At 49.1% G+C, this 51652-nt stretch overlaps 2 protein-coding genes across 2 annotated transcripts; one reads left to right on the top strand and one right to left on the bottom strand.

The window, feature by feature from the left end:
* The first annotated feature begins 16278 nt into the window (after window positions 1–16278).
* On the top strand, window positions 16279–17259 carry TIMM13 (translocase of inner mitochondrial membrane 13). The gene is made up of 3 exons (XM_066343050.1): window positions 16279–16463; window positions 16547–16615; window positions 16767–17259. The coding sequence occupies exons 1-3, from the start codon at window positions 16344–16346 to the stop codon at window positions 16863–16865; spliced, it is 288 nt and encodes a 95-aa protein (XP_066199147.1). The 5' UTR covers window positions 16279–16343; the 3' UTR covers window positions 16866–17259.
* Window positions 17260–17412: 153 nt separating this feature from the next.
* TMPRSS9 (transmembrane serine protease 9) lies at window positions 17413–46571 on the bottom strand. The gene is made up of 18 exons (XM_066343063.1): window positions 46430–46571; window positions 42314–42441; window positions 41037–41104; window positions 40749–40928; window positions 39946–39983; window positions 37078–37191; window positions 36706–36877; window positions 34482–34756; window positions 29968–30104; window positions 28883–29201; window positions 26609–26780; window positions 25714–25985; window positions 25005–25141; window positions 24067–24466; window positions 19589–19760; window positions 18673–18938; window positions 18434–18570; window positions 17413–17892 (listed from the first exon to the last, which is right to left on the bottom strand). The coding sequence occupies exons 1-18, from the start codon at window positions 46569–46571 to the stop codon at window positions 17731–17733; spliced, it is 3291 nt and encodes a 1096-aa protein (XP_066199160.1). The 3' UTR covers window positions 17413–17730.
* Window positions 46572–51652: the final 5081 nt, after the last annotated feature.

The raw sequence follows: 51652 nt of genomic DNA, 5'->3' as shown, positions 1-51652 counted from the left end.
TTGCCCAGAGCCTTCTGCGTCCAAACAAAGGGACAATAGCTAGGGCTGATGCGTAGGTACCCACTACGCTCCTACAAACCTGCCAAAACCTCCTGGCACACCCAGCCTATCTACAGAGGCCACTTTGTACAACCAGAGAGCTGTGGGGGCTCAATTCAGGGGTTTTGACCTACCTGCAAGGTCACTACATTATGTTTCCAGTCATATCTTTCCTAAGCCTATTTTTGCCTGAACAGTGGGAGCGAGCGGGATCACAGCATTACTACACACAACTGGGCCAATTCTTAGGCACCAGCTCAGTTCCTACTGACTTGCCCAAACCCCCAGCACACGTAGCCTCCAGTCTACTTCCATATTAGGCCACTTTTCACAACTGGGAGAGAGCTTTTTGTTTAATTCTTATAAACCTACCTACAAAGTTAAAAAGGTAAGATATTTTTCAGATAAAAGCACAAGAAAAAACCCATAAAGAAATATTTATTTATTTATTTGTTTGACAGAGACAGAGAGAGAGAGAGGGATGGACGGACAGACAGACAGACAGACAGACGAACGGAGAGATGAGAAGCATCAATCATTAGTTTTCCGTTGCGCATTGTGACACCTTAGTTGTTCATTGATTGCTTTCTCATATGTGCCTTGACTGCGGGCCTTCAGAAGACCGAGTAACCCCCTTTTATTTTTTAATTTTTTAAAAATTTTCATTTTATGGGGGAGAGGGAGCAGGAAGTATCAACTCCCATATGTGCCTTGACCAGACAAGTGCAGGGTTTCGAACTGGTGACCTCAGCGTTCCAGGTCAACGCATTATCCACTGCGCCACCACAGGTCAGGTGTAACCCCTTGCTCGAGCCAGTGATATTGGGTTCAGGCTGGTGAGCTTTTAGTTTTTTTGTTTTTTTTTTTACAGAGACAGAGTTAAAGAGGGATAGACAGGGAAAGACAGGAACGGAGAGATGAGAAGCATCAATTATCAGTTTCTCGTTGCGCATTGCGACACCTTAGTTGTTCATTGATTGCTTTCTCATATGTGCCTTAAACGTGGGCCTTCAGCAGACCGAGTAACCCCTTGCTTGAGCCAGCGACCTTGGGTCCAAGTTGGTGAGCCTTGCTCAAACCAGATGAGCCCGTGCTCAAGCTGGCGACCTCAGGGTCTCGAACTTGGGTCCTCGGCATCCCAGTCCGATGCTCTATCCACTGTGCCACCGCCTGGTCAGGCCCATAAAGAAATCTTAAGGAGCCCTACCTGGGTAGCTCAGGTGGTTGAAGCATTGTCCTGATTTGCCAACGTTGTGGGTTTGATCCCCAGGAGGGCACATACAAGAAAACCAATGAATTTATAAATAAATGGAACAAATTCATGCTTACTAGCTCTCAAATGAAAAAAAAAAAAAGAAAAGAAACAAAAGTAAGTAATGGCCCTGGCCAGTTAGCTCAGTGGTAAGAGTGTCGGCCTGGCGTGCGGGTGTCCTGGGTTCAATTCCCGGCCAGGGCACACAGGAGAAACGCCCACCTGCTTCTCCACCCCTCCCTCTCCTTCCTCTCTGTCTCTCTCTTCCCCTCCTGCAGTCAAGGCTCCATTGGAGCAAAGTTTGCCAGGGCGCTGAAGATGGTTCTGTGGCCTCTGCCTCAGGCGCTAGAATGGCTCTGATTGCGGCAGAGCGACGCCCCAGAGGGTCAGAGCATCGCCCCCTGGTGGGTGTGCCGGATGGATCCCGGTCAGGTGCATGTGGGAGTCTGACTGCCTCCCCGTTTCCAACTTCAGAAAAAAAAAAAAAAAGTAATCAAGTTGTTTAATATTTTAATTGTCATTAATTGTGTTCCTACTTATTAAGCTGTTAAAATCCTTTAAACTTATTTTTTTAATTTGAATTTAATTTAGATACAAGGGGGACATGTAATCAATGGATAACATTATAGAACGTTATATGGATTCTAAACTACCAAAGTAAATGTTTCTACAATTGACAAAAAAAAAAAAAGAAAAGAAAAAAGTAATTTGCTTAAAAGGTTCAAAGAGGCTCTGGCCAGTTAGTTCAGTGAATAGAACACTGGCCCAGTGTATGGACACCGCAGGCTTGATTCCAGGTCAGGGCACAGAAGAGAAGCGACCATCTGCTTCTCTTCCCCTCCCTCTTCCCCTTCTGTCCCTCTTCTCTTGCAGCCAGTGGCTGGATTGGTTCGAGTGTCGGCCCTGGGTGCTGAGGATAGCTCAGCTGATTCAAGCTTCAGCCCCAGTGGTTGCCAGGTGTGTCAGAGTCATAAAGATGCTGACCAAACTTAAGAGGTACTTAGGGAGAACTTCAACAAGCAGGAAATATAAAAAGAACCAAACAGATCCGACGACTACAATAAATGGAATGGAAAATACAGAAAGGAAGCCCTGGCCAGTTAGCTCAATCTGTTAGAGCAGGGGTCCCCAAACTTTTTACACAGGGTGCCAGTTCACTGTCCCTCAGACCGTTGGAGGGCCGGACTATAAAAAAAACTATGAACAAATCCTTATGCACACTGCACATATCTTATTTTAAAGTAAAAAAACGGGAACAAATACAATATTTAAAATAACAAGTAAATTTAAATCAACAAACTGACCAGTATTTCAATGGGAACTATGCTCCTCTCACTGACCATGAATGAAAGAGGTGCCCCTTCCAGAAGTGCAGCGGGGGCCGCATGCGGCCTGTGGGCCGTAGTTTGGGGACCCGTGTTAGAGTGTCATCCCAAAACAAGGTTGCAGGTTTGATTCTTGGTCAGAGCACGTACAGGAAGTGACCAATGAATGCACAACTAAGTGGAACAACAAATGAATGCTCTCTCTCTCTCAAATCAATAAAAAATAAAAATGAATGGGAAAAACAATGCAACATTCAATTTGTTCAACCACGCAGGGATCCATCTGTGACACTGAAGCGGGTAGAGAAAGCTGTGTGGGCCACTTATAAGACTTGTGATCTTGCCTGACCAGGTGGTGGCGCAGTGGATAGAGTGTCGGACTGGGATGCTGAGGACCCAGGTTTGAGACCCCAGCTTGAGGGCAGGCTCATCTGGTTTGAGCAAAGCTCACCAGCTTGAGCCCAAGGTCGCTGGCTCGAGCAAGGGGTTACTCAGTCTGCTGTAGCCCCCAGGTCAAGGCACATATGAGAAAGCAATCAATGAACAACTAAATTGCTGCAATGAAGAATTGATGCTTCTCATCTCTCTCCCTTCCTGTCTGTCTGTCCTTATCTGTCCCTCTCTCTGACACACACACACACACACACACACACACACACACACACACACTTGTGATCTTATGACACTGGCCAGAGAGAGTGCTATTGCAAAGGGTTTGGTTTCCTAAAGTTCTAATGAGATTCACTTTGGACACATGCACGTGCAAACACATACACACCGAATCAGAAAAATCCTAAAACGTACATGGAACCACAAAAGACCCCAAACATCCAAAGAAATTTTGAGAAAGGACAAAGTGGGAGGTATTATGCTCCCTAATATCAAACAATAAAGCTACAATAATCAAAATAGTATGGTACTGGCATAAAAACAGATACATAGTTCAGCAGAATAAAATAGCCCAGAAATGAGTCATCCCTAATACAGTCAGCTTACCTATGACAAAGGAAGCAAGGATATATATACAATGGGGTAAGGACAATCTCTTCCATAAGTAGTGTTGGAGAAACTGGACAGATTCCTGCAAAAAAAAATTGAAATTGAACAACTTGCTTAAACCACATTAAAAATATATATATAGCCGGCCTGACCTATGGTGGCGCAGTGGATAAAGTGTTGACCTGGAATGCTGAGGTCACCGGTTCAAAACCCTGGGCTTGCCTGGTCAAGGCACATACGGGAGTTGAAGCTTCCAGCTCCTCCCCCTGTTCTCTCTCTCTAATAAAAAAATGAATAAATAAAATCTAAATAAAAATTAAAAAAAAAAAGCTGAACTCAAAATAGATTAAAGACTTCAAAGTAAGACTTAAAACCATAAAGCTCTTAGAAGAAAATATAGGCAGTAAATTCTGTGACATCACTCTTAGCAATATCTTTTTGGATATTGTCTCAGGCCAGAGCAACAAAAGAAAAGAAATGGTACATCTGTGAGAACTAAAAAGAACTAACTAAAAAAGTTTTTAAACAGCAAACAAAATGATCCACGAAATGAAATGACAACCTGCTGATTAGGAGAAGATATTTGCCAATGACATATCTAATAAGGAGTTAATATCCAGATTTATAAGGAACTCATACAACTTAACACCAAAAAACACAGTCCAGTTAAAAATTGGCAGATGACCAGAATGGACATTTCTCTAAAAAACACAATGTAGATGGCCAATAGACATGAAAAGAAGCTCACCATCACTAATCACCAGGGAAATGCAAATTAAAACCACAATGAGATACTACCTCACACCTGTCAGAATGGCCATCATCAATTAATCAACAGATAAGTGTAGGGAACCTTCATGCACTGTTGACAAGATTGTAAATTTGTGTAGCCACTTTGGAAAAGAGTATGGAGGTTCCTCAAAAAATTAAAAATAAGTCTGCTTCTGATCAAAATGTCAAGAGTAGGCCCTGGCCGGTTGGCTCAGCGGCCTGGTGTGTGGAAGTCCTGGGTTCGATTTCTGGCCAGGGCACACAGGAGAAGCGCCCATCTGCTTCTCCACCCTTCCCCCTCTCCTTTCTATTTCTCTCTTCCCCTCCTGCAGCCAAGGCTCCATTGGAGCAAAGTTGGCCTGGGTACTGAGGATGGCTCCATGGCCTCCGCCTCAGGCGCTAGAATGGCTCAGATTGTAGTGGAGCATCGCCCCAGAGGGGCCAAGCATCACCCCCTGGTGGGCATGCCAGGTGGGTCCCAGTTGGACGCATGGGTGGGGGGCAGGGTGGGGGGGTGGATGGGGGGGGGGTGAATGGGTGGCGGGGTGGAGGGGCGAAATGGGCTGGCTATTGAAAATGTGGAGAGCTATCAGTTCAGAGCCCCTCACCCACCCACCACAAGTGAGGGGACCCAGGACCGGGAAGAGGTGTCCCCACAACACCTGGCTGTGAAAATCATCAGGGATTCCATGTGTCTGGGTGAAACCCAGGCATTCTCTTAAAGGGCCTGCACACAGACTCACTACCTCCTGGGCACTCACCCTGGGCTCTGGAGGATGGGCAGCGGCTGGGGGCCGACAGGGGCCGTGCCAGAGAAATACAAGGAGAAACCCAGTTGTGTGGCTTCAGGGTCAGGGCTAGAGTGGCAGCTACAATCATTCCTGTGCTGAGCCACCTACCTACACAGCCAGCAGGCGAGCACCATTTTTTGTGTTGAGTCCTCCCCCATCCAGCCAGCAGGTACAGGTGGGCACCACATCTGAATCTGCATTCACCTGGTGACACTGCTCGCCTGCCCCAGTGACTCCTGAGACCCCTCACCTTGAGCACTGCTCAAACCTCTTTCAGCAGCAGTTCCTCATAGGCCCAGCCTTGGCCCACAGTGCAGACTTTCCTGAAAACTTTTCATAGTTCTGCAGGTCTCAGGCAGGTGGCCGCTGGCCTTGACATGGCCTGTGTCTCTTTGCTGAGTGCACTTGCTAGCCACTGGCGGCAGCCAGCCTCGGTTTGCAGCATGGCCTCTCCCATGCATCTTCAGGCCCAGCACAGGCAGCTGCCAACTGCAGGTTGCTTTGCAGTTCCTACCAGCTGGCCCTGGGCTGGGCACAGGCAGGGGCTGACCTGGGCCTGTTCCAGAGCCCCTCCCAAAAGGTCCTGGAACCAACACACCTGGTGGCCGGCTTCACACTACAATCAGCTCCACAAACTGCACCCAAAAGGTGGTCTCAGCTGGCCCTGCTCAGGCAAATCCCACTCTGTGAGGTCAGCCCCTACACAGTAGCTCATCCACTGTGGTCTTGGCCACTCCTCACAGCCCGTCAACCTGAGGGTCAACTCCGCCCACTTGCCAATAGCAATCAAGGCTCAACTGCCAAAGGAGGGTACACTTAACCCATACCAAGGACACTCTTGGAGTACCCAACTCAGGTGACCAGGAACACTGTACCGCTGGGCCCCACAGGACACCTACAGCAGAAGGCCATCCTGTCAAGACTGGGAGACAGCAGATCTATCTAATACATAGGAACAAACACAGAAAGACAGCCAAAATAAGGAGAAAAACGTCCCAGATAAAATGACAGGAGAAAATTCCAGAAAAAGACCTAAACAAACTCAGAGACATGGACAAGAGTGTGGGGGTTAAGCCTGGCCTGTGGTGGCGCAGTGGATAAAGTGTCGACCTGGAAATGCTGAGGTCGCTGGTTCGAAACCCTGGACTTGCCTTGTCAAGGCACATATGGGAGTTGATGCTTCCAGCTCCTCCCTACCTTCTCTCTCTGTCTCTCCTCTCTCTCTGTCTCTCTCTCTCTCTCTTTCTCTCTCCTCTCTAAAATGAATAAATTAAGAGTGTGGGGGTTACGGGGTTGGGGGGAAGGGAGGAGCACAAAGAAAACCAGTTAGAAGGTGACAGAAGACAATTGGACTTTGGGTGATGGGAATGCAGCATAATCAAATGTCAAAATAACCTAGAGATGTTTTCTCTGAACATATGTACCTTGATTTATCAATGTCACCCCATTAAAATTAATTTTAAAAAAAAGACCTAAACAAAATGGACGTGAGCAATCTACCAGATACAGAGTTCAAAACACTGGTTATAGGATGCTTAAAGAACTTAAGGGAAGAATAGATGAACTAAGCAAGAAGTTCAAGAAAGAGATAGTAAACATCAAAAGGACACAGAAACTGTTAAAAAAAAAACCACTCAGAGCCTGACTGGTGCTGGTGCAGTGGATAGAGCATCAACCTGGGACGCTGAGGTCCCAAGTTCAAAACCACAAGGTCACTGGCTTGAGTGCAGGCTCAGTTGGCTTAAGTACAGAAGTGCAGACTCACCACCTTGAGCGTGGTATCACTGGTTTGAGCATGGGATCATGTCTATGAGCCCATGGTCGCTGGCTTGAAGCAAGAGGTCACTGGCTCAGCTACAGCCCCTGGTCAAGGTACGTATGAGAAGCAATCAGTGAACAACTCAAATGCCACAACTACAAGTTGATGCTTCTCATCTCTCTCCCTTCCTGTCTCTTTCTCTCTCTCACACACACACACACAAAAACAACAACAAAAAGAACCTGACCAGGCAGTAGTGCAGTGGATAGAGCGTCGGACTGCGAAGCTGAGGACCCAGGTTCGAGACCCCGAGGTTGCCAGCTTGAGCGTGGGCTCATCTGGTTTGAGAAAAAGCTCACCAGCTTGGACCCAAGGTCGCTGGCTTGAGCAAGGGGTTACTCAGTCTGCTGAAGGTCCGCGGTCAAGGCACATATGAGAAAGCAATCAATGAACAACTAAGGTGTCACAATGCGCAAACGAAAAACTAATGATTGATGCTTCTCATCTCTCTCCGTTCCTGTCTGTCTGTCCCTGTCTATCCCTCTCTCTGACTCTCTCTCTCTCTCTGTAAAAAAAAAACCCAAAAAACTAGAAATCAGTTACAAGAAGAAAACTGAAAAACACACAAACATGTAGAGGCTAAATAACATGCTACTAAACAATGAATGGGTTAACAGTGAAATCAAGGAAGAAATAAAAATAATACTTTGAGACAAATGAAAATGAAGATAAAATGACTCAAAGATCTATGGGACACAGCCAAAGCAGTTCTGAGAGAAAAATTCATAATACTACAGGCTTACCTCAAGAAACAATAAAAATCTCAAATAAACACTTTAACCTTATACCTAAAGGAACTAGAAAAAGAACAAACAAATCCAAAGTGAAATAATAAAGATCAGAGCAGAAATAAGTGATATAGGGTCTAAAAACAAAACAAAACACTATGAAAAAGCTCAATGAAAGTGAAAGCTGGTTCTTTGAAAAGATTAACAAAAATGATAAACCTTTAAGCAGAACCCTCAAGAAAAAAAAGGACCCAAATAAAATCAGAAATGAAAGAGAAGTGACAGCTGATACTACAGAAATACAAAGTAGCAGGATACAAATTAATATTTAGAAATTGGTTGCATTTGTATACATCAATAACAAACTATTAGAAAAAGAAATTAGAAAAACAACCCCATTTACAATTACATCAGAAAATAAAATACCTAGGAATAAATTTAACCAAGAAGGTAAAAGACCTGTACTCAGAAAATTATAATACATTAAAGAAAAAATTGAAGATACAAATAAATGGAAACATATACCATGCTCATGGTTACGAAGAAGAATGTACATTGTTAAAATGTCCACACTGCCTGACTTGTGGTACAGTGGATAAAACATCAATCTGGAATGCTGAGGTCAGTAGTTCAAAACCCTGGACTTGCCCAATCAAGGCACATATAAGAAGCAACTACTATAAGTTGATGCTTCCTGCTCCTCCCCCTCATTTCTAAGAAAATCAATAAATAAAATCTTTTAAAAAATGTCCACACTGCCCAAAGCAATCTCTATATTCAATGCAATCCCACAGAACTAGAACAATAATCCTAAAATTTATATGGAACCACAAAAGACACTGTATGGCCATAGCAATCTTGAAAAAGAACAAAGTTGGAGTTCATGCTACCTGATTTCAAACTGTACTACAAGGCTATAGTGATCAAAACAGCATGACACTGGCATAAAAGACACATAGATCAATGGAACAGAATAGAGAGCCCAGACATAAACCATACCTATATGATTAATCTCTGACAAAAGAGACAAGAATATATAAAGTGGTAAAGATAGTCTCTTCAATAAATGGAGTTGGGAAAACTGGACAGATACATGCAAAAAAATGAAAGTAGACCATTTTCTTTTATTTATATTCTTTTTTCAGTGTGTGTGTGCACGTGCAAGAAAGAGAGAGAGACAGGAAGGGAGAGAGATGAGAAGCATCAACTCATAGTTGCGGCACCTCAGTTGTTCATTGATTGCTTCTTATATGTGCTCTTATATGTGCCTTGACCAAGAGCTCCAGCTGAAACACTGACCCCTTGCTCAAGTAGTGACCTTGGGCTTCAAGCCAGAGACCTTTGAGTTCAAGCCAGCGACCATGGGATCATATCTATGATCCCACTCACAAGCTGGTGATCCCTTGCTCCAACTGGTGAGCCTGCACTCAAGCTGGGGACGTCAGGATTTCAAACCTGGGTTTTCAGTTGACACTCTATCCACTGAGCTACCACCAGTCAGGCAACATTTCAATTTTTAATTTTTTTTTTTTGTATTTTTCTGAAGCTGGAAACGGGGAGAGACAGTCAGACAGACTCCCGCATGCGCCCGACCGGGATCCACCCGGCACGCCCACCAGGGGCGACGCTCTGCCCACCAGGGGGCGATGTTCTGCCCCTCTGGGGCGTCGCTCTGCTGCGACCAGAGCCACTCTAGCGCCTGGGGCAGAGGCCAAGGAGCCATCCCCAGCGCCCAGGCCATCTTTGCTCCAATGGAGCCTCGGCTGCGGGAGGGGAAGAGAGAGAGAGGAAGGGGGGGGTGGAGAAGCAAATGGGCGCTTCTCCTATGTGCCCTGGCCGGGAATCGAACCCGGGTCCCCCACACGCCAGGCCAACGCTCTACCGCTGAGCCAACCGGCCCGGGCCAACATTTCAATTTTTTAAAAGCACTGGCATGAGGTGGAAGATAAGGAACTCACAAAGGGAAGTAATCATCAGAACACTGAGCTCTGTTCAAAACAATTAGTCCTGAGAGTAAAGTAATAGAGGTTACATCTTCAAGCTGGCAGACTGACCACTGTTGACATATCACTTCCATCTGAAAGAGATTTTCTCATATTTGAAATTGCCCTTTTTCTTTTCAGCTTAAGGTATTGGGAAAAGGATAATACAATTCTAAAATATTCATAAAGAGTGCATACATTTTTAACCATAAATTTTTACGTTACCACTTTGCTCTAAATCACCTCAATTGAGAGGTCCTTTCCACTTGAATAACTAACTGATCAGATATCAATATAGAGGTTACAAGTCTTTCCAGCATAAGAAGATAAAAGGAATAAAACATACTTCTCACAAACTAGTAGCACTTCATTCTACCAGGACACACAAATTTGGCTCTACTGACTTGTCAGAAACAAGGGAAGATGACATCGGTCCAAAACCGCTCTTTGTGCAAGGGAAATGTGAGGCTACAATTTTTCCTTCCATATTTCCCCCTTAGGTGGTGTGTGAGGTCACCAGAATGCTGACTTTGAAGGCAGAGAGGGGGACTGTGCTAAACAGACTGTTTCCAGTTACAGTGGCTTTCAGAGGGTTCCTACAACAGCCACAGGTGAAATAGGTGCAACCAAATTTAAAGCATTTAAGATACAGTAGCGATGCCATGATGGGTGGCCAGAAACTCGGTTGTAGGAGGTGGTCAGGTCCCACAGAGGGAGGAAGGAGGAGGGAGGAGAGTGTACCATGTATGGTGGTTGATGCAGAGGATAGGTTTGGGTGGATACAAGGGAGAGGTGGGACCCCCTTTTGTAGTCTAACCTGGTAAGTCTCAGAAGGAAGAGGAGGTTTGGTGAAATTTAACAGTAAAGTCGGGGGTTCAAAGAACAAAAACCAGGAAGGCCTGCATAGTCAAGAGTTAATGATATGGCATAACTAGAACATAGTCTGAAATGCAGAGAAGGTGACCAGCTTGTTGCAAGAGAATTCAGATCGTTACTATACCCAGGAATATGACAACTATGAAACATAAGGATTATGAACAGCTGGAGTTGAACTTTCCCAGCCTGGTTCTGGGTCAGCTGTCTCCTCCGGAAAACTTGGAGGTCTCCTATAGTTTGGGAGGTCCAATTAGGAGAAGGAGGTGCAAGTTAGGGAGCCTTTCTAATTATGAAACATGAATTCATGAGACTACCTTCTAACTTTTCTGTCCAGGGACCAGTTAACAATACCCAGTATGGTTGTTTCCAGCGAGGTTGGAGGGAGTCCTCTGGAGATGTTTACCAATTCTGGATTAATTCCAAAAGTTTTTTTTTTTTGTATTTTTCTGAAGCTGGAAACGGGGAGAGACAGACAGACTCCCGCATGCACCCGACCGGGATCCACCCGGCACGCCCAGCAGGGGGCGATGCTCTGCCCCTCGGCGGGAGGGGGGGGGGTCCGCTTTGTTGCGACCAGAGCCACTCTAGCGCCTGGGGCAGAGGCCAAGGAGCCATCCCCAGCGCCTGGGCCATCTTTGCTCCAATGGAGCTTCGGCTGCGGGAGGGGAAGAGAGAGACAGAGAGGAAGGAGAGGGGGAGGGGTGGAGAAGCAGATGGGCGCTTCTCCTTTGTGCCCTGGCCGGGAATCGAACTCGGGACTTCTGCACGCCAGGTCAATGCTCTACCACTGAGCCAACTGGCCAGGGCCTCCAAAAGTTTTTTTTTTTTTTTTTTTTCATTTTTCTGAAGCTGGAAACAGGGAGAGACCGTCAGACAGACTCCCGCATGCGCCCGACCGGGATCCACCCGGCACGCCCACCATAGGGCAACGCTCTGCCCACCAGGGGGCGACGCTCTGCCCATCCTGGGCGTCGCCATGTTGCGACCAGAGCCACTCTAGCGCCTGAGGCAGAGGCCACAGAGCCATCCCCAGCGCCCGGGCCATCTTTGCTCCAATGGAGCCTTGGCTGCAGGAGGAGAAGAGAGAGACAGAGAGGAAAGCGCGGCGTAGGGGTGGAGAAGCAAATGGGCGCTTCTCCTGTGTGCCCTGGCCGGGAATCGAACCCGGGTCCTCCGCACGCTAGGCCGACGCTCTACCGCTGAGCCAACCGGCCAGGGCTCCAAAAGTTTTTTATAAGTTCTTTACACAAGTCAGAATGTCTCCTTAAGGCAGGTTTGTATGTTTCCTGATTTACTTTCTGGGGTTTTCCAGTAATTATTTTATAAGGAGACAATCGATGTTTACCAAAGGGAGTAGTTATTAGGTTAAGCACTATGATGGGATTGGCTTTGGGCCAAGGTAGATTTAAAAATTCAACAAGGTTCACCAATTGAGTTAAAAAAATTTTTTTTTTTTATCTGACCTGTGGTGGTACAGTGGTTAAGGCACTGACGTAGACTGCTGAGTTAACCAGTTCAAAACCTTGGGCTTGCCTGGTCCATGCACATACAAACCATACGTTGATGTCTCGCCCCCCCCCCCCTTTCTTTCTATCTCTCGCTTAAAAAAAAATCAGTAAGTAAAATATTTAAAAATATTTTTTTCCCTTGACTTGAGAAAAGCATCAATTTGTTGTTCCACTTAGTTGTTCCATTTATCCAATTGAGTTTTAACCACCCCATCATAATAAGCACAATGAAAATAGTACAGTGTCAACCAAAAGTTTTTACATAGCCGTTTGTAATGTCGGTGGCCGAGGTCAGGCAGGTCCACACTGGATTCGGGCAGATGGTAGAAAGACTGCAGAGCCAGAAAGGGTTGGGCCATTTAATTTAATCAAGTCTCACAACAGCAGACAAGCACACAGGCAGGGGAAACCGCCTCTCACAGTGGTGAGCAGTCAACCTGCGCATCCACAACCCCCCATCTCGCTTGAGCACAAGCCCCAGTAGCCTTATATAGGCTGTGCACATGTGCTTCTGCCGCGTGCTCACGCACTAATCAAGCAAAGTGCTTGCAGCCAGTAAACCAGTGAGCAAGCTGAACACAGCTGCCCCACATTCCACCCCTTTAGGGTTGCTCCCCTCACAATAGGTACATTACATACATTCCAAAAATAACAATTACAAAGGTGCCCTTCACAATGTCTCCCTGAGCACTCTGCCCAGGGAGTTAACTGGAGGCCCACCTCCAACTCCCCACCCCACAGTGCCAACAAGGCCACCCATCATAGGTGGGGGGCTGGTAGAGTCCAGGACCATGTCCATTGAAACCAAAAATGCCCTTGGTGCGTCTCTGCAACTGGGTGAGAGCAGCTTCCTGGTGCAGGAGGATGTCCACTGGAGCTGCCGCCCCCCCCATCAGGGTCTCATACTGTCCAAAGGCAGCATGTCCATCCAACAAGAGAGCCGGTGCCCCCTCTCTGGTCACAGTCCAAGAGTCAGTCCATGATAGCCCAGCTGTCTGTGCAAATCACCAAGGTAAAGGTCCACTACAGGCAACTAGGTTCACATAGAGCCTCAGGCCTCCCCCTCATCCCTGCCATTACAGCAGCTCTAAAGATGCTGCCACAAAGAGGAGTGTGTGGCAACAGTGGCCAACCTTTCCATCTCTGCTCCAAAGAGCATGATGCCATCCACCCCTATACCCTACAATTGCAGCAAGCCTACTAGGGCTTAGTAGGTACTCTTTGCTGCTGGGTTTTTGCCTTCTGGCTGACCACTGGCCAAGCTCTGGGTGTGTGGAAGGCAGCTTCAGCCCAAGCCTCCTCATCCTGAGAAGAGGAGCTGGAAATGACTGCTCCCGCCGACTCAGAGTCACTCCACTGGCACTGCCCCATCTTTGGCTCCTGTAGCTGCCGGCTCTTGGCCTGAAGCTGAACCTGCAGTTGTTCCTCCAACAACTGCCACTGCCAATGTTCAACTTCCAGGGCAAACTGCAACTCACAAACCTGTAGATTGTTCCCAAGTTCCAGGCGCCGTCAGTGCTCTGCAGCTCTTGAACCTGGTTGGCCTCCTTCTCCAGCGCTCGCTCCAGTTCACGCAGTTGTTGCCACTCTATGCAGCTCATCCTGGAGCTTTCAACTTTGCTCAGCTTCTTGCACAGAGTTCTTGGTTTCTTCTCACAGGATTGCAAAAACACCCAGCCCACAGTCCCCAACAGCAGAGCCACTGGGAACAGCCACTCCTCTATTCCACCTCTCAAGAGTGTCAGCAGCACCATACCAATCTGTTCCGAACCCTGCCCACTACATCACATGTAATGAGGGTGGCTGAGGCCAGGCAAAAGAACAGCAAAATGGCCCCTCACAGCAGTGGGCAGACAATCCACAACTCCCTACCTCTCTTGAACACAAGCACTGACACCCTTATCTAGTGCTCATGCACTCATCAAGCAAAATGCTTGCAGCTGGTACACCAGTGAGCAAGCCTAACACAGCTGCCACACTGTTGTAGAACTTTTCCTGTGAAGTGGAGCTAACTGGGGGTTTTCCAATTTGGAAAAATCCTTCCCAGAAGTATTTTAGTAACTGCTGTGGCTATAGCAATGTAAAGTTGGAAAGCTCAGAAAGCCAAGAGGCAGCCTCAGGAGGTTTGATTGAAGGAGCTGATCTTCCTAGAGTCAAAGATGATGACTCCAGAGGTACATCTGAACATAAGATGGCGGTTCCCTACTAGGGCCCCCCAGTGAAGATGGGGAAGGGAAAAAGAGGTCTCAGAAACTGTTTAAAATACATATACCTTTGCCTCACCTGTGGTGGTACAGTGGACAAAACATTGACCCAGAATACTGAGGTCACTGGTTCAAAACCCCAGGCTTGCCTGGTCATGGAAATACTAGAAGCAACTACTGTGATTGCTCTTCACCCCAACTTTCTCTTTAACCTCTCTCTAAAAGTCAATAATATATATGTGCGCGCACACACACACACACACAGAGTTTGTTTTACTTCAGAGTTTTTCAAGGTGGAAATAAAATGGTATTTCCTTTGTTTATTGAGCATGCAAATAGACAAGCTTTGGGGTTTCAAATGAACCCCATCTTGGCCAACAAAGCCCGAGATCATCTCATATGATTTTTGTCCAGAGGCCTAGCCAAATGCAATTCTCTGTATTTTAGTTTTTTTAACATGTAATCAGCCAAAGTTCCTTCTGCTACCACCAGGAGGCAGCTGATTAACTTGAGAATTTTAGAGCATGTGTTACCCATTATGAACTCCTCCTTATGGGTGGCGTTCTCGTTCAGAGATCATAGGGTGAGCACCTTCACATGCACCCTTTCCTTATGAAAGCATCCTTTTGAGTGCCCCTTAACGTGAGCTCAGCTGCAGGTGTGAAACAGCTAAGTTGAAGCAGGGACTCAGGTGAGGATATCAGGTTTCATAGCCCAGTTTGCAAACTGGAGAAATACAGCTAGACACTTGAGGTCGTGGTGAGGCTAGCATATATAGAGAAGAGTACAGGCCTGTTTCCCAGTTGGTCAATTTCTATTCAAATGACCATTTCAAATTGGAAATATGATTGGCCTATATATGCCATTGTTGGCTCCGTGCATTCTGATTGGTCAATAAATATGCAAATGAGACTATAATTGCATAGCTCTGATGCCATGAGGCAGGTCTTCAGCCCATTGATAGATTTACCAGTTTAAGACCTTTTATAAGGGTGAATCAGCAGGCAAAAACAGTGCAGGAGGTTGGCAGCTCATTTTCCATTTTTTCCCTAAACTGCAATGTAGATGAGAGGCCCCTATAAGCAATGGCTGCTAGACTCTGGTTATGAATTCAAGGCCAATTAGCCACAAGGAGTCTTCTTTAGCAGGTGTATTTCTCCAGGCTGAGAGTGGGTAAGACCCATACACACTAAAAAAAGAATCCCACCCTGGCCGGTTGGCTCAGCGGTAGAGCGTCGGCCTAGCGTGCGGAGGACCCGGGTTCGATTCCCGGCCAGGGCACACAGAAGCGCCCATTTGCTTCTCCACCCCTACGCCGCGCTTTCCTCTCTGTCTCTCTCTTCCCCTCCCGCAGCCAAGGCTCCATTGGAGCAAAGATGGCCCGGGCGCAGGGGATGGCTCTGTGGCCTCTGCCTTAGGCGCTAGAGTGGCTCTGGTCGCAACATGGCGACGCCCAGGATGGGCAGAGCATCGCCCCTGGTGGGCGTGCCGGGTGGATCCCGGTCGGGCGCATGCGGGAGTCTGTCTGACGGTCTCTCCCTGTTTCCAGCTTCAGAAAAAAAAAAAAAAAAAGAATCCCAAAGGCAGGTGCAGACAGGCTCCACTTCCTAACCTTCCCTGGCAGTACCCGTTACCCTAGTTTTCTGCACTGATTCTACCCAACCCTCCAACAAGGACAGCATTCTCCACCAGTTGAGGAGGCCTGGGTTTTTCCTGGCTCCACACAACCTCGCGTAGCACGCAGGGTACAAGCGCCACCACCCCCTACGCATGTGCGGTGAGATGAGTTGGGAGCTGGGCTTGAGAGCGAAAGTACCCCACCGCGCGCCAGATCAAAGCCACCTGCTGCTTGCGCAGCACCCTGTCCTGGAGTCTGAACAAGGGATATTGGCTCCAACGTAAAGACGGGCTTGTGGGAGTCGTGGTCCGGCCCGTTGCCCCGCCCACAGCACACCCGGACTCTATTTCCCGTGGAGCCATGGGCGGCCTACTTCCGGCGCAGGTACGGGTCGGCGCACGCGACTACGGTCCGGTCGACTTTGCGGAGCCATGGAGGGTGGCTTCGGCTCGGATTTCGGGGGCTCAGGCGGCGGCAAGCTGGATCCGGGGCTCATCATGGAGCAGGTGAAGGTGCAGATCGCCGTGGCCAACGCGCAGGAGCTGCTGCAGGTCCGGGGCAGGTCCTGGGGCTGAGGGCGGCGGGCTCCGCCAGGGGGCGGGCGTTGCGACTGAGGTTTTACCTGTCCCCACAGAGGATGACGGACAAGTGCTTCCGGAAGTGCATCGGAAAGCCGGGCGGCTCCCTGGACAATTCGGAGCAGGTGAGAGACCTTTGGGGCCGACGTGGGTCGCCGGCCGGGATTGGCGAGGGCGGCGTGGCGGGGCCGCTGCGCGTGCGCAGTCTGCTGCCAGGGGTTGGAGGCACCGATCCTGGGAATCCTGAGCTGAACTGCGCCCCCTCCCTGCCTCCAGAAGTGCATCGCCATGTGCATGGACCGCTACATGGACGCCTGGAATACCGTATCCCGCGCCTACAACTCGCGGCTGCAGCGAGAACGAGCCAACATGTGACCGGGATGTGCTGGGCCCAGCCCCCCCCCCCCGCGGGCCGCCCCCACCCACACCCCCACCCCCGCTCGATTTCCATAAATGTGCTTTGTGAGGCGGGGGCCGGCGTGTGCGTGCTGCCTGCCTGAAGTTTATGAGGATGAAGACTGGTGGTGATGATATACTTGGGATTCTGCCCCATCCCCCTTCGTCAGCCTACCTCCCACCTGCCAGCGAGTGTAGTTGAGGACTTGAGGGCCCTGGAACTTCCCAAAGTGGTGTCAGCCCAGTGGCACCTCCCGTTGGTGCCCTGGTCAACCTCATGCCCTGGTCATAAAATTCTCCTGTGAACCTGGAGGGGGCAGGTATGGTCAGACTCCACCTGAGCTGACAAATAAATTGGGGGAGGGTAGAGAGAGCCAATGTGTCTTCCCTGCAGGGGGCCTCAGTCTGGAGTACCTGGATCTGCTACCCAGACTCTCGGTCTCTGTCCCCCACCCCCCCACCCCATTTTATCCTTGCTTGTTACTTGGTTGGCTGGATGTTGGGGAATGTGTTCACACAAGAAGGAACCTTGAAGATTAGGCTGGGAGTGGGTCAGCCCTCTCCCTGGGTGGCCTTGTCCCAGTCCCCACCCAATTCTTCATCCCATCTCTGAGCCCTGGATGATGGGCAGGCAAGTGGTTCTTGTTGTGATGTGAGGTGCTGAGCCAGTAACTAGGGACAAGGGATTTTTTTATTGGAACAAAATATACAGTAAAACTGGATTCCACTACCCACAGCACCCCCACCCACCACCTGGACTGGTGGACTCCCCTTCTCAGGCTGGTGGCTGGCTGGTTCCTCTGCCTTCACATCTCTCCTGCCAGGCCTGGGCAGCCATGGGCAGTCACTCCTGGATGTTCTGTGTAATCCAGCCTCTCACAGCAGCCACTCGAGTATAGACACCTGGGAAGTGGGGCCGCCCACAGCCATAGCCCCAGCTGGTGACCCCAGTTAGCACCCACCGGCCGGATGGCTCCCTGCAGGCCAGGGGTCCCCCAGCGTCACCCTGATGGGAGGAGAGAGGAAAGGCGCTCAGTGCAAGCCAGCACCTCTCCAATAGCAGCCCTCAGGCCAAGGGAGGATTGACTGGGACTGACCCGATCTGCACACCCTAGGTGGCTGGCCACCACAGCAGTGTTGCTAGGGTTCCTTATATTGTCCCAAGTGAGTGACTAACCCTGTGAGCCTCACTTTTATTATCCGGGAAATAAGCTCAATGCTAGGAGAAGCCATTCATTTGGCAGACATTTGTGGACATCTGTCACTAGTTCTCCAGGAGAACAGGGCCTCACACTATTTCCATCCCTTCCCTTCAGGGCCATGGTGAGGATGCGGTGGGCTAGGAACTGGCTCGTGATGGCTGCCTAATAAATGGAAGTCCATTGAAATCTCAGGTGGAAAAGGTTCCCTTTTTGATCAGTGTAAGTTTGCACTGAAGTAAGTGTGTGTCCTGGTTGGTCGGCTTTAGAGCCTCCTTCCCCAGTGGATGGGATCTGGACACCCCCCCACACAGCAGAGCCCCTATCTTAATTTTAAATTGTGCTCACTGAACAGCTGTCCACGCCTCCCTGTGGGAAGCCAGCACACAGCATGCGGCTGCTGATCTGTACCGGGTAGTAGCGGCGGCAGGCCTGCTCACTGAGGAGACGCACAGCTGCCTTCTGCAGCTGCCGCACCATAGAGCCTGTGGACGAGATGGGGCTGGTGGGGCCATCAGGCCGGGTTGGGTGCCTTCCTGAAGCCCCAACTGCTAACGCCCGAGGTTGCGGGGCCTGGCTTCGCCTACCTCCCTCGCGCACTGAGCCCCAGCCCGTGATGACGCAGCGTGCCCCGTCAGGGGGCCGGGGCACAGGCTCAGGCAGGCAGATGGGCCGTACCAGGCGGCTGTGGTGCACAGGCCCCACCAGCTCCAGTAGCGCCACATCGTAGTCGAGCGTGTAAAGATTGTAGAAGGGGTGCTTGTAGATGCGTGCCACGCGCTCCAGCTGCCCATCAGCACTGCTCAGGAATGGCGTGCCCAGGAAGGCCACCCACTGCTTGGGGTCTCCATAGCTGCAGGATGTTGGGGAGAGGCATTAACTACAGTTCCCACCACCTGGGCCCCTCTAGACTCTCCCCTGTGGGGCTGTGGCCACATCCTAGCCTGTGCCCCAGGGGATTGGCCAGGGACTTTGGGCCAGGCTCTTGACCTTTCTGGGCCCCAAGTTGCTCATCTGGAAATGAGGCTAAGAGTCATCCCTTCTGAGGAAGCTAGGTGGTCCTAAGCCTGAAATGTAGCCAGGGCAATATGACACAACAAACTCCATTTCTGCTCAATATTAGGGCTCTAGTGGCCAGAGGGCTCCATGGAGGGTAGGGCCTCTGGCCTGGCCCACCTTGCAGAATGACTGCTATGGAAGGGACTCCCCAGTGTGTGGCCTTTGGGGGATGGAGATACCTCACAGTTCCCCAGTGGCTCCCATGTCACCAGCCAGCCTGGGCCTGGGCTAGGAAAGACTGGCCCTTTGGTTTGTGGGGTGGGGTGAGGGGAGGTTGGACTGGGCCCCCACAACCCTATGTGGTAGGTGGGCAGAGGTGAGCTGTATGGAGCAGGGGCTGCAGTGGGTCCCAGTCACAAGGGTGGGAGCATGACAGTTTTGGGGCCACAAGTCAGCCCTGGTGAAGCACCAACAGGCTGGGTATTGGGTGTGGGCCGGACTCACACGTCGAAGCAGTGCGCAGCCGACAGCAGCCACTTCTCGGCCACCAGCACAGCCCCGCAGCGGTGCTCCCGGCGCCGCAGCCACAGGCTTACCTGCCATGGCCACTCCCCAAGGCCTGCGGCGCTGCCGCCCACGATCTTGGTCAGCGCTGCCACTGGCGCCAGGCCACAGTCTGCAGGGGAGCGCACAGGTTGTTGGGATGGATGCACAGTGCCTCCCACGCAGCCCCTTGACAGGTGGGGGACCCCCCTCAAAAAAAAGTCCGCACAAAAAACACTAGACTTGGCGCTTGGTTCTACAAACGCACCTCTTCTGGGCTTTTCTCAATATTTGAAATGCATTTATGTATTTTTCCTATAACTTCAGCATTGGGGCTGCTCTTCCTGGATGGGGGCTAGGATATTGTCCCCTCCCACCATCATCCCTTCGCAGGCATCTCAGTCCTTTAGAAACCAGGTTCCCTGCTGGCCCAGGACCTTTGCACACCCATTGGCACTGCACAGGAGGGCCCTACCATGTCCCAGCTGCTGTGCCAGCTTGTCTTCCCAGACACCCTCCAGGCTGTGACACTGCCCTCCCCCCTTCAGCACACAATTGTAGAAGGCACAAGGATGGTTTCAAGAGGGTGCCGCAGGGACCATTATCATCCACTGCTACCCACCTGATTCCCACAGAGCACTGTCCACTCTGGAGCCCCCTTCTTAGCCCCTCTCCTACCTCATTCCAGGTTTAGGAAAGGCCCTCCTTCCCTGGCCTCACCAGGAAGGAGAGAGGGTGACAAGACCACCTGCCCTATCCTTACTAGCCCCACTGCCCCTATCCTCCTGACACAGGACCTTGCCCAGGACCAAGAGGCCTAGGGAACCTGGCAGAAGCTGCAGTCTCCCCTTGTGGAAACCCTGCCCTCACGGTGGACAATGCATGCCATTCCAGGCCTTCGTTCATCTCTGAGCCCTCAAAAACTCACAGCCTGTAGCTACTGGAAAAGTGAAAATCATCAGGCTAGAGGCCAGACCCAGATAAAGCTAGCTGGAGAGCTAACAGGAAACACTTTCTCCGGAGAACAGTTACAGTTATACAGTATTGAGCACCGCCTTTTCTTGTGCCCTAAACCCAGACTGACAGAAAATGCTGTGAAGGAAAGGTCCCCCTCTGGCCCAGAGGGTCAGTCACTGAAACTCTGCCTTGATTTCCAGTCCAGGGGCAGGGTTCAGATAAGGGGGTTCCAGGATCAACATATCACCTTTATTCTTTTTTTTTTTTTGTATTTTTCTGAAGCTGGAAAAGGGGAGAGACAGTCAGACAGACTCCCGCATGCGCCCGACCGGGATCCACCCAGCACGCCCACCAGGGGCAACGCTCTGCCCACCAGGGGGCGATGCTCTGTCCCTCTGGGGCGTCTCTCTGTTGCAACCAGAGCCACTCTAGCGCCTGGGGCAGAGGCCAAGGAGCCATCCCCAGCGCCCGGGCCATCTTTGCTCCAATGGAGCCTTGGCTGCGGGAGGGGAAGAGAGAGACAGAGAGGAAGGAGGGGGGGTGGAGAAGCAAATGGGCGCTTCTCCTATGTGCCCTAGCCGGGAATCGAACCCGGGTGCCCCGCACGCCAGGCCGACGCTCTACCGCTGAGCCAACCGGCCAGGGCCTCACCTTTTTTCTAACTGTGGTTTCCTAGGAGACAGGACCCAGATCCTCCTCACCCTCTAAAGCCACATCCAGGCCCTTGGCACAAGGTCTGCTTTGGTCTGAGCCCATGAAAATCACTTTGTTTCAAGGTCACCTATACCCCACTTTGTTCCTAGATCCTGACTTCCTGATAACCTGACTTGCTTTGTTTGGGAGCCGGCCCTGTTCCTCTGTTGTGTGAGCTGCCTCTCTGCAGAGTCCATAAATCTCACTTGATGGGTTCAGGTCTGTGTCTGGGTGACTTAGACTGATGGAGCCAGGATACTGTATGAAGATGTTCAGAGAGAAAAGGTAAAAACCCTCGTGACACATCACAAAGGACATGATAGGGCAGTGGGATTATGGGTAGTTTCCCCCCAACTTCTCTGTAATGGGGTTGTTACACACACACATCACTACCCACCCATGACCTGAAGGACAGTGTGGAGCTAGGGGAGGCCCAAGGAGGGGGACTGATGATAGAGGAAAGAGGCAAAGAAATCTGTCTGCATCAGTTTCTGTAAGAGTCACCATGAAGATGACAGGACACTTGGGACTGGGAAGTATGAGGAAAGTCCGCAGTAAGAAGGAAGCTGGGTGCAGCCTGCACAGACAGGCAGCCTGTGTGCTGAGCTTCTGCCCCATTAAGGGGCTCCTCAGGAGCAGCTTGGTCCCTGCCTCCCTGCCTCCCCACCTCAATGAAAGGAGCCCTGACATAGTCCACAGAATCTGGATGTGAGAGCATCAAGTTCATGTCCCATGTCATGCGGAAGACTAAAGAGTGTTTTCTCTGTGCTACAAGACAACGCTCTAACCAACCGAGCTATCCGGCCAAGGCAAGAGTGTTTTCTCTTTAGTCCCCCAGGCACTACAGGTGGCTTCTGCTCACTTAGTCTTAGCTTGAGCCATATAAAGTTGCCCATATTTAATGGGGCTTTATTTTTCACCCACATATAGTTCTGTTTAATAGTTAATAAAAGTGAACTCAGCATTTTAGACACGAGTGGAAAGATCTCAGGGGTACATTCTCTGTACTGGCCAGTTAGACACCCCCCTGAGCCCACAGCGGGAACCTGGGAGACAAGCCAACTTCATGCCCAGCTTTGTTTAGCTTTGCCTCCCTTTCACTCCTGATGACGTGCCATGCTATTATGAGTTTCTTTCTCTACCTTCTGGTTTCCTGCTGCATTGAGCTTAGCATGGGGTCTGGCACAGAGGAGGGCTTTATGAGCATCGGGTGAGTGGACAGAAAACTCCTCTGATGGACACTCTCCATCAGGGTCTCCCCTGTACACCTTGGCGTTCCTGAAGTTTCCTTTTAAAAATGGGAGCCAACAGTGTCTGCAGATTAAGGCACTTGCCACTAGATCAGGGGTCTCAAACTCAACTCAGCATGTAGGCCGAAGAGCAAGATCACAGCCGTTCGGCGGGCCGCACTAGGTCTACAAAAGGCAACTGTTACGCAACACTTTTCTCACTGCAGTTGAAAACAAAAAAAAATCAGTACAAGCACAATCGTACATGCAGTTTACTCAGTGTCACAAAACGACCAGAAACTGTAGTTCCGCATCACAACTGCTGTTAACTAAGCTAATATCTAGCTAGGATGCTAGAGAAATGAAAAATACAAGTAGGCCCCTAGGCTTACTTAATTTTATCCAAAATATTTTGAACTTTGTGGATTAGTCTGTGAGCCGCACAAAATTGTTCGGCGGGCCGCAAGTTTGAGACCCCTGCACTAGATGGTGTAGGTCTGCCAATCAGCCCCTTTGCCCATGTCCCTGGCTGTCAGGAGGATGATGGGTTGGCTTCTGTTTTCTCCAAATCCGTAAGTTAAAACCCTGATCTCGATTCCCAGCTAGACTGGCTCTGATTGTGGCAGAGCAACGCCCCAAGATGGGCAGAGCATCGTCCCTGGTGGGCATGCCGGGTGGATCCCGGTCAGGCGCATGCGGGAGTCTGTCTGACTGCCTCCCCGTTTCCAGCTTTGGAAAAATACAACAAAAAGAACAAAACCAAAAACCCTGATCTCCAGGACCTCAGGATGTGACTGTATTTGGAGATAGGGCCTTTAAAGAAGTATTTAGGCCCTGGCCGGTTGGCTCAGTGGTAGAGCATCGGCCTGGCGTGCAGAAGTCCCGGGTTCGATTCCTGGCCAGGGCACACAGGAGAAGCGCCCATCTGCTTCCCCACCCCTCCCCCTCTCCTTCCTCTCTGTCTCTCTCTTCCCCTCCCGCAGCCAAGGCTCCATTGGAGCAAAGATGGCCCGGGCGCTGGGGATGGCTCCTTGGCCTCTGCCCCAGGCGCTAGAGTGGCTCTGGTTGCAACAGAGAGACGCCCCAGAGGGGCAGAGCATTGCCCCCTGGTGGGCAGAGCATCGCCCCTGGTGGGCGTGCCGGGTGGATCCCGGTCGGGCGCATGCGGGAGTCTGTCTGACTGTCTCTCCCCATTTCCAGCTTCAGAAAAATACAAAAAAAAAAAAAAGAAGTATTTAACGTAAAATGAGAAATGAGGTCATTGGCGCGGGTCCTAATCCAATATGACTGGTGTCCTTCTAAGAAGAGATCAAGACAGGCACACAGAGGGATGACTGTGTGAAGACACAGGGAGACGATGGCTATCTATCTACATGCCAAGGAGAGAGGCTTCAGTAGAAACCAGCCCTGCTAACACTCCGGCTGACTTCTGGCCTCCAGGACTGGGAGACAGTAAATGTCCATTGTTTAAGCCCCCAGCCTGTGGATGTTGTGACAGCAGCCCTAATAGACTGAAACAGGACCCCTGCCACCCACGTGTCACTCCATTCCTCCCTGTACCTGGTAGCTGGGAGTCCTTGGTGGTCCGTGAGGCATTTGGAAGTGGTGTCTGTCCCCTAGCAGTGGTGCTCATGGCAGGGGTAGTCCTGTTGGCAGGTGGGCTGGTTGCCCTGCTGGTGGTCTGGAGTGTGGGTCTGCTGGCTGTGACCCCTAGGACTGTGAGGCCAGCCATTGTCCTGGGGATATGCATGGTGGTGGCAGGCATCCTCGTGGTGGAGGGGGCAGGCTTGGGGAGAGGGTGGGAGGACATGACGTCCAGGATCCAACCCTTCAGCTTGGTGATTCGAGCATACACGCCAGGTTTCTTAGCCTGAGCACAGCCAATCCCCCAGCTGACAATACCCGCCAGATAAAACACGCCAGGGGTCTCCTCACAGGCCAAGGGGCCCCCAGAGTCACCCTAAAAAACAAAGGAAAGAGGGCTGGTTATGACCATCTGGCACTGCTCTGCATTCTCACAGGGAGAGGCCTATCAGGGGAACAAGAGGACAAGGCATAAGGCCACAGGGCCACAGGGACAGGGACAGCCTACCCTCATCCCCATGCCCATCTCCCCAGGAGCGAATCCTGTTGGACAGTGTGGTCATACATGTACTAATCTGTAGTTAGATTTTCTTTTCAGTTAGTATACACTATACATCTTTTTAAATATGTGTGTATATAAAATTTGACTTTAAATATGTATATATAGATATATTTAAACATATATACATTTTGTATATACCTACCACATACTTTTAAATTGCTATCTCATCTTCTGCTTGGGAATACTATAATTTCTCTAAATTACGCATTTAAAGACATTTAGTTCATCTCTGGATTTTCCCTGCACTGAAAATTCTTTTCCTTCTATCCTTGAGTCCATACCCATAGCATTGCCAGGTGGAAGGGTGTGGCCACTTCATTTGACTCCCGCCTACTCCCCCTTTGGATGTTACCTGGCAGGAGTCGACCTTGCCCTCCAGGAAGCCGGCACAGAGCATCCTGTCTGTGAGTGAGAAGTTGTAGAGGGCACTGCACGCCTTCTGGTCTATGATGCCCACGGACGCTCGCTGTAGAGTGTCTGGCTTCGTTGCTGTCAGGAAAAAGAGATGCCTCAACACCATCACCACCAATGACATTTCCAGAGTGATCACCGTTCACTATCTGGTCTAGCTCTGAAAGGTACCATCCCCATCCTACAGCTGAAGAAACCAAGGTTTATGGTGTTGCAGGGAAACTGAGTCATAAGCAAGAAGGAAATGGAGCCCAGAGTCCCAACTCAGAGCCCTAGGATCTCGCCACTGTCCCCAAGCAGATTCCCTAGTACGTTGGGTGAACTGTGGGGAGTTCTGAGTTTTTGAAGGAAGCATTAACTCTTGGGGGCTCTGAAGGGTACAGCACAAAGTTCTGAAACGTTTTCTAGAAAGAGCCAGCAAGTATTTTTGGCTTTACAGGCCAGTCTCTGTCAGGACTACTCAGCTCTGCTTTTGTAGCAGGAAGGACACCATGGGCCATCAGTAAACAAATGGGCATAGCTGTGTGCCAGGAGAATTCCACATATAGGAAGCAGCCACACTGGGACCATGGCTGGAGTTTGCAACCCTAAAGGATGCAGAGGCCAGCGGTTTACAGGCAGTGGGAGCATAGAACCCTCTCGGGACTCACCATTCCCCTCCTGTGTGTTACCCCATCCGGAGATCATGCACTTCCGGCCCACAGGGAACTTCTGGATGGCCAGGGGCAGGCAGACGGGCTGGATGTACTTGTTGAAGACCAGAGACCCCGACAGCTCCAGGACGGCCACATCAAAGTCCAGGATGCTGGGGTTGTACTGGGGGTGCAGCACTGTCCTCTTGATCCCCATTTTCACTGGGCTCCCGCCGATGCCCATGAGAGACACTGTACCCAGGTGGGCCTGCACCAGCTCCACTTTTGTGCTGCTGACAAGGGGTTGCTCAGACAACCCTGCTGCCCCCAGGCAGCCAGGAGCTGCAGGGCCCGGGCTCTGGGGAGGGGCACCAGGAGAATGGAGGAGCAGCATAGCTACTCCTCCAAAGCAGTCCCAGGCTGAGGGGCTGGGGGCAGGGCAGAGAGTCCTGGTCTGTAACAAGAGGGAGTTGGCCCAGCATCACAAGAGGCCCCTCCAGCTTTATGACTCTCAAAGGTCAGTGTCGCCTGGCTCTGCAGCAAAGGGGAAGGGGCCCTGTCTCCTCCCCAGTTAGCCCTTATTTGTTCCCTGAGGACCAGCTCAACAGCTTATCCTCCCAGAAGCTGCAGCCCAGGCCCAGGCCCGTGAGATGGCTCCTTGAGAGCCTTTTCTTCTCCTTCATGTTCCCCCTTCTCATTTGTAACCAGACATCCAGACACTAGACCACGAACCTAGGTAGAGTGAGGGCTGAGGAGAGGCTGCCTCTGCTGTGGCCACCCTAGTGCACAGCTGGCCACATGTTTGGTCATAAATGGTTTCTGAACCCATGGGGATTTGCTAGGGCTGCGGGGAAGGGGACCCAGTGATGATAGGGGGAGCTGAGCAGTCTTCCTGAACCAAGGTTGGCCTTACTGGTTGAAGCAGTGGGCTGCCGACAGCAGCCAGCGGTCCCCTACCACAGTTGCTCCGCAGAAGTGCCTGGAACCCTCCTTCAGGCTGACCTGCCAGGGTACCTCCCCAGCTGTGGCTCCGAACCCACCCACGATCCGGGTGGGCTTCTCCATTGCTGGCCTGGCACCGCACTCTGTGGAGGGACAGAGAAGAGGGCCTGGGTGCCTTAGCTCAGAGTGGGAGCACCTGGAATCAGAGGGCCTCAGGACACCAGGGCATAGCCTCCTGGCTCTGACTGGGCCGGGGCAAATCACCCCCATTATACAGATGGATAAACTGAGGCTTGAAAGTACCCTAGTGTCTTAAGGTCTTGAAGCAAGTATATGACAGCTGGGGGCATAGTTAAAAACAAGAAGATAAGGCCCTGGCCATTTGGCTCAGTGATAGTGTTGGCTAGGCATGTGGATGTCCTGGGTTCGATTTCTGGTCAGGGCACACAGAAGTGCCCATCTTCTTCTCTACTCTTTCCCCTCTTACTTCTCTCTCTCTCTCTCTCTCTCTTCCCCTCCTGTAGCCATGGCTCGATTGGAGCAAGTTGGCCTCGGGTGCTGAGGATGGCCTCTGCCTCAGGCGCTATGAAGAGCTCAGTTGCTGAGCAACCAAGCAATGCCCCAGATGGGCAGAGCGTTGTGCCCTAGTGGGCTTGCTGGGTGGATTATGGTCAGGGCGCATGCAGGAGTCTGTCTCTGCCTCCCCTTCTTTCAATGAATTTAAAAAACCACAAAAAAAAAACCCGAAGATAAAATTATAGAGCACTCTTTCCCCATCAGCTGAAGCCCCACCAGACACAGACCTGAAACCCCCAAGGTCAGGTTTATGGGCTTGCTGTAAGGAGGGAGCCAATACCCCAGAACCATGTGGGGGGGCTCACCAAACAAAGGGAAAGTCAGGTTATCAGGTTATTATGGGATCCTGGGACAGGGTGGGGTGCAGGAGACATTTAGATGAAGCAGAGTGTTGATAGGCTCAGAGTATTGTAGGTTTGTGGGACCATAAAGGAGGATCAATATCACATCTGGACTGTGACCGGACCTGGGTCCTTGGAAACTTCAAAGTAAAGACAGATGTAGAATGTGTTTCCAGACCCAGGGCCAACAAGGTGAATAACTTAACGCTACTGAATTGGACACTCAAAAATGTTTACTATGGTTAATTTTATGTTATGTGTCACCACAATTAAAAATAAAATAAAAGGCCTGACCTGTGGTGGCGCAGTGGATAAAGCATTGACCTGGAAATGCTGAGGTCGCCGGTTCGAAACCCTGGGCTTGCCTGGTCAAGGCACATATGGGAGTTGATGCTTCCAGCTCCTCCCCCCTTCTCTCTCTCTGTCTCTCCTCTCTCTCTGTCTCTGTCTCTCTCTCTCCTCTCTAAAAATGAATAAATAAAATAATATTAAAAAAATTTTTAAAAATAAATAAAAGTAAAACCCTGGATAAGCTGATTTTACATGGAAAAAGAAGTATGTAAAGCATGTCTGGGAAAATTTTGAAAAAAAAAATAATTCTTGGATATTAAAATGTACATATATGGGCCCTGGCCGGTTGGCTCACTGGTAGAGCGTCGGCCTGGCGTGCAGGAGTCCCGGGTTCAATTCCCAGCCGGGGCACACAGGAGAAGCGCCCATCTGCTTCTCCACCCCTCCCCCTCTCCTTCCTCTCTGTCTCTCTCTTCCCCTCCCGCAGCCAAGACTCCACTGGAGCAAAGTTGGCCTGGGCGCTGAGGATGGCTCTGTGGCCTCTGCCTCAGGCGCTAGAATGGCTCTGGTTGCAACAGAGCAGTGCCCCAGATGGGCAGAGCATCACCCCCTGGTGGGCATGCTGGGTGGATGCATGTAGGAGTCTGTCTGACTGCCTCCCCGTTTCAAACTTCAGAAAAATACAAAAAAAAAAAAAAAAAAGTACATATATGTGCTGTATGTAAGTGGTATTTCTGGAAGGTTAACCACATGTGCAAACTCAAAGTTAGTCTCTCTCCCACCCTGGTCCTGGAGTTATGGTCACTAGCCCCCTGTTGACCTGTGGGTTATTCTATGTTTACCCTATTGGACTGTTTACCTTTGCCAGGCCATAAATCTGAAGAATGCCCACATGTGTTTCTTAGTCTGTTCTCATGACAGACATCACTGATCAATCACTCATCTCTTTCCCATGCAGTGCTTTAGGAAGTCAGTACCAACTGATACGACCCAGCAGGGAGCAGACACCTACTTTTACCTGTCTCCCCAGGAAATACCTTGTGGCCTAGAGGCGGTCACTGAGTCCAGAGGTGCAGAGCTGGGAGCCACTGTGGGTTTGGTGGGGGTGTCGACCACCCGGCTCTTGGGACTGGTGGGCCAGGCGGTACTGGGGATGGCAGAGGCAGGAGCCGCTGTGGGGACGGGAGGCTTGTTTGCCAGAGCAATCGCCTCCAGGATCCAGTCTCGCAGCCTGGTCACTCGAGCATAGACCCCTGGACGCCGGGCTTCCGCACAACCTATGCCCCAGCTCACGATGCCAGCCAGAAAGAACCTGCCAGAAGGCTCTTCGCAGACCAGGGGGCCTCCTGAGTCACCCTAGGAGATAAAGGCACACCCTCAGGGGGTCAGGGCTCCCTGGTCTCAGCCAATCCAAGTCCCAGAGCTTCAGGGTCAAAGAACGGTCCCTGGATGGGGAGCGCTCCCCACACAAGCTCGCAGAGAAAATGTCTGAGATAATTCACATCTCAGAACCTCCGTTTCCTCTTTTGTAAAAATAAGATAGGACAGTTGGGCTATAGGACTTTTAAGATCTCTTTCAGTTCTACCTCTAGCAGTTAAAAACCCAACCCCAATCAGCAACATCCTGTCCCCTGCTAATCAATAATGTCACCCTTTACTTAGGCTGACAGTATGGCTGCCCTGCTCGAGCCTCCAGACAGCTCACCGGCTGCTACGGCATTCTCCTGGCGTGCCTGATCGGCCTTCACTTATCCTGTCCTGTGATCCTCTGCCTTCTGCTCATACACAGTTTACCCTGACTCTTAAATTCTCAAGCAAAGCACTCTCTTATTATTTCCCAACATTTCCTCCAGGTTCTGGTTTTGATATGGCAACCTGAGCACACGTAGCATTCTCTCCTCACCCACCAGGCTTTAGAAATGAAAACAAAAATATAAACTACAAGAAGGAAATCCAGAGCTGTGCTAAGAATCAAGCAGGGAATATCCTAGTGGGGGTCCAGAAACTGTGAGGACTCCCTGTTCTGGAGAGGCAGGCCCTGGGGCGGAAAGCTGGGGGCCTTCCCCAGCCAGCCTCCATGGGTGAGCTGTTGCCTGGGGCTCCTTTGGGCACCAGGGCTCACCTGGCAAGAATCCACCTTGCCATCCAGGTAGCCGGCGCACACCATTCGGTCAGTGAGTGAGCTGCCGTACAGGCCGGCGCACAGGGTCTGGTCCAGCAGCTCCACGGTGGCTTTCTGCAGCATCTCTGGCTTGATCACTGCCCGGAACAGGAGAAACAAGTGAGTGAGCATTCCAAGGCCCCTGGCAGTCTCTGTGAATTGGAATGCTGAAGAACATCTCTTCTCTGTGCCTCAGTTGCCCCAGCTGCAAGCAGAGACGCTGCGGCGCCAGCCTTAGAAACCAGCAAAGAGAAAACGCTCCACAAATGCCCACTAACACTGGACAGCTAAGCGGTGCCCAGGTTAACACCCCAAGGCTGAGCTGCACATCTCCTCTCCCCTTACCTGCATCTGCTGTTACCCTAGTCCTACCCTGCTGAAATTTTTTCTTTGCTCGGCAGCCAGTGCCATATTGGCTAAACATGAAATCAGATTATATCCTTGTTTTTGCTTAAACCCTCTAGGGCATGTCCCCCCTGACTCGGCCTAAATGCCCAAGACTGGATGACCTACCTCGGGGCCTTTGTACATCCTGGTCCAGCTGCCTAGCATGATTGTCCCATGGAATCTGCTTGCCTTCTTCCTTCATCTCCTTTTCAAGGAGGCCTTTCCTTACCTCCCTATTTAAAATTGCAGCCTCCTCTCCCATCCCCATCCTGATGATTTTTCTCCATTGCTACATCACTGTCTAATCTAACTTGTTTAGTATTTACTGTCCCTAGATTTGCTGTGTCCAATACAGTAGCCAGTGACCACATGTGGCTATTTAAATGTAGATTTAAATGCATTCAAATGAAATAAAAGATTCAGTTTCTTAGTTGCATAGGCCACATTTCATGGGGCTGGCAGCTCCTGTAGTAGGCAGTACAGACAGAGCACATCCATCACCAAGATAAGTTCTGCTGGATGGTGATGGTCTGGACTGTGAGCTCCACGTGGGCAGGAATTTCTCTTTAGCTACCTGCTCAGTCCCTGAATCAGTGGTTGGTGAGCCGGAGGGGCTCAAATGTTTATTGATTTAATTTGGTCATCAATTACTTTCTCTCCTGATTATGTTCTTGTGGCAAATATCCTTCCTTATCACAAAAATCCTAATCTTCCAGGATCTTTCTATTTTCTCAGGCAGGTACAGATCTGAGAAACCCCAAAACATAGGCCAGTGGGCCCTGCTAGGGAGTTGGATTCTCAGAGCTTGAACTTGGGAAGCCCAAGGGCTTCCTGCACAAGGATTCCTGCCTCCCCAACCCCAAGCTTGAGAGTCATTGACAGGCACTGTCTACAAAAACCTGTATACCTGCCTGACCAGGCGGTGGCGCAGTGGATGGAGTGTCGGACTGGGATGCGGAAGGACCCGGGTTCGAGACCCTGAGGTCGCCAGCTTGAGTGCGGGCTCATCTGGTTTGAGCAAGGCTCACCAGCTTGAACCCAAGGTCGCTGGTTCCAGCAAGGGGTTACTCGGTCTGCTGAAGGCCCGTGGTCAAGGCACATGTGCGAAAGCAATCAATGAATAACTAAGGTGTTGCAACGCGCAATGAAAAACTAATGATTGATGCTTCTCATCTCTCCGTTCCTGTCTGTCTGTCCCTGTCTATCCCTCTCTCTGACTCACTCTCTGTTTCTGTAATAAATAAATAAATAAATAAATAAAATTTAAAAACAAAACAAAATAAAAAAAACCTGTATACCTGATGAACTGGTCTAAGGCCAGTGGGTACTATGTTGGATATTGGACACAGTAGTTCTAGAATGTCCTGGACCAGTGTTGTCCAAGAGAATTTCTTTCAATGATGGGACTTTCTCCAGTCCCCTGACTGGGTTGGCTTCATTAGCTAGGTCTTAGCTGAAGTGTCACCTTCTTGGGCCCTCTCCTAAGGCTGTTCCTCCCACCCTCAATTCATATTTTTCTTTTGCAGCATTCTGTTGGTTTCCTCCCCAGCACTTACCGCTATCCAAGCACAATCGGTTTTCATTATTTGAGGGAGTTCTGTTCTCTAAATTCACCATGAACACTGGATTCGTGAATATGGAACTACTACTGTTCCTAGGGAAATTCAGGGTCTGGTCACAACATTTTCCTCGAGCAGTCGATACATAACCTTGTGTTTTGTGTGTTTCTGTTTAAAGATACCTTGTCTAATATACGTTTGTCCAAAATATGGAGCCATTTTATTTATTTGTTTATTTTGAGGGAGAGGACTTGAGGTGGGACGGAGAGGGGGAGAGAGAGAGAGGCATGAACTTGTCCCACTTAGTTGTGCAGCCACTGATTGCTTCTCCTATGTGCCCTGACCAGGGCTTGAACCAGAAACTGGCAACCCCAGGATGGAACTGGCAACCTTAACACTCTGGGATGATGCTCTATCCACTGTGTCCCAGGCCAGGGCATGGAGCCACTTTATTTTTTTATTTTTATTTATTTTTTAAAAGATTTTGTTTATTGATTTTACAGAGATTGGGGTGGGGGAGCGAGAAGTATCAACTCATAGCTCCTTCACTTTAGTTGTTCATTGATTATTTATTGTATGTACCTTGACCGGACAAGCCCAGGGCTTCGAACCAGCAACCTCAGTGTTCCAGGTTGATGCCTTATGCACTGCACCACCACAGGCCAGGCTGGAGCCACTTTAAAATGGAGTCAGAGCACCATCCCAGAGGAGCTGCCTTGAATGTCTTATCCTCAAACCTTGGAATGTTAAAACAGGACAAAATAGCTATCTGAAATATTTTTGTTTCCATTAACCTCTCATTATGATTTAGAGCAGGAGTCAGCAAGCTATAACCCTCAGGCCAGATAACGACCCACTGCATGTTTTCTTTTAAAATTGAATTTTCACTGCTTGTTTTTTATAAATAAAGTTTTATTGGTACATTTAAAAAACCAGGGCAAAATAACCTTTGGACTAGGCCTAGTTATGTCCCAAAGAACTGTTTGTAAAAATGACAAGAAAGCAGATATTATGACTACTGGACTGATAGCTACTGGACCGAAAATTAGAAACATTTTTTAGCCCTTACCAACTAGCTCAATTTGTTAGAAAATCATCCTGATTTGTCAAGGTTATGAGTTCGATCCCCAGTCAGGGCACATACAAGAATCAAATAATGGGCCCTGGACGGGTGGCTCAGTAGATAAAGTGTTGACCCAGCATGCCAGAGGTCACTGGTTCGACCCCCAGTCAGGGCACATACAAGAAGCAATCAATGAGTACACATCTAAATGGAACAACTAAGTAAAATGAGTTGATACTTTTCTCTCTTCCTTCATCCCTCTCTCTCTCGCTCAAATCAATGGAAAAATTTAAAAAGAAAAAGAAAAAAAGAATCAACCAATGAATGCATAAATGAGTGGAACAACAAATCAATGTTTCTCTCTCTCTCTCCCCCTCCCTTCCTTTCTCTCTAAAATCAATGAATAAATAAAAAGTTTAGAACTGGTAATAAAAACATTTTTTAAAATGAACATCACTATGTCATGTTATCTGTACCAATAGCAATGCTTTTCTTCGATGGCTGTAACTGTTCCTCTCCCCTTGCTTATAAATATCCATCGCCTTTGTCTCCTAGTCAGAACACTGCACGGATTCGTTAACATTGAACTCAAGGCCAGCAGTGCTGTAAGTCATGCCTGAATGAAGTTGATCTAACATGTTATTTTCTCCCTAGGGCACGTGCCAGCCTTCCTGCACTCTGAACATTAGCTAGCATTTCAGCTCTGTGCTTGGGGGACAGCAAAATCAACCACAAAAAGTACACACACACACGGCCCTGGCCGGTTGGCTCAGCGGTAGAGCGTCGGCCTAGTGTGCGGAGGACCCAGGTTCGATTCCCGGCCAGGGCACACAGGAGAAGCGCCCATTTGCTTCTCCACCCCTCCGCCGCGCTTTCCTCTCTGTCTCTCTCTTCCCCTCCCGCAGCCAAGGCTCCATTGGAGCAAAGATAGCCCGGGCGCTGGGGATGGTTCTGTGGCCTCTGCCTCAGGCGCTAGAGTGGCTCTGGTCGCAACATGGCGACGCCCAGGATGGGCAGAGCATCGCCCCCTGGTGGGCAGAGCATCGCCCCATGGTGGGCGTGCCGGGTGGATCCCGGTCGGGCGCATGTGGGAGTCTGTCTGACTGTCTCTCCCTGTTTCCAGCTTCAGAAAAAAAAAAAAAAAAGTACACACACACACACACACACACACACACACAAAGGCCATAACTATACCATGAAATGGACTCCAGTTTAGAGTCTGAGCTGAAACACGGCAGGGCATCACCTTGTTCTGCCTTAAATGAGAACATGCTGTCCTTAACTCAAAATTTTCATCACTCTGTGCATATCTGCAAATGAGCACAAAATTCCCATTTGCAGCCATCCACTTGGAGTTCCAAATTAATATTATTGAGTGGGAGAATTCCCAAATAGGGAATCACGAATTAGAAGGAGGACTGTGTGGCTAACTTTCCTCTTGGTGGTCCGTGGGGAGGGGTGCTTACGGAAATCCTCCTTGAGGTAGCCCCAGCCCGAGATTAGACACTTCTTCCTGGGTGGGAAGACGTGTGTGGCGGCAGGCAGGCACACGGGCTGGACGTGCCTGCTGAAGGGCAGAGGGCTGCCCAGCTGGAGCACCGCCACATCGAAGTCAGCCGTGTCGGGGTTATAGGAGGGGTGTGTGATAATCTGGGCCACGCGGGCCCGCACTGTGCTGGCCTCCGAACCACTGAGCTGGGTCGTGCCTGCGTAGACCACCCACTCGGTGGGGTCTTGGAACCTGCAGGGAAAACAAATGGCAGCTCAGAAGACCCCTAAGGATGGGGCTGAGGGGACATGGTTAGGTGACCAAGGCCATCTCTGGGGGCAAATGTTAACGGGTGCCCCAAAACTCAATCATTAAGACTGATATTTTCAAGCAATATTGTCAGAAATCATAATAAATGAAAAAAATCTATGGTGTGGGAATTAGCAACATTTTAAACAAAGACAGAATCTGCCAGGGCTGAGTTAGGGTAAGAAATGTTAAGGGGCACAAAAAGGATATATGATTACATACAGTGGAATATTATTCAGCCTTTAAAAAGGACATTCTCTTGCCCTGGCCGGTTGGCTCAGTGGTAGAGTGTCGGCTTGGCATGCAGAAGTCCCGGGTTCGATTCCCGGCCAGGGCACACAGGAGAAGCGCCCATCTGCTTCTCCACCCCTCCCCCCTCCTTCCTCTCTGTCTCTCTCTTCCCCTCCTGCAGCCGAGGCTCCATTGGAGCAAAGATGGCCCGGGCGCTGGGGATGGCTCCTTGGCCTCTGCCCCAGGCACTGGAGTGGCTCTGGTGCGACAGAGCGACGCCCAGGATGGGCAGAGCATCGTCCCCTGGTGGGCGTGCCGGGTGGATCCCGGTCGGGCGCATGTGGGAGTCTGTCTGACTGTCTCTCCCCGTTTCCAGCTTCAGAAAAATACACAAAAAAAAGACATTCTCTTTATAAGTCAGTCTCTGTTTTGCTTGTTAGTTCATTTTGTTCATTAGATTCCACATGTGAGTAAAATCCTATGGTATTTGTCTTTCTTTGACTGGCTAACAGCTTGGGGGCTGGGCAGGAGCACAGGGTGGAGGGACTGAGCAAAAAGAAAGAAAAAGGAAAAAAACTCATGGACACAGACAACAGTGTGGTGATTGCTGGGAAGAGTGGGGGGTGGGGGAGGTAGAGGAGGGTTTGGGGGGGTAGATGGTGATGATGGACCGAGACTTGATTTGTGGACACAATACAGTGTACAGAGATGTGTTGTGGAATTGTTCAACTAAAACCTATATAATTTTGTTAACCAGTGTCACCCCAATAAAATCAATAAAAAAGGAGAGAACTTGGAAGGATATTCTGATCACTTCTACAATGTAGATGAACCTGGAGGACATTATGCTTAATGAAATAAGATACAAAAGGACAAATATTTTGTGATTCCACTCATGAGAGGTCCTTAGAGCACTCAGATCCATAGAAACAGAAAGTGGGCGGCAGGGACCGAGGGAGGGGAATGGGGAGTTAGTGTTCAAGAGAGACAGCTTCAGTTTGGGAAGATGGAAAGTTCTGGAAATGGACAGGGGGACGGTTGCATGACAGCGTCAATGTGCTTAAGGCCACCAAATTGTAATGGTTAAAATGGTAAATTTGCCTGACCAGGTGGTGGCGCAGTGGATAGAGCGTTGGACTGGGATGAGGAAGGACCCAGGTTCGAGACCCCGAGGTTGCCAGCTTCAGCGCGGGCTCATCTGGCTTGAGCAAAAGGCTCACCAGCTTGGACCCAAGGTCGCTGGCTTCAGCAAGGGGTTACTTGGTCTGCTGAAGGCCCGTGGTCAAGGCACATATGAGAAAGCAATCAATGAACAACTAAGGTGTTGCAACGAAAAACTGATGATTGATGCTCCTCATCTCTCTCCATTCCTGTCTGTCTGTCCCTATCTATCCCTCTCTCTCTGACTCTCTCTCTGTCCCTGTAAAAAAAAAAAAAAAAAAAAAAAGGTAAATTTATGTTATGTATATTTTACCATAATTTAAAAAATATTTTAAAAAACAAAAAATTCATTCAGAGTCAACCTAAAAAGAAAAGAGAGAAAGAGAAAACAAGTTCCCAGGGCGCTAAGGACCCCCAGGAGAAGTCGCCACTCCAGGTAGAAGGAAAGGTGGGATGCAGGGATGGGGTTGGGGTCCGAGCCGCAGAGACATGGGACTCACTCATTGAAGCAGTGGGCAGCGGACACCAGCCACCTGGCCCCAATGACAGCGGCCCCACAGAAGTGCTCATTGTTTTCTCGGAGGCTGACTTGCCAAGGGAACTCCCCCGGGGATGCTTCCACGCCGCCCACAATCCTGCCAGCTGTCCTCCAGCCCGGCTGCAAACCGCAGTCTGCAAGACAGATCACCAACCAGGACCCCAAGGGGGCAGGACTGTGGCCATGCTCCGGGAACATCTGTCTCTGAGTCTTTCATCCCTACGGCCCTCATGCTTAAGGACACGCTTTGTGTCAAGTGGGCCAGAGAGCACAGCCAGCAGCTGACCCTGGGAAGGGGACATGGCCCAAGACCAGGCCAGACAGGCAGACTGACCACAGTGGGCCTCATCGGATCCATCGGAGCAGTCCACTTTGTCATCACACTCTGGGTTCACTTTGGTCACGCACTGGCTGTTCCCACAGGAGAAGGCATTCCCTGGGCAGTGACCTGAGGGCAGAAAAGAATCAAGTTCCTGACCTCACTCTGCCTTTCTTGGCTGTAGTGAGATTCCACTTTCTACTCAGAACCTCCACTGTGGGCCCTGGCCGGTTGGCTCAGCGGTAGAGCGTCGGCCTGGCATGCGGGGGACCCGAGTTCGATTTCCGGCCAGGGCACACAGGAGAAGCGCCCATTTGCTTCTCCACCCCCACCCCCTCCTTCCTCTCTGTCTCTCTCTTCCCCTCCTGCAGCCGAGGCTCCATTGGAGCAAAGATGGCCCGTGCGCTGGGGATGGCTCCTTGGCCTCTACCCCAGGCGCTAGAGTGGCTCTGGTCGCGCAGAGCAACGCCCCTGGTGGGCGTGCTGGGTGGATCCCGGTCGGGCGCATGTGGGAGTCTGTCTGACTGTCTCTCCCCGTCTCCAGCTTCAGAAAAATACAAATAAAAAAAAAATAAAAAAAAAAAAGAACCTCCACTGTGGAGAACATCTCCTGTTCACTTGCTCATTTCTGAAATGATTTTCTCAAAATTAGCATAGAAACAACACAAGAATGTCAGCAGTGAGGCCAGGGCTGGACAACAGAAACGTATATGCGCATGTGTGTAATTCTACATTTCTAGGACCCATGTTTAAAAAAAGTAAGAAATAGCCTGACCAGGTGGTGGCACATTGGATAGAGCATCAGACTGGGGTACAGAGGGGCCATGTTCGAAACTCTGAGGACACTGGCTTGAGTGCGGGCTCATCTGGTTTGAGCACGGGCTCACCAGCTTGAGCACGGGGTCGCTAGCTTGAGCCCAAGGTCACTGGCTTGAGCAAGGGGTGTCTCACTCTGTTCTAGACGCCTGGTCAAGGCACATATGAGAAAGCAATCAATGAACAACTAAGGTGCCACAATGAAGAACTGATGCTTCTCATCTCTCTCCCTTCCTGTCTGTCTGTCCCTAGCTGTCCCTCTCTCTGACTCTCTCTCTGTCTCTGTCAAAAAAAAAAAAAAAGTAAGAAATAGAAATTAAAAATTTTAAATTGTGGCCCCGGCTGATTTGCCCAGTGGTAGAGTGTCCGCCCAGTGCATGGAAGTTTAGGGTCAACCCCTGGTCAGAGTACACAGGAGAAGCAACCATCTGCTCCATGGCCTTGCCTCAGGCACTAAAATAGCTCGGTTGCCAAGCAACAGAGCAGTGGCCCAGACGGGCATAGCATCACCAAAGCTTGCCCAGTGGATCTCAGTTGGGTTACCTGTGGCAGTCTGTCTCTGCCTCCCCACCTCTCAATAAAAAAAAAAAAAAATTAAATTGTGATTAAATACACAATATAAAATTTGCCATTTTATCCATTTTAAGTGTACGGTTCACATCAGGGCCAGGTCACTCTCTGTGGGGGTCTGTCCTGGGCACCGTGAGGGGTTGAGCAGCATCCCTTGTCCCCCCTCACATGATGCCAGGAGCACCCTAAATTGTGACAATTGCAGATGTCCCCAGACATCACCCAGTGTCCCCTGGGGGCAGAGTCAACTCTAGTTAAGGACAATTGATATGAAGCTAAATAAATGTATCTATATGTGTGTCTTAAGCTGTCTGGAAAAAAATAGTTACTAAAATTTTTTTTTAAACTTTTTTTATTTACTCATTTTAAAGAGGGGAGAGAGAGAGAGAGAGAGAGAGAGAGAGAGAGAGAAGGCGGGAGGAGCAGGAAGTATCAACTCCCACATGTGCCTTGACCAGGCAAGTCCAGGGTTTTGAACCAGCGACCTCAGTGTTCCAGGTCGAGGCTTTATCCCACTGCACCACCACAGGTCAGGCCAGTTACTAAAATTTTAAAGGTGATGAGATTCCAGGTGGCACTTACTCCTTTTTCTTTTTCCCCCAAACTGTTTGTTTGTTTGTTTAACAGCAGGTTTCCACAACTTTTCAAAACAACCCAAAACCCCAGTAACAATTTCGCTTGACCACATATAATCCAAAGTGACTCATCATTATTTTTAAAAATTTTAAAGTTATTTTTCAATCATGGTGGATATATTATATTAGCTTCAGGTAGTGATTAGACATTTAATACCTTACAAAGTGATCCCCCAGCAAGTCTAGTACTTACCTGACACCACACATAGTTATTTCAGTATTACTGACTATATGCCCTATGTTTACATCCCCATAACTATTTTTTTTTTCTTTCTGTATTTTTCTGAAGCTGGAAACAGGGAGAGACAGTCAGACAGACTCCCGCATGCGCCCGACTGGGATCCACCTGGCACGCCCACCAGGGGGCGACGCTCTGCCCCTCCGGGGCGTAGCTCTGTTGCGACCAGAGCCACTCTAGCGCCTGGGGCAGAGGCCGAGGAGCCATCCCCAGCGCCCGGGCCATCTTTGCTCCAGTGGAGCCTTGGCTGCGGGAGGGGAAGAGAGAGACCGAGAGGAAGGAGAGGGGGAGGGGTGGAGAAGCAGATGGGCGCTTCTCCTGTGTGCCCTGGCCGGGAATCGAACCCGGGACTTCTGCATGCCAGGCCGACGCTCTACCACTGAGCCAACCGGCCAGGGCCCCATAACTATTTTTTATAACAAAGTGCTTCATCTGTAAATGCTGTGCACACACAGGACTATGAATCTGTCCCCTAGAAGAGGCTGGTACACAGAACTAGTGTTTACCGTATTCAAGTGTTCCCTTTGTGCACTTAAACTAAGTCTTAGTGGTCACTCTTGCAGTAACCACAATCAGAGGAAACCTGGCAGAGGGCAGGAACTCATGGAAAAGAGAAAAACATACCTGATTTCAAGTCTCTTTCTGTCAATGGCCCCTTCTGGCTTCCTGTAGTGTAATAGAGAACAGATCTAAGCTCACTCAGTGAGTGGTGATATTCTTTGAAAACATCACATTGCAAAGCAGAGAGCAGCACTGTCCACTGCAGGAGTCACTTAAAGTGTAACTTAAATCAATTAAGATGAAACCAAATGGAACACTGTGTTCCTCAGTCTCATTAGCTGCACAAGTGTTCAATAGCTACATGGGAATGGTGGCTACCATAGCAAACAGAGGAATCATGTAACGTTTTCACCACCATGGAAACTTCTATTAGTGGTGGTGTCGAGGCCACGAAGACCCAGCTGGTGTGTTGGGGTTCATTGGGGGGACTATACATATCCTATAAGGCAAGGGCAAGGTGATCAATCTTTAACCTGGCAATAGTCCGATGCATTTTCAGATTTTAGAATTTAGCATTTATCTTATTTCTATATCATGGGTCAACAAACTGCAGCCCACCACTTGGTTTTATAAATAAAATTTTATCAAAACACAGCTATGTCCATTTGCTTAGACATTTGTGTGGGGATGCTTTTGTGCTATAGCAGACTTTAGTGGTCTTGACAAGATCCAATGGGCTATAAAGATGAAAATATTTACACTGGCCATTTACAGGTTGCTGACACCTGGTTCCTACCATTGAGGATGAAGCAATGTGCATGTGTTTTCTTATCATGGGGGGGCAATTATTGAAAACCTAAAGTTTAATGCTCTCCTCACACGCACATCCCTCTCACCTCTCAAAGTCTTAGTTCTCCACTGTCTACTTGCCTGTGAGCTCAGCAGACACAATGGTGCCGTAGGCAGCCAGGGGGATGCCATGGTCCTGCAGCGCCACGTGGAGTCCCTGCTGCAACAGCTCCTGCTCCAGGCCCAGATCCAGTGACTGCAGGGCTAGTAGAAGAAAGTGCAGCCGGAAATGCACGAGGACACTGGAATTCCCGTCCCTGAAGGAAGGAGAGAGACCCATGGAGGAAGGACTCCTCTCCCTGGAGTCTTCCAGCATCTCAGTTGTCCACCACATTTCCTTTATTCCCAATTAGGCCCTGGCTCACCTGTAACTTAGCACCTTGCAGTCCACACAGCTGGCCTCCAACTCTGTCTTCCTAAAGCTGCTTACAAACTATAATGGAAACAACAGTGGCATATGTTGAGACCACAGCCCGGGCACCCATCCCTGAGAAGGCCTGTCATGTGTGGAAGAGCTGGAGAAGGGGGATGGAAAAGCACCTCCTCTGAGACCCAATGGATGCAGCAACTTCACAGAGCCAAGCAATGACAGGGAAGGACATTTCAAAGTTATGTGTATAAAAATATTGCTCCAGTGATGGATGGATAAAATGGGGTCCATCTATACACAGGAATATTACTGAGCCATGAAAAGGAGTGAAGCACTGACACTCACTACAATGTGGACAGACCTTGTTAACATGACACACTCGGTGCGAGAAGCCAGACACAAAAGCCACATGTGATTCCATTTATGTGAAATGTCCCAAACAGGCAAATCCACAGAAAGTGGGGTGATGGTTGCAGGCTGGAAGTGGTGATGGGTAAAGGGGAGTAACTACTGATGTGGACAGGGCTTAGTTTGGGATGATGGACTCCACAGTCCATACCCTCTTGCCTACATCTATATTTGGGCTCTGCTACAGAACATTCCACAAAGTTCCACAATGTTCTATATCTTCCCTGCCCTGTATGGCAGCACTATCCACACATGGCTACCGAGCATTTGAAATGTGAATGGTGCCACTGAGGAACTGATTTTTACATTTTAGTTCATTTTAATTAATTCATGCTTAAATATTAAAATAGATACTTGATTTATTGAGTGAGCATCAGGTGTTCAAGTTCCATCCACGCTATAGTGAGTGTCAATGGCTCTCTCCTTTTTATGGCTGAGTAATATTCCAGTGTGTGCAGGGACCACATTTGTGTATCCATTCATCAGCTGATGGACATCTGGGTTGCTTTCACTTTTTTTTAAACTTTTTGACGAATAACCAGACTTTTCCACAGCGGCTGCCCCATTTCACATTCCCACCAGCCATGTGTGAGGGTTCTCATTTTTCCACTGGAAGACAATTTATAAGCTTTAAACATGGCCTACAAGCCCCAGGGGAGTCAGTTCCCAGTGGACATCACTCTCTCCTCTATTCAACAATGCACCGGTCTTGGCCACACAGGCCTTGTCTTATTTTGCCCATGTGCCCTGCCTTCCCTCCCGCCTGCCTGGGCCTCCCCTGCTCAGCTTGCTGGGCATGCGAGCACCCCCTGGTGGCAGCTCCTGGCCACCCACCTTGCCCCCTTGCTGTCAGGTGCTCCTCACCAGCATTTCCAGGGTGGGTGTCAGAGTGCGGTAGTAGTCTGAGGCCTCCTGCTGCAGGCTGCGAGCATACCGGATTCCTTGCAGCATGGCTGTGTGCTCCACATCAACACCCTGTGTAGAGAGGGAGGCTGCGGGCGAGACCAGGGCTCTGTGAGAGAGCCCACTGTGGGGCTCAGCTAGGGGCCTCGAAGGCCTCCACCACCTAGGGGTCAGGTCACCCGATAAATAGATGAATGGGCTGACTGCCCAGGGGTTGTCCTGATTGATTATTAACAGTGCCTCCCTTTCAACTCTCACATGTCACCCAACTGAAGGCCCCGGTGGTCCCCAGGTTTTGCTTGAGGGCAGGACTAATTCTGAGTCATCCTTGTCTCAGTGGCCATGCCTGGCCTGGGCCTGAGGTCAACTTCAGCAAAAAGTGGCTGAAATGACCTCAGGATACTTTCCCTCCACTTTTGGAGAATAATCCCATCTGCTCCCTGGGAAGGGGACATCAAATACTGCAAGGGCATGACCACAGCCATGGGCATCAGGACTCTCAGACCACCGCCCCAGGATGCCACCCTCTGAAAAAACATGGGTTTCCAACTGTCAGAAAAACTTTGTCAAAGTACAAACTAGCAAGGAATAACTTATAAAAATTTTTAATAAAGAATACAATAGCAACTACATAAACCATGAAAACATGTTTCTAACTGTCGAAAACATGTTGGAACTGTCAAAAGACACACTAGAAAAAATAATTATAATTGCAAAAGTGTGGGGTTTTTTGTTGTATTTTTCTGAAGTGAGAAGCGGGAAGGCAGAGAGACAGACTCCTGCATGTGCCTGACTGGGATCCACCTGGCATGCCCACCAGGGGACGATGCTCTGCCCATCTGGGGTGTTGCTCCGTTGCAACTAGAGCCATTCTAGCACCTGAAGTGGAGGCCATGGAGTCATCCTCAGCGCCTGGGCCAACTTTGCTCCAATGGAGCCTTGGCTGCAGGAGGGAAAGAGAGAGATAGAGAGAAAGGAGAGGGGGAAAGGTGGAGAAGTAGATGGTTGCTTCTCCTGTGTGTCCCGGCTGGGAATCAAACCCGGGACTTCCACACGCCAGGCCAGTGCTCTACCACTGAGCCAATTGGCCAGGGCCCAAAAGTTTTTTTTATTTTTATTTATTTTTTCTTTTTTTGTATTTTTCTGAAGTTGGAAAAGGGGAGGCAGTAAGATAGACTCCTGCATGTGCCCAACTGGGATCCACCCAGCACGCCCACCAGGGGGCGATGCTCTGCCTATCTGGGGAGTTGCTCTGTTGCAACCAGAGCCATTCTAGCGCCTGAGGCAGAGGCCACAGAGCCATCCTCAGCGCCAGGGCCAACTTTGCTCCAATGGAGCCTTGGCTGCGGGAGGGGAAGAGAGAGACAGAGAGGAAGGAGAGGGGGAGGGGTAGACAAGCAGATGGGCGCTTCTCCTGTGTGCCCTGGCCAGTAATCGAACCCAGGACTCCTGCACGACAGGCCGACGCTCTACCACTGAGCCAAAAGGCCAGGGCCCAAAAGTTTTTTTTAAAATGATAGTAGCAGCCACATAAACTGTAAAAGCCAAGTCCCCATTCTATTTATTCTGAATGAATATTCACCCAGATAGACATTTAGATTTTATTTTTTATTTTATTTTTTTTTTACAGAGACAGAGAGTGAGTCAGAGAGAAGGATAGACAGGGACAGACAGACAGGAATAGAGAGAGATGAGAAGCATCAATCATTAGTTTTTTCATTGCGCGTTGTGACACCTTAGTTGTTCATTGATTGCTTTCTCATATGTGCCTTGACCGCGGGCCTTCAGCAGACCGAGTAACGCCTTGCTGGAGCCAGCGACCTTGGGTTCAAGCTGGTGGGCTTTTGCTCAAACCAGATAAGCCCGTGCTCAAGCTGGCGACCTCGGGGTCTCAAACCTGGGTCCTCTGCATCCCAGTCCGATGCTCTATCCACTGCACCACCGCCTGGTCACGCAGATTTTATTTTTTCAATAAATATTCTAAAAATTTTGTTTTTAGGTTTGTCTTCTCATTCAGGAGATTAAAAATAGCCTGACTGGTGATGACAGAGTGGATGAGCATCGACCTGGGAAGCTGAGGCCCCAGGTTTGAAACCCTGAGCTTGCCGGTTTGAGCACAGGCTCAACAGCTTGAGCGGGGGTTGCCAGCCTGAGCATGGGATCATAGATATGACCTCATGGTCGCTGGCTTGAGCCCAATGGTCACTGGCTTGAAGCAACGGGTCACTGGCTTGGCTGGAGCCCCCCAGTCAAAGAAGCAATCAATGAATAATTGAAGTGCCGCAACTATGAGTTGATGCTTCTCATATCTTTTCCTTCCTGTCTATCTCTCTTTCTCTCTCTCCCTGTATGCAGTGTGCATTAAGAAAAATAAACTTAAAAAGAAAAAGAAAAATGAGTGCCCTGTTGTGAAGACAAAATTGCTTGTGTTCAACACCCAACTGAGCCTTCCTCTTTTCCCCTGGAGTCACAGACTCTTAAGGAGCTGGAGAAACAGCAGAGAAATCCCAGCACCTTCCCCTAGCTCCCCCCAAGACTAACTAATGCTTCCACCAGAAACTGTGGGCTGTCTTAAAGGGAAAAGAAATAGATTTTCATTTTTACTTTAAAACATTTAAAATTTTTTTTAAAGTTTTCAGTGCTTTTTAAAGCTTTCCTTAGTTTCAGGGGTCATGCTGGGGATGATGGTTATCTCTTGTTCACAAAATGTATCGGTGCTTCTAGAAAAAAGGTGTGAAAACCTGCTCCCACCTCTCCCTGTACAAGGATACCCACACATGCATGCATACTCTTACATGCATATACACCCTTGTGCATGTGCGTACACGCGCGCGCGCACACACATACACACACGCACACACACACACACATGAATTCAATTCCTGCACTTGATGCCAAGGGCCAGTAGAGGTCTTGGTGAGCTGTGCCTAGCTATGAGATATTCCTGATGTTCTGCAAATATATATATTTTAACTTTGGGGGATCCACAAAGGGTTGCCAACTTATTATTTTGCCATGTGAGATCTTTGAGCATTTTCCTACAAAATACCGCTTACTATCATCATCTCATGAAAGTGAGGTGACTTTCACATTCCCAAATGAAACCATCAGAACCTTATCTCAGAATAAGCCCGTTCCAGAGCTGCAGGAACCCCGAGATGACTGAACGTTCTAGATTTGCACTGCCCAGTGCAGTAGCCATGAGCCACCTGTGGAATGTGGCTGCTGGGGACTGAGGGATTTAATTTTAAATGTTATTTCATTTTAATAGATTTAACTCTAAATGGCCACTAGGGCTCAGGGCCACCATCATGGACAGCATGAATGAGGACAACACTGGAACATGGCACACTTTGTAGAGAGCTATAGATCATTCAATTGAGATATAAAAAGAACTTTCTTTGTTTTTTTTATAACTACAGCCCACACTTTATAGATGGGTCATCACTTTGCATGTTTTATCTTAAATTCTATGAATGTCTACTGGAAATAAATATGAAATGGGAGCCATTGCGTGGTGGAAATATAGATGATTCTTCATTTTTTTATACTTTTTAAATTTCCCATATTTTTACTTTATTTTGTTTTTTTAATGTTTATTTTATTGATTTTAGAGAGGAGTAGGGAGAGAGCAGGAAAGAGACAGGAACATCGGTTCCTGTATGTGCCCTGACCAGGAACTGAACTGGCAACCTCTGTGCTTCAGGACTATGCTAACCAACCGAGCTATCCGGCTAGAGCTCTTTAGACTTTTTAAAAGTTCATTTTTCTGTCCCCGTTTGTCTCCATTTCACGTGGCTATGAAAACTTCCTTGGAGAACCCGGCTGTGGGAAACCAAAATATGCAGGTATTCACTTGCTTGTTTGTGTGCCCAGTTGCCCCCGAGTATGTGCCTGCGCACCTCGCCTGCTCGTCTCATCACTTGGGTGTCTGAAGGGCCGCGTTTAATTCCACATTACACAGTCAGCCCTGTGTCTCTGAGATCATCACGCGGACACCACTGAGCCACATCTGAGCATCGCTTCACTGTGCAAGTTGCTTAGTGTATAAACTTGTGTAAGCCATCAGCCACTTACCCACAAGGACTGCCAGGGTAAGGATGACGATGCTGGTGGCCACTGCAGCGGAAAGGGCCGCTCGGCAGCACGCAGAGTCCGGAGCACGGTCTTCTTTTGTTGCCCTGGGTACTGGTTGTAATTCACCAACGGTGGGCTCCATGGCTCCCAGACCCCCAGACAGCCACCTGGATGCCAGCGAAAAAAGGGCAGAAAAATGTCATTGTCAAAGGGTGTTTCTCTTCCCCTAAGCCATGTTGTACAGGTATGACAGCCATGAACAGTGCCCCAGGAACCAGCAGACTCTACTTTAAAACATCCTAGACTGACTTGTGATGGTACAGTGGATAAAGTATCAATCTGGAATGCTGAGGTTGCTGGTTCAAAACCATGGGCTTGCCTGGTCAGGGCACAGACGAGAAGCAACTGCTTCTCCCCTCCCCCTTTCTCTCTCTTTCTCTCCTGTCTCTAAAATCAATAAATAAGATCTTTAAAAAAAAAAAAGTCCTAAAAATGGATTCAAAGTGTTGGCTGGGCTGCACATGCAGCCCCACAGGTCACTGGAGTCCACTGCTGGAAAGAATATGTACGAATTTCTGAAATACATCACCACAAACCTAGAGGCTTAAAGGAACACAGGTTTATTATCTTGCAGTTTTGGAGGTCAGAAGTCTCAAAATAGAGGCTTATGATCTTTCTGGAGGCTCCAGGGTCTCAATTCCCAGAAAACAGAGCTGAGAGGTGGTGACAGGCTGAGCCCTGTCACTTTTGCCTCTGAAACGTTCGTCAAGAGCCAACAAACTCTCTTTATCACACAGGGAGTTGGTTTTTGCCACTTATGACAAGAAGAGCCCTAAGACAAAGCCTTGAATGTGTAACTCACCTACCCCCCCCCCCACTGGATAATTCTCTTAGGTTCCCAAGACCTGAGCAGACCTTTACTCCAAACCCACTGTTTGCTCAGCCCCCAGAGGAACCTTTCTCTCCAGAGGGGCTGAATCATCCACGAGCTTTGTGCAGGGGTGGCTCTCATCGCCTCCCCTTCGCCTCAGCTCCTAGAGAGGTGTCTGCACCATGTGGGTAGAAAGGATTCGTTCCTGGACACTGACACATTTTTCCCCATCAGAAAACCACAGAGAAGAAAGCTGGGTGACACTCGACACTCCCATCTTATTTTCCTTGATAGGGCTCCATGGAGATGCCATTTGACTGGGGGCCTCCCTGAAGATTGTGGGGTCACTTTGAAGGTCACTAGGGATGAACGTCAGGCCTGGGTGTTAGATAAAATATAGAATACTCCATTAAATTTGAATTTCAGATAAACAACACATACTTCTATAGCATAAGTATGTCTCTGGGATGGTTGATTCTTTTTTATTTTTATTTTGTGTTTGTGTGTATGTAAGAGAGAGACAGATAGACAGGAAAGGAGAGAGAGGAAAAGCATCAATTCGCAGTCGTGACACTTAGTTGTTCATTGATTGTCTCTCATAAGTACCTTGACCTTGCTCAAGCCAGTGACCTTGGGCTCAAGCAAGCAACCTTTGGCTTCAAGCAAGTAACCTTTGGGCTCAGGCCAGCAACCATGCAATCATGTTGATGATCCTACACTCTAGCCAGCGACTACATGCTCAAGCTGGTGAGCCTGCACCAAGCCGGTGATCTTGGGATTTTAAACTTGGGATCTCAGTGTCTCAGGTTGATGCTCCTATCCACTGAGCCACACCACCAGTCAGGTGATTCTTCTTATTATCCTTTTTTTTTTTTTTTACAGGAACAGAGAGAGAGTCAGAGAGAGAACAGGAACAGACAGGAACAGAGAGAGATGAGAAGCATCAATCACCAGTTTTTCGTTGTGACACCTTAGTTGTTCATCGATCGCTCTCTCATATGTGCCTTGACCGCGGGCCTTCAGCAAACCGAGTAACCCCTTACTCGAGTCAGTGACTGTGTCCAAGCTGGTGAGTTTTTTTGCTCAAGCCAGACGAGCCTGCGCTCAAGCTGGCAACCTCAGGGTCTTGAACCTGGGTCCTCTGCATCCCAGTCCAATGCTCTATCCACTGGGTCACACCTGGTCAGGCTTATTATCCTTTTTTATTCTTTTTTTTTTATTAAGTGAGAGGCAAAGAGGCCAACTCCCGCATGTGCCCTAACCAGGATCCATCCGGCAAGCCCCTATGGGGTGATGCTCTGCCCATCTGGGGCCGTTGCTTCATTGTTTGGCAACTGAGCTATTTTAGTAACTTAGGCAAGGCCATGGCATCCTCAGCACCTGGGGCCAACTTGCTCGAATGAGCCATGGCTGTGGGAAGGAGAGAGAGAAAGAAAAAGAAGGGAGAGAGGGATAGTCGCTTCTCGTGTGTGCCCTGACTGGGAATTGAACCTGGGACTTCCACACACCAGGCCAATGCTCTACTGCTGAGCCAACTAGCCAGGGCTAATTATTCTTCCTCTTTTTTATTTTAATTGATTTTAGAGACAGAGAGGAAGGGAAAGAGAGAGTGAGATGAAAATGGATTTGTTGCTCCACTGATTTATGCTTTCATTGGTTAATTCCTGTATGTGCTCCAACTGGGGGTTGGAACTGCAACCGTATCAGGATGATGCTCTAACCAACTGAGATAACTGGCCAGGGCTGGGTTAGGATGGTTAATTCTGTGTGTTCACTTTTCTAGGTTACAGTGCCTCGTTGTTTGGTTAAACATTATTCTAGATGTTGCTGTGATGGTAATTTTTAAATGAAATTAACATAGAAGTTGGTAGATGTTGAGTAATGCAAAAGTCTTTTTGAACTGTGTGTGGACCACATCTAATTAGTTGAAGACCTTTAGAGAAAAGACTGAGCTCCCCCAAGAATGAATACATTCTGCCTCCAGACTCCCTTCAGAGTCTAGCTGCAACATATCTTTTCCAGGGTCTCCAGTTTGCCCTGCAGATTCTGGGCTTGCCAGCTCCACAACTGTGTGAACCAATTCCTTAAGATCTCTCTCTCTCTTTCTCCATTCTATTGGTTCTATTTCTCTAGAGAACCTTAAGCAATACAATCCCTGATCAGTAGTCTAGTATATCTTGGGCAATATTTGGGACATACTTATACTAAAAAACGTATTTGTTGTTTAACTGAAAGTCAAATTTACCTGAGGGTTAATTTGAGTCTGTTTATTGTTAAGTCTGGAACCCTATGCTGGGGTCCAGCCAGAATGTTCCATCCTATCACAGAACTGTGTCCCTGCTGGGAATGGTTGTACCACATCTCACAGTCACATCCAGAGCTGATGAGAAAGGGGAGATGTGTGGGGGCGGCGGGGTGCAGGGCTGGCAGGGAGCAAGGCTGCATAACACATGCCCCTTTATTCTCACACTTGAGCTGAACTGCCTTCTGAGGAGCCAAGAATCTCTAAGAATCACTTGATGAAATGTTTTAGGGACAAAGACACCAAGATTCACTTCTGTGATTAAGGCTAGAAACTCAAATTTAGTGTGTGAGCTCATTGATGTCTCACCACCCCAAACACACACACTAAGTTCATTCAAGCTCAGCTGCCCCTGCTACCCCCACCCCGTGGGTTTTCTAAGGATTCCTGTGTTCTCTAAATTGTCTTGTCATCATCATCATTAGGGCACAGAAGGGGCCCTACTGCTATTTAGCATCGAATATAGAAGCACCATTCATTCAGCTCTCCATCTGTCTGATATTTATGACCTGATTGCCCTGTGCTGGGTACCCAACCTTGAATGAGGCAGATGTAATTCTCTGAGCTCACAGAGCTTAAACCTTATGGCAAAGATCTAAATAAATTAAAATTACAACAACAAAAAAGGCTCAAAAATAGAGATGCATCCATGGGACTATGAGCTCGGATCTAGATAGGGGGTCATGGGAGGCTTCCTGAGAGAAGAATAAGTTATCTGAATTCTGAAGAATAAATAAGAATTCAGGGCCCTGGCCGGTTGGCTCAGTGGTAGAGCATAGACCCAATATGTGGATATCCTAGGTTCAATTCCCAGTCAGGGCACACAGGAGAAGTGCCCATCTGCTTCTCCACCCCTCCCCCTCTTGCTTCTCTCTCTCTCTCTCCCTCCCTCTCTCTTTCTCTCTCTCTCTCTCTCTCTCTCTCTCATCACTCTCTTCTCCTCCCCTTCTGCAGGCATGGCTTGATAGGAGCGAGTTGGCCTCAGGTGCTGAGGATAGCTCAATGGCCTCTACTTCAGGTGCTAAGAAGAGCTCAATTGCTGAGCAATGAAGCAACACCCCAGATGGGCAGAACATCGCTCCCTAGTGGGCTTGCTGGGTGGATCCCGGTCAGGGTGCCTGCAGGAGTCTGTCTCTGCCTCCTCTCCTCACACTGAATAAAATTTTTTTTTTTTAATTCAGTAAGTACACAGTGGAAGGAACAGATGTTCATACAGTAAGAATAGAGAATGTAAAAAGCCCCATGGCAGGGGAGAGGGAGGAAGGTCCAATGTAGGGAAAGTGTATCAGTCAGCTACTGCTTCGTAACAAATTATAAATATAGCAGCTTTAAAACATGCACATTGCTTATCTCAAGGATTCTATGGGTCAGGATCCCAGTATGTTTTAGCTAGGTCCCCTGTTCAGTATCTCACAAAGTTGCAAAGAAGGTGTCACCTAGGCTGCACCCTCACCCAGAAAGAAGGTCAACTGGGAAAGGTCCACTTCCGAGCTCCTTATTGTTGGCAAAATGTGATTTCTTGCAATTGTAGGACTAAGATGTGCTTTCAGCTCCTAGGGGCCTCCTGAGAAGATGGCAGCAACTTTGTCAAAGCCACCAGGAAAAACCAACTCCACTCAGTTAGGATAGAGTCTTACAGAATATAAAATAATTGTGGGAGTTACACTCTGTCAACTTGCTCATCTAATGTGATCTAATCAAGGAAGTGACCATGGCATTCTATTCAATGGTTCTTCATACTCATGGGAAAGAGATTATATAGTTCATGTAACCCAGTAGGCTGAAATCTTAGGAACTGCCTTAGAAATCTGCCTACCACAGAGACTAGTATGGAAAATGTGACCTCTGACCTTGTTGTCATCCCTAAACTCCTCACAAAGGAAGAGTCAAAAAAAGAGAGATTTCACACCCATTAAGATAGCTACTATCAAAAAACAGACAATAACAAGTATTGATGAGGATGTGGAGAAACCTAACTCTTGTGCACTGTTGGCAGGAATGATAAAATGAGGCAGCTGACTGGAAAACAGTGGTTCCTCAAAAAACTAAA

This window comes from Saccopteryx leptura, chromosome 1 (genome assembly GCF_036850995.1).
Source record: "Saccopteryx leptura isolate mSacLep1 chromosome 1, mSacLep1_pri_phased_curated, whole genome shotgun sequence".
In the NCBI taxonomy this organism is placed as follows: domain Eukaryota; kingdom Metazoa; phylum Chordata; class Mammalia; order Chiroptera; family Emballonuridae; genus Saccopteryx; species Saccopteryx leptura.
The sequence above is the reverse complement of the archived record's forward strand: the minus strand, read 5'-3'. Positions and strand labels throughout refer to the sequence as shown.

What these genes read in the sequence shown, in the direction of transcription:
- TIMM13 (XM_066343050.1), top strand. Translation starts at nt 16,344, where the DNA reads ATGGAGGGTGGCTTCGGCTCGGATTTCGGGGGCTCAGGCGGCGGCAAG. An exon ending in ACGCGCAGGAGCTGCTGCAG is followed by an intron (nt 16,464 to 16,546) that starts GTCCGGGGCAGG and finishes CTGTCCCCACAG; the next exon opens with AGGATGACGGACAAGTGCTT. An exon ending in CCCTGGACAATTCGGAGCAG is followed by an intron (nt 16,616 to 16,766) that starts GTGAGAGACCTT and finishes CCCTGCCTCCAG; the next exon opens with AAGTGCATCGCCATGTGCAT.
- TMPRSS9 (XM_066343063.1), bottom strand. Translation starts at nt 46,571, where the DNA reads ATGGAGCCCACCGTTGGTGAATTACAACCAGTACCCAGGGCAACAAAA. An exon ending in GCTGCGCACTGCTTCGACGT is followed by an intron (nt 18,939 to 19,588) that starts GTGAGTCCGGCC and finishes AACATCCTGCAG; the next exon opens with CTATGGAGACCCCAAGCAGT. An exon ending in GAGGCGTGGACAGCTGTTCA is followed by an intron (nt 17,893 to 18,433) that starts GTGAGCACAATT and finishes TCCTCCCATCAG; the next exon opens with GGTGACGCTGGGGGACCCCT.